The 72,089-nt window shown below is 37.5% G+C and overlaps 1 long non-coding RNA gene across 7 annotated transcripts; it reads right to left on the bottom strand.

Moving 5' to 3' along the window:
• Positions 1–33,459: 33,459 nt before the first annotated feature.
• LOC101265375 (uncharacterized) lies at positions 33,460–64,382 on the bottom strand. 7 transcript variants are annotated; one of them, XR_011211891.1, is made up of 5 exons: positions 64,198–64,382; positions 63,727–63,860; positions 38,602–39,019; positions 35,805–37,940; positions 33,460–34,132 (listed from the first exon to the last, which is right to left on the bottom strand). It is a non-coding gene; the product is annotated as an uncharacterized lncRNA (long non-coding RNA). The 7 variants fall into 7 exon arrangements; XR_011211892.1 differs by having other exon boundaries at positions 63,727–64,203; XR_011211893.1 differs by lacking the exon at positions 33,460–34,132 and having other exon boundaries at positions 34,831–37,940; positions 63,727–63,854; positions 64,198–64,364.
• Between the last annotated feature and the right edge of the window lie 7,707 nt (positions 64,383–72,089).

Raw genomic sequence — 72,089 nt, 5'->3', positions numbered from 1 at the left:
CAATAAACAACATTAATAAGATCATATTGGACGTCCACGAAAATTTTCGGCAAAACAATTTCTGGATTATTGTATCACAAAAAATTTATGGACTATAGCACAAGAAAATTGGTAAGATCCAATTATTCCGGGTTTGGAGCTCGCTTGATCTTGAAAATGCACATGTTTGCCCCTCGAGACTAAATTACGCCATTTATTAGCTCATATTGGATGTCCATAAGAAAATTGGCAACAAAATATCTAGAATTATATCACCAAAAATTTCAATGGACTGTAGGACACAAAAATCTATAAAATCTGGTTTCCCCATTTTAGGCACGGTTGACCTTTAAAATGTGTTAGTTTGTCCCTCGAAACCAACTGACGTCATTAAACAGATTGTAACGGACGTCCAGGAAAAAATTTAGTAAATTAATTTCTACCTGTCTCTTAAAAACTTCATGGGATCGTTTGAACTAGAAAATACGATGTTTCCCACTTGAGGCCAACTAAAGCCACTAATAAGTTTGTAGCGGACGTTCATGAAATATTTTGGCAACCAAAATTTTTGGAATCCTATTGATATACCGTGGTTTCACGGTATTAGAAATAATTTTTCCTTAAGTTTAATGTGTCCAAAAGCCTTTTTGTGCAAATTTTTATATAAGTTTCTCCTTATTTGCAAGAAATCTGTCCAAAGATGAATGCGGAGGTTTTTGAGCGAAGAAATGCAGAAGGGACCACCTGCGGAACTTTTGATGGTCCGCAATGCTTGTGACGGTCTATAGGTGGCAGCGTAGTGCAGCTGCTGAAGGAAGATGGGAAAGTCTGACCAAGTGTGGGGTTACGAAGTCCATGACGATCCTTTGTGTCTATGACGGTCCGTCCTGCAGGTTTGTCATGAAGTTTAGAGAAGTAGTCCCAGTACCCATATTCAGAGAGATTAAGTGTTTTCAAACGAAGACTGTGACGATCCGTCATACTAACCGTCGAGGGTAATGAATTAAGCAGCAGAAGAAATTGCACAAGTATGGGACGACGGAGTCCATGACGGTCCGTCGTGACCAAGACGATCCATCGCGATGTCCGTCGACCCAACCACGTTTTGACAGATTTCCAGCAAATAGAATCCTTTTTTAGTTAGGTTTTTATTTTCTACAAATAGTTCGAAAAACCTCGTTTTTAAGGTTAGACTCTATATTATTAAGTTAGACTCTGGATTATTTGGTTAGACTTTTGATTATCATTAGACTTTTTGTGAGATTCTTGATTACTTTGAGATTCTTGCAAGTGATTGTTGGTGATTTTTTTTATTAATCAGGCAAACTTTTGGATTTTACTCTTTCTCATTGAATTAATTACATGAATTCTTATATAATATATTTGAATATTGTGATTATGACTATGGGTAACTAAACTCCATAACTAGGGTTATGGGAACTATTGGCAAATAATGAGGTAAAACCTAAGTAAAATAACAATTCTAGAATAGTGACTTGCATGTATTTATAATTCTTTCGCTTAGAAGTCTTTTTTAACGGATGACTAATGTTAGAACTCGCCTTAATGCTACTTGCCGGACAAAGGAGGTAGATAATAGGAAAAGAATTATCAACATAGATTTAGTGTATACTATCTAATAGGCTAGTATTGATTGGTACGAGGTAATAACTTAGTCAAATATCGAATACGATGCTTAATATGAGGTAAAGATAAGGGTTAGGATAGCAACACACGTAGACGAACCAAGGTGCGGAGTGAAATTTTCTAGATGCCGGACAAAAGATTTAGAAATAAATAACTTATCAATTTGCATGCAAATACTAGGAAAGAATTGTCATAGTTAGAATAATCAAGTTATGAACCTGTGGGGAACACGTAAACTCTAGTTACTTTGATTAATTGATTAAAGTCCAACATTTAAAGTTGTTAAGTGTCTCTTTCGATTTCGTTAGTTGTTTTCATTCATTTAGATATAGAAACCCCCCTTTTATTTTTTTTACTTCCCAAGAAAGTAATTTGATTGAACAAAAGTAATAATAGATTGAAGTTAAGTTTAAACTATTTTCCTCGTGGGAACGATCCCAACCTCACTAGTTGGGTTATTTACTTGACACGACCACTTTACTTCTTATTTGAGAAGTAAGTTTGAGCTTATCAAATTTTGGTGCCGCTGCCGGGGTAAGTAGCTTTTAGATTAACTTAAACTTATTACTATAGTTTAGTTTATATTTTCTTGATTTTACTTTGTTTTATTGTTTTTGATTCATGCAGAACCACCCTCCTTGTATGCCAAATACACGGAGAGGAAGAGAACCCTTGTTTCCCTATGATCACGAATTAGAGCGTACACTACGCAACATTAATAGAAAATTGGGAATTAATGATGATTATCCAAACCAGAACATCCCAGCTCCGGTTGATGTTCATGGTCAGTTGTTACCCGATGCTCCAGGTGAACACCAACAGAGGGGACAAAATCCCGCACCACGGCCCCAAGCATACTGCAGAGGCTATGACAACATAGCAGACTCTGAAGGGCCACTTTTCTTGCCTCCTCTACCACCAGGCCACACCTTCGTGGTAACTAGTAGCCTGATGCAAATGCTCAATGCCAGAGGTTTGTTTTCAGCGCTACCTTCTAAGGATCCACATGACCATATAGCTAAGGTAAGGGCAGTGTGTAAAAGTTGTGTAGGGAGGCCTGACTTGGACTTGGATGTAATAGCGCTTAGAGTGTTTCCTCTCTCACTAACAGGAGAGGCTGCTATATGGTTCAGTGAGCTCCCTTATAACTCAATTTTCACTTAGAACCAACTAAGGGATGTTTTCTTAGCACGCTACTATCCGGTCTCCAAGAAACTAAACCACAAAGATAGAGTGAACAACTTTGTGGCACTACCAGGAGAGTCAGTTAGTAGTTCTTGGGTTAGATTCACCTCGTTCTTGAGAAGTGTCCCAAATCACCGTATAGATGATGAGTCACCGAAGGAATATCGGGGACAGGATGATAATAATAAAGTGGTGTTGAACACTATAGCAGGTGGATCTTATGGGGAGTGTCCTTATGCTGAGATTGCTGAAAAATTAGAGAAAATCTGCTGGAATAATAAAGCTTGGATTACTAGGAAGTCAGATATCGGGAGAAATACCTTTACAGTACAGTCTACTCACAACCCAGCCACAGATGAGATTCGTGAAAAAATGGCTCAGATGAGAATTGAGCGTGGGTTGGTACTAAAAGATGCCATTGGGGGTGCAGAAAAGATAAATGCAGTCAACTACTTGTCAAAACCACCGCCACAAAATAATGAGTGTTATTGTGAGGAGGATTTCTATGAGGTAAATAAGTAGACAGGGGGTTTCTGACCAAGCGCCCAAGGCTCAAATCAGGATAATTGGCACCAAGGTCAAGGGAACCAAGGTCGAATCTATGGTAACTATAACCGTGAGGGTCATTATGTCCGAGATGGAAACTACAACCGCAACAACAACTTCAACAAGGTAACTACGGTAACAGAAATGATAGGAATGGGCCCTGTGTCCCTCCTCAAAATCGTGAAGTTACTCCTAGGGATGATGAAGATAGTATGGCACGAGTTGATGATATGTTGCAGAAAATGATAAGGAGGTTCGATGCTAGTGATAACAAATTAAAGAGTTAAGGTGTGATTTAGCAGGTATTGGGAAAAAAGTCGATACACATGCAATATCGATTAAGCAGATCTAGTTGCAAATGGCCTAATTATCTACGACTGTGAACACACGACAACTGGGCACTCTTCCTAGAAACACTATCCAAAATCCTAAAAATGATGCACACTTTATGGAAATCACTACTCAGGGTGGTAAGCAAACCACTAACCCACCTATGTCGTCTAATGAGGAAAAGGTGAGAAAGGATGATGATAAGGTGGTAAAGGGTAATGGTGAAGCAGAAGAGAGGACTGGAAAAGATGCAGAAGTCCCTACGAAAGTAATTCTTATGCCTAGACCACCACCACCCTTCCCTCAAAGACTAGTGAAAAAGACCGAGGATGGTAAATATCGGCGTTTTATAACAATGCTGAAGAAGCTTTCTATCAATGTCCCTTTAGTAGAAGTTCTAGAACAAATGCCTGGTTATGCCAAGTTTGTGAAAGATCTGGTTACAAATAAAGGATTGGTCACTTTCAAGGATGATGATAGACTACAGCATTGTAGTGCTATTTCTACAAGATCTCTCGTACAAAAGAAAGAAGATCCGGGTGCGTTCACTATTCCTTGTAATGTCGGGTCATTACATTTTGCAAAAGCATTATGTGGTCTGGGGGCAAGCATAAATCTCATGCCCCTCTCGATTTACAAGAAGTTGGGTTTGGATGACCCAAAACCCATTGCGATGCGGCTACTGATGGCTGATCGAGCAGTGAAAAGGCCTATAGGGATACTCCATGATGTGCTAATAAAAGTGGAGTCATTCATATTTCCGGCAGATTTTGTTATTCTTGATTTTGAGGTCGATTTTGAAGTGCCTATTATTCTTGGGAGGCAAATCCTTGCTACAGGTAGAGCCTTAGTTGATATGGAAAAGGGACAGATGAATTTTTGGTTGAACAATGAAAAAGCGACCTTCATCATTTGTAGGACCACGAGGCAGAGTGGTGAGCTCCAATCGGTATCCGCCATATCCCACAAATAAAAAATGAAGAAAAAGAATGAACAAAAAAGTGCGAAACAAGAGTTTATGGTTGGGGATTTTGTACTTTTATATAGTTCTGTGTTGTCTTGTCTTTCGGGAAAGCTCAAGTCCAAACGGACTGGCCCTTACTTGATCACCCAAGTATTCCATTATGGAGCAGTTGAGTTAAAAACCAAGGAGGGAGTGCGTTTTAAGGTGAATAGAGAATGAATAAAACTCTATTTTGGGCATACTACATCGGTGAATGAGATGATAGAGGCATAACATCTTGATGAAGGCTGAGTAATCAAGTGTCCTCAGTCCTACCGAGACGTTAAATCAGGCGCTGTTTTGGAGGCAACGCAATACTTATAGTTTTTTTCTTTCTTTCTAGTAATGGTAGCATTTTCAACTAATGGGTTTTAAATTTGCATGCACATCACCAGGAAATTCTGCAGAAAATCACTCTGCAACAGTCACCAACGGAAACATGTGACGGACCGTCGTTCTCTCGACGGTCCGTCCTGCACAACCATTCTAGTTGTAAGAGACCCTATTCCTAAATGTCTCTCACATTTTCTAAGTGTCCTCCAATGGACATCTACGACATACCGTCATACTCTCGACGGTCCGTCCTGCATAACCGTCATGACGGTCAGAGACCCCTCTCTTAAGGGTCTCCATTTTTTATGTGTCCCACGACGGACATCGACGACGGACCATCATAATCACAACGGTCCGTGCGGACTGTCGGCGCTTTGCGCCCTAGGTTTGCTTCACCTACCACTCTTGTATTTCAAAAAAAAATTATGCATTGGGGACAATTGCATGTCTTTTTTTTGGGGGTGGGGTAAATGGAAAGTGAGTGCTAGGGTGAAGTCTGAGTATCCCAATTCACTATCCTCTTTTGGGGTTTTCTTGCCTGTGTTCTTTTTCCCCAAGAGACTGATAACTTTTTCTGTTGAACCAGCATGTCTATATCTTGTGTATATAGTTTAATTCTAGAGCATGATGGCTAAAATGATATCTTGATAAAATGGAAAATGATGCATGACTAGGCATAGTAATTGATAAATGTGTGGCTCTAAGAATGACATAGAGGTACACCACTGCATGACCCTATGTCTAAAATTCGAACTAGGTATCTGATAATATAGTAGAGTGATGAGATTTCAAGTGAGTGTGAGGATGATTTGAATAGTCCACTATTTGTACTGAGCTAGAACTTGTCTGGTTAGTCCTGCTAAAAGTAAGATGTAATAGACAATTAGGAAAGGATCATAGGCCCTTATTCAATATAGCCCATTTTTAGCCTAAATAAAAGAAAACCAAATGAAATTTATCCCGCTTTTATCCAAATGATTTGCGCTTAAATTATACCTTTCTTTCTCACCCCAACTGATCTTTTCTGGGAATAATGTGTTGGCCCTGGTCCCTCCTTGGACATGTGCACCTCAGCTTATGCCAAAAGCATAAGTTGAGGGTGGCTAATGCAGTAAACAACCTTTTTATGGCCCTGACCCAACTTTGGGTATTGTGTACTTTGACTAATGGCAAAGCCATGAGTTGAGGGTGGTTATTATGAGGAATGCTCTGGAAAGTGGGGTTGAAAGAACAGAAAGAGAGAAAGAACAAAAGTAAAGTGACTCAAGAATTAGTTGAAAGAAAAGTAAAGAAAAAGAAAAATATACAAGAAATACAAGCAAGAAAAGAAGAGAGTCACTTACACAAATGAAAAAAGAAGAAAAAATAGCAAGGTGAAAGAATATGAGAAACTGGCGAGATGAAATGATAGAAAATGGTATTTTTAGCCGATATGTCAAGGAGGGCAGAAAGTCACTAAATTATACCTAAATATACCATACCTGACCCTGAGCCTATGTTGCACGCTAAGAAAGTCCTATCGTGATCCTAAGGGTTGTATAGCGAACTTAAAGCAGTGACAATAAGGGCAAGCTTTTGTCAATAAGTATGAATGAGTGTGAATTTGTTCTGAGACTGAGTGTTGAAAAGTAATCCTTATACTCAAATGAAATCATTGTGTGAAAAAATGAGGATTTTGTTTTGAAGTGAGGACACTAGTTGCATTACCAGAAATATTAGCACCTCAGTGAGAAATTGAAGAGGATAGGTGTTAGTGCATGGTTAGTCTGTGTCATGGTCTGATTCCACTTTATTCAAGACTAATAGTGATAGCATGCATAAATATGATGAGACTAATTGGGATTGATAGCCAAATGATTGCAAAGGATAAAACATGGATACTATTGTACAAAGATTGTGTAGTGAGTCATAGTGCGTCGCTTAAGGACAAACAATAAATTTAAGTTGAGGGTGTTGATATACCAATGTTTCACGGTATTATTAATATATTTCCTTAAGTTTAGTGTGTCCAAAAGCCTTTTTGTGCTAATTTTTATATAAGTTTCTCCTTATTTGCAGGAAATCTGTCCAAACATGAATGCGGAGGTTTTTGAGCGAAGAAATGCTAAAGAGACCACCTACGGAGCTTATGATGGTCCGTCATACTTGTGACAGTCAGTAGGTGACAGCCGTAGTGCAACTGCTGAAGAAGATGGGGAAGTCTGACCAAGTGTGGGGTTAGGGAGTCGATGACGATCCGTCGTGTCTATGACGGTCCGTCCTACAGGTTCATCATGAAGTTCAGAGAAGTAGTCCCAGTACTCATATTCCAAGAGTTAAAGTGTTTTGAAATGAAGACCCTCTATGGACCGTTGTGCCTGTGACGATCTGTCATACTTGCCGTAGAGGGTAATGAATAGAGCAGCAGAAGAAATCGCACAAGTATGGGACGACGGAGTCCATGACGGTCCATCATGACAAAGACGATCCTTCGCGAGGTCCGTCGACCCAGTCGCGTTTTGACAGATTTCCAGCAAATAGAATTCTTGTTTAATTAGGTTTTTATTTTCTATAAATAGTTCGAAAAACCTCATTTTTGTGGTTAGACTCTATATTATTAAGTTAGACTGGATTATTTGGTTAGGCTTTTAATTATCATTAGACTTTTTGTGAGATTCTTGATTACTTTGAGATTCTTGCAAGTGATTGTTGGTGATTTTTTTTGGTTAATCAAGCAAACTTTCGGATTTTACTCTTTCTCATTGAAGTAAGTACATGAATTCTTATATAATAATTTTGAATATTGTGATTATGACTATGGGTAACTAAACTCCATAACTAGTGTTGTGGGAACCATTGGCAAATAATGAGGTAAAACCTAAGTAAAATAACAATTCTAGAATAGTGTCTTGCATGTATTAATAATTCTTTCACTTAGAAGTCTTTTTAACGGATGGCCAACGTTAGAACTCGCCATAATGCTACTTGCTGGAATAAGGAGGTAGATAATAGGAAAAGAATTATCAACATAGATTTAGTGTATACTATCTAATAGACTAGTATTGATTAGTACGAGGTAATAACTTAGTCAAATATCGAATACGATGCTTAATATGAGGTAAAGATAAGGGTTAGGATAGCAATACACGTAGCCGGACCAAGGTGCGGAGTGAAATTTTCTAGATGCCGGACCAAAGATTTAGAAATACATAACTTATCACTTTTCATGCAAGATACTAGGAATGAATTGTTATAGTTAGAATTATCAAGTTATGAACCTGTGGGGAACACTTATACCCTAGTTACTTTGATTAATTGATTAAACTCCAACATTCAAAGCTGTTAAGTCTTTCTTTCAATTTCGTTAGTTATTTTCATTCATTTAGAAATAGAAACCCCCCTTTTATTGTTTTTACTTTCCAAGAAAGTAATTGACTGAACAAAAGTAATAATAGATTGAAGTTAAGTCTAAACTATTTTCCTCGTGGGAACGATCCCAACCTCACTAGTCGGGTTATTTACTTGATACGACCGCTTTACTTCTTATTTGAGAAGTAAGTTTGAGCGTATCACCTATCACCAAAAATCAACGGACTATAGCACAAGAAAATCAGTAAAATATAATTTTTTCCTATTTTATGCCTTGTTCAAACTTGAAAATGCGATTGTTGTCTCTTCGGGATTAATTGACGCCATTAATTATGTCATAAAAACGTCCATGAAATTTTTGGCAAAATAATTATGGAATCCTATCTCCAAAAATCTATGGACAATAGCACACGTAGATAAGTAAAATCTAGTTTTTCATGCTTTGGTATTTGTTGAACCTTTAAATTTGCCTGTTTGCCCCTCTAGACCAACTGAATCCATTAGTAAAATTGTAACAGACGTCAATGAATAATTTTAGTAAGAAAAAATTTGAAATCCTCTATCACTGAATATCCCCGGATTATAGCACACTAAAATTGGTAAATCTGGTTTTCATGCTTTAGAGGTTGTTCGAACATTCAAATGCATCTATTTTCCCTTCGAGAACAATTAAAGCCATTAATAAGGTTATTACGAATCGAAAAATATTTGGAATCTTGTATCACCAAAAATCAATGGCAGCACATGAAAATTGGTAAAATTTTGATTTTCTGCTTTAGGTTTCGTTTAAACTTGATAATGCACTCATTTTCCACTCAATACTAACTGAAGCCATTAATAAGGTCGTAAAATACGTCCATGAAAAATTTCAATAAGAAACTTATTGAAATCTATCACCAAAAATCCATAGATTATAGCACATGAAAATTGATAAAATCAAAGTTTTTCTGCTTTGGGGCTCATTTAAAATTTATAATGTTCCCATTTGTCCCTCGTGGCCAATTGAATACATATATATTGTTATAACGAACGTGCATAGAAAATTCCAACAAAATTTTTTTTGAATCCTCTACCACCAAAAGTCCATAGACTATATAGTACATCAAAGTCGGTAAAATTAGTTTTTTCAGACTTTTTTCTCATTTGAAATTTAAAATGCTCCTATTTTCCCCTATGACCATATGACATCATTAACATGGTCGTACCAGACATCCATGGAATTTTTTGGCAAAAATAATTCAGGAATCTTCTATCAACAAAAATTCATTGACTATAAGCATAAAAAATTGGGTAAAATCTGGTTTTGTCCTTCTTCAAGGTTCGTCTACATTTGAAAAAGCATGGTTTTCTCCTTAGAACCAATTGACGCCATTAATAATTTCATATCAAACATCCATAAAAAATTTTACAATATTTTTTTGGAATTTTATCAATTTAAACCCATAGACTATATCACATGAAAATAGGTAAAATCTGGTTTTTGCAACTTTAGGGATCACTTGAACTTGAAAATTCACATTTTTCCCCTCAATACCAATGACACCACTAATAAGGTCACACCAGACGTCCATGAAAATTTTCAACAAAAAAATTTCAAAATCCTATCACTAAAAATTCATCAACATATTAAAAGGGGAAAGGGTTCCAAACCTATCTAACTAAGAAGAAGAAACAAACGAGCGTTGATCCACTTGACTGTAAGGATAGGGGTAATCCAATATTAACTCCTAAGAAGATGTTGGATTGAATTATTACATTATAAAATTTCCCTCCAGCAGTAGAGGAGGTTCGATTCCCCTTATACGCAATATGGCAAAAAAGACTGATCAACGGGATATGCCTTGCATGAATTATAATTGACCTATTTTAATGTTTTGGAAAGGGTATGTTGTTAGTTTGTAGCAAAAAAACTCATTATACAAAATAATTTATGATCTTAACCGCAAACATAAGTAAGATCTATTCATAATTGGTCAGTCTTCCACGGCAGGGCTTCTCGCTTTTCATGAATGTATCTCCTCCTCTTCTTATGTGATTTCATAATTGATTTTCCTCAGAACCAATTGACGCCATTAAATATTTTCATAATCAAGGTCCATAAAAAAATTTGAAAAAATTATTTTTGGAATTCTATCACCTTAAATTCATTGACTATAGCACACAAAAATATGTAACTCTAGTTTTTACTACATTAGGGCTAATTTGAACTTGAAAATTTGACTGTTTAACCCTTTGGACCAAGTGACACCGTTAATAAGTTCATAATAGACGTCCATGAAAAATTTTAACAAAATGTTTTTAAAATCCTATCACCAAAAATTCATTGACATATTAAAAAGGAAAAAGGTTCCAAACCTATCTGACTAATAAGAAGAAAGGGGAATTCAACCACTTGACTGCAACGAGACGGGTAAGACAAAATCTACTTCTTATAAGATGTCGTATCGAATAAGTACAATATACATTTCCCGACAACAGTAGAGGAGGTTAAATTCCCCTTATACGCGATATGGCAAAGAAGAATGATTTAACGAGAAAGTGACCAATGTTAATGTTCTTGAAAGGGTTGTTCCACATTGTAACAAAAAATTTCACGATAGAAACATATATATGTTCTTAACCGCAAGCATAAGTAAGATCTATTCATAATTGGTCAGTTTCCCACGACAAGGCTTGTCGCTTTTCATGAATGTATCTCCCCATCTTTTAATGTGATTTTTACCTGCCTTTTACTCTGCTTGCCTATGGCTCCATGTGAGATCAAACTTTTTTGGAGGACCAACGAGGTATCAGAGCCTCGGCTCATGCATCGGTTTACCGAAATAAATGCACACAAAAATGTGTAAAATGTGATTTTTTTCATATTTTGAATCTCATTTGAACTTGAAAATGCGTATGTTTCTCCTCGAGATCAACTGATGGCATTATTAATGATGTAATAGTCTGCCATAAAAACCTACAGCGAAAATAATTACTGAATCTTTATTACAAAAGTCCATGGAATATAGCTAGAGAAATTCAGTAAAATCTAGTTATCTTGCATTGAACTTTTTTGAACTTGAAAATGCACCCGTTTTTCCATCAAGACCAACAGAAGCAATTATTCAGGTCATAAGAAATATCCATCAAAAATTTTGGAAATTTCTGTTAGTAATCCTATCATAAAAATACGTGGATAATAACACAGGAAAATTGGTAAAACATGCTTTTTCCTGCTTTCGGGCTTGTTTAAACTTGAACATGTTCATGTTTTCCTCCGGGGACAAACTGCTCTATAAATTAGGTTGTAATGGGCGTCCATGAAAAATATGGTACAAAGAATTCTAGAATCCTTTATCACCAAAATTCCATGGAATATAGCACACAAAAATCAGTAAAATCTGGTTTTTCCTCGTTGAAGCTCATTTGAAATTGGAAATGTGCACATTTGCATATGGGGAACAAGTGACACCATTAAAAAGCTTACAGATGTCCATGAAAAATATTGACAAAAAAATTTCAGAATCATATATCATCAAACAGATATTAACGAACATGAAAATCGATTAAATCTTGTTATTCCTAATTTGGGGATCGTTTTACTACCGAGACCAACTGACACAATCAATAAGGTCCTAAATGACGTCCATTCTAAAATTTTGCAAAAAAAATCAGGAATCTTATCACCAAAAATTCATTGACTAGCATACAAAAATTGATAAAATCTAGGTTTTCCTTCTTAGGGGTTCCTTTGATATTGAAAATGCGTTAGTTTTCCCCATAGGACGAAGTGACGCCATTATTAATACCATAATGGACCTCCATGAAAAGTTTCAGCCAAAAAAATTCATGATTCTATCACAAAAAATCCATGGATCATAACACACGAAAATCAATAGAATTTGGTTTTTCCTACTTTGGAGATCATTTGAACATAAAATGCCCTTGTTTCCCTCTCGAGACAAACTGAATCCATTAATAAGGTCATAAAGGATATCCGTGAAAAAATCAGAAATTTGTTTTGGAATTCTATCGTAAAAATACATGGACAACAACACACGAAAATTGGAAAAATCTGATTTTCCTACTTTGGGGCTCGTTTTAAATTGAAAATTTGCATGTTCTCCTCTCGGGATAAACTTCACCATTAAGTCGATTATAACTGATAGACATGAAAAATTTTGGCAAAATTTTTTCGTACTCCTACCAAAAATTCATGGAGTATAGCAAGAGAAAATCGGTAAAAAGTAGTTTTTCCTGCTTTGGGGATCGTTTGAACATTAAAATACACATGTTATCCCCTCGGGACCAAGTGATACCATTAATAAGGTCATCATGGACATCCATAAGAAATTTTGCCAAAAAATCTCTTAATTCTTTATCATCAAAAGTCTATGGACTATAATACATGATAATTGGTAAAAATTTGTTTTTCTTGCTTTAAGGATTGTTTGAATTTTAAAACACGCTTGTTTGCCGCCCGCGACCAAAAAATGCCATTAATACGATAGTAACGGATGTGCATAAAAAATGTTAATAAAAAAATTCTCGAATGCTTTCATAAAATATTTATGAAATTAAACACAAAAATCTGAAAAAATGGGGTTTTCTTCTTTGCGACTCGTTTGAACTTGAAAATGCATATGGTTTTTTCTCGGGACAAACTGACATTATCAGTAAGGTCATAAATTTATGTTTCTCAGACCTAGTGCAAAGATAACTTCACCATCCACAGTTTGTAGGTGGGAACTAGCTAAATTGCACACATCAATTTGGGCTTCTCAGCTAATTCCTTTGACCCATATTTTGAATTCTTTAACAAAATTATTTTTTAAGGTAATAAGTAATATTTTGTAACAATAGTCCCAAATTAAGTTTGGTGTCCAATGTCACAATTAATAAGTTTATAAATATAGTCGGTCCTATTATTTTTAACTTAATTTTTCTATATTATATATAGCCCTAAATTATATATGGGTCCTACTACCCTCTTACTTCTTGTTGTGTTTAAACTAGTAAGTACACTTTTACACTCATTATTGTATTTATGAAACTACATGAATCATTTGAGTATTGAAAACTTTTATTGATAATTCTCACAAGTTTTCTTTATTTATGAAATTTTAATGAACTTGTAAAGCTATTGATATATTGTACAAGTTCCTTTAACATATTTTGCATTTAAAACTGGAGCAAAACTACAATTAGACAACAAAACAAATTGGACAAAAATAATTGAGGGATTTAAATTATAGGCAAAATGGTCTGATGGACCCCTATACTTGTATGTGTTTTAATTATGAACCCTTCTACTTAATTATTTGTCAATTGAACTCTTAAACTCAATAAAAATGAGTCTTTTAAACCCCTATAACCATGTGTGTAGCTTACTCTCCTTTACATAAATGACATGTCATATCCACATCAGATATATTAATACCATGTCATAATTATTTTTTAAATTATTAATCAAAATTATTTAACTAAAGAAAAAATAGTTAAATATTAATTATATTATTTAAAATATAACCCAAAAAACCAACACATTTTCTCCATTCCCACAAATTCACACCCATGCTGTCGTTAATTCGTTCTCTTAGCTGCCATCACCATTTTATTGGCGAAACCACTCGTACTCCTTTTGATTTAATCTCCTCACGTCATCTTCATTTTTCTTTACTCCTTCAACCTCCACAAAATGAACAACCTAAGCCATCACACCAGATCCAGATGAACACTATTACCATTTTCGCCTTCAACTGCGCCGCGCACCATTTCCATCTTAACCGGCATGATTAGATCCTCACCCTCACCCACCTTGTTCTCCTCTCCATTGACCAGCCGCACCTCTCTCTCCCTCCACACATATAGTGGTGTCTGTCGAGCACTACCGGTGCCACTCTCTTCCTCCGTCGATAATTAGTGGACTCAAGAAAGTGTCAAGATCATCTAAACAAATGAAAATAGATTGTGAAAAAATAGAAAAAGGGATTGGGAAGGGAAGGATAGGCTGAAAAAGAGAAGTAAGGCATGAAGAAGACAATAATTTTAATTAATGGTTTAAAAATAATATTTCTTTTAAAATTTTAAATATTTTTTAAAGTAGAAATGCTCCTCACTCACCTTAATAGGCGTGTAATTACGCATTTTTTCCAACTCAGACACCTAATGACACATAGGTCTGGTCAATGGTCAGAAAGGTTTGTTAAATTGTGTTTTATTGAGTTTAAGGGTTCAATTGACAAAAGAATGAGTACAAGGGTTCACAATACAAACTCATACAAATATAAGGGTCTACCAGAACATTTCGCCTAAATTATATGGAAAACTTAAGTTTGGTGAGTAATAGCACCCTCATATAGTTTAGAAGTGTAAATAATAAATAAAACATAAATTCAAAGGAATAATAGGACATTTAGATATTTTAATTGTATAATGAATAGATTTATTAAAATTCAAGGGGGATTATTATGCCTTATTCCTACTTTTATTTTGTAGCTGCTTAGAAGTACACACAGTTACTACATACGTACTATCCAAAAAGCATTTAAAGGAATGAACAAGTGGTCGCTGACTCACCCCGTACACATATTATTGTTCAACATGATGTAAAAAGAACAAATATGGATCTCAACTAGAAAGTACAAATACAAACAAGGCTAACTTAAATTTACACTGCGCAGGAGCCATTCAGGAGAACCTAATAAAGAAAGATAATAAATAAATTTGAACTTTGAAATATCTTATTGGAGAAGACTAATCCATTAAAGGAAAAATATTAATGAAAGTGAAAAGATTTGTTATGTTTTATTATATATATATAAAAAAATAATTTCAATATCATAAGTGCCATATTTAAGACAATAAATTAATTAATAATTCGGTCAATGGATATTTTTATTAGTTATAAAGTTTATAAAATCATTCTTATTAATTAACTTTGTATTTTTCAAACTAAGATACATAAAATGAAAAAAATATGGAAAAAAATTTACAATATGCTAGTCTTTCATATATATTTTTCAAATCTTTAAACAAAATATAAAAGGGTAGCGCCTTCGATGTGAGTATATGAGCACACAGATACATTACTTTTTCATAAAAATTCATACTCTATATTCGCATTTCACATCGATTTTTATTTTCCCTTCCCCCACCCCCTCATATAAAATCCCCTTTCTTCTCTCAAGTATTTTTGGTTTATAAATCCTTATTTGTAACGTATGGAGGGTCATCTTCATCAAGAAACAGCTAAAGATAATCAACAACAAAATAGCATACCCGGTATATTTTCACAAGTGAATTATATGAGTGGTGGTATGTATGCATCTGTAGCACAACCTTGTGAAGGTGTGAATATTAATACAAATGGTGGAGATAAGTTGTTAAGAAAATGGAGTAATGTACAACCAACTAATTCCTTGATGTGAATACTGACTCAGGTGGTGGAGAAAAGTTGTTTGCACAATGGACTGTTGTAAAGTCAAGCGTTTTCTTGATGAATCATAACAAACATCAGATTATGAATAATCAAGGTTTTAATGTAGATACTAGTGGCGAAGATAGGTTGTTTGCGCAGCAAACTGTTGTAGATCCATGTGATTTCTTGATGGCTCAATATTGGAAGCATCAAATTTTGAGTCATCAAGATGTTAATATTAATTCAAGTAGTGCTCAAGAGTTATTTCCACAATAGAATGATGTATATCCAACCAATGACTTGAATCAACATCAATATATGAGTCATCAAGGTGGTCATACTTACATATGTAGTTTCGATGAGTTATTTTTACAGTGGAGTGTATTCATTGAAGATCAACCTTATGATCTACATCAACTAATGATTCATCAAGGTCTTAATATTAATACAAGTAATGCACATGAGTTATTTCAACACAAGAGTGATATTGAGCAAATGGATGCCTTGATGATTCAGGAACAACATTATGATTAACATAAGCTTATAAATCATCAAGGTGTTAAAACTAACACAAATGGTGGAGATAGGTTATTTCCACTACAAAGTGTTGTAGAGACAAGTTATTTATCGATGAACCAAAGTAGTGTAGAAGATTTATTACCACAACAGAATGATACATAACCATCTGATGCCTTGATGACTCAGGATCAACATCATGATCAACGTCAATTTATGAGTTATCAATGTGTTTATTCTGATACATATAGTGGAGAGGATAGTTTCTTTTCAGAATTTAGTATAGAAGAGTTACAAGAATTATTGGATATTTGAGGGAGTTCAACTAGAATTTTCATGTAGACCTCATGCGACATGATTTTATGGGAAGACATATCCAACAAAATGAAACTTATTCTGGAAAAGCATATCCAACAAGATTTGGCTAGAACAATGTTAAAGCATTTGAAGTATTACTACTTTGTTATGATGAACTTCATGTATTATTGTCACATTAAGGGAAAATTTAGCACATACAATTAAATGCATCATTTTATAATAAATACAAATAGTATATACAATATTATTCCTAAATATATAGTTTCCGTATTTTTCTTAATTATTAGCCTTCATTATAAAAGAGATATAATGTGATTTTATCTTCTCGTACAACCATGATTATTTGTTGTATCCCAATAGCACTCATTGTTGTATCAACGCTTATAGCTTATGAATAATGCAGAATACTTCTCATTTCCAGTATAGTCTTATAAGTTGTTTTATGGTATCAAGGCTATAAAACCTCACACGAGTATAATCCCAATTTTCTCCACTCTAATCCTAGCTGCAGTTACATGCATAATTGGCACCGAATGCCATTGTTCATAATGCAGATACCACAACCACTAACATTGTTATCGTGCCATTCGACCCTGCATTTCAATTTCCCATCAAACTTGCCGGCAGTTATAACTTAACCACCTGGAACCCATAGCTGTCGTTGCTTTTGCACGGACATAACCTTTTCGGTCATATTGATGGAACAACTGTTGCTCCTCCAATCTCACTCACAAGAAACAACGAAACCACTCTCAATCCAACTTATATGAACTGGTTTTGACAAAATCAGCTTGTCCAAAGTACCATCTTAGCATCAATGCGACCTACTCTTGCCTCAACTATAGCAACAATCACCTTGGCACACAAAGGTTGTGAATCCCTGCACACTACCTTTGCCAATAAATTACATGCAAGAATTATCTGTCTCCAAGATCAACTAGCTCATATTACCAAAGATTATTGGCCTGATAGAACATTAAATTTTTCAAGATCAGTGGAGCAGAATCGTTGATGTGCAACTTAATGTGAGAATCCATGGGCCCGATCACTATTTTTGCAGCCATCCGGCCTCGTGAAACATTGATGACCTAGTGAAGAACTTTATGAAAAACTGCTTGACTATGAGATATTTCTTATCTATGAAGATGCCAAACGAACAACACTAATTAGTGCTCCAATTGCTCAAAGAAACAACCAAGCACCTTCAAGAAATAACAAAAATTGAAAATAGGCATGTAATGCCTCACAAGGTATCCAATGATGGAGTTAACAAAAAGGAAGAGACTCATCAAATACCCAGCATTGGGCTATCGTCGAAATAGCAACCTCTCTCTTAACATTCTTGAGAACGTCCGAAATGCAAAATCCACCACTAGTAACAACTCTAACGTTGTCGATAAGTTTAATGTGTGTTCCAGCAACTGATAAAGCTTGTTAGCACCATAAATATTCTACTTGGAAGGCCTGTAGTTCCATGCTCGTGCGCGGGCACAATCTGTTTGGCAATCTTGATAGATCTTCTTCCACAACTATTACACAGAAATAGCGAGGTAGCATACCCAGCTATACCACATGAAATTAAGTAAAATATGGGTTTTCCTGCTTTAGGGTTTGTTTTAACGTGAAAATGCATTTGTTTTTACCTCTAAACCTACTGATGCCATCAATAAGGTGATAACGGACGCCCGTAATAAACTTTGCCAAATCACATCCAAAATCTTGTATCATCGAAAATCCATGAACTATTACACACGAAAATTGGTAAAATGTGATTTTTCCTACTCTACAGTTTGTTTGAAGTTCAAAATGCATATTTTTCCCCTCAAAACAACTTGATGTCATTAATAAGATCATTACGGATGTCTATTAAAAATTTCAGCAAATAATCTTTTGCAATCCTATCACCAAAAATATATGGACTGTAGAACAAAAATATTGTTAAAATTATGTTTTCCTACTTTTGGGCTCGATTGAACTTTAAAATACTCTTGTTTTCCCCTCGGAACATACAAACACCATCAATAAGGTCATATTTGACGTCCACAAAAATGTACGGCAAAAAAAATTCTGGATTATTGTATAATTAAAAATCTATGGACTATAGCACACGAAAATTGGCAAGATCCAATTATTTCTGATTTGGGGCCCGTTTGAACATGAAAATTTACATGTTTGCCCCTTGAGACTAAATAACGCCATCTATAAGTTTGTATTGGATGTCCTTAAGAAAATTGGGAACAAAATATCCAGAATTATATCACAAAAAATTTCCATTGACTATAGGACACAAAAATCGATAAAATCTAGTTTCCTTCTTTATGCACGGTTGACCTTTAAAATGCGTTAGTTTGTCCCTCAAAACCAACTGACGTCATTAATAAGGTTGTACTAGACGTCCATGAAAAAATTTGGTTAATGAATTTCTGCCTGTCTCATAAAAAATCTATAGACTATAGCACACGAAAATTGTTAAGATTGGGGTTTTCTTGTTTTGGGGCTCGTTTGAACTTAAAAATGTGATCATTTACCTCTTGAGGACAAGTGAAATCATTAATAAGTTTGTATCGTACGTTCATGAAATATTTTGGCAAAAAAAATTGGGAATCCTATCACCAATAATCAACGGAATATAGCACACGAAAAATAGTAAAATCTATTTTTTCCCTTTTTTGTGGCTCGTTTAAACATGAAAATGCAATTGTTGTCTCTCGGGATTAATTGATGCCACTAATGATGTCATAACAACGTCCACAAAATTGTTGGCAAAATAATTCTGGAATCTGATCTCCAACAATCCATGGACAATAGCACACGTAAATGTGTAAAATCTAGTTTTTCAGAATAACTGGTGTTGGCTGCTACTCTTGATCTCATCCCCTGATTTATTGATTTTTCTAATTTCTTTGTTAGTGATTTGATACCCGAGCGTCTGACATATCATCAAATTTCCTTATCATGGTGAGTACTTTGGGATGAAGCATATTTGTATTGAGTGTGTGTTGATAACATAATTAGATGGTGTGTTCCAGAAGCTGAAATATTACATATTCTGGAAGCGTGTCATTCATCTTGAGAAGGTGGGCATCATGGCGAAGCTCGAATATCCCACAAGATATTTCTGTATCGGTATTACTGGGACACTATTCACCAGGATGCATTTGAATTAGTACGGAGTTTTGACGTATGCCAAAGACAAGGAGCGATACGAGGCGTCATGATTTGCATATGACACCTTTTTTTGGAAGTACAATTTTTATTGTCTAGGTAATTGATTTCATAGGTCCCTTTGTGAGTTCATATGAACAGAAGTATATTATAGTAGAAGTGGATTATGTATCCAAATCGGTGGAAGCTGTACCATTACCTGAGAATTAAGGAAAGAGTGTTGCCGCATTCCTTAATAAGGATAATTTTACACGATTTTGAACAACTAGAAAAATTACCAAATATGGTGGGTCTCATTTTTGAAACAGAGTGTTCAGTATGGGATGAAAAAACACATTGTAGCAACACCGTCTCTGTTATACTCCAAAAATCTTAATATAGAGAATAACATGAGATTCTAAGAGTTTTAAAACGGTTTAAGGTAAATCATACTGTATATAATTCATTTAGGTGGTTTTAGAATCAAAATGTCAAGGAACGTCCATGACATCCGGAAATTAGTTCAAGAAGTTCTAGTGTGCGTAGCCTATCTGACAAAGTTTTAGGATACGGAAAATGATGGAATTTGGTGGTAAGGTGTCTAAAACGTATTAGAGTTATTTTATGGTCAAAACTTCCGGGTACGACTCCCCAAGGACCAACGAAAGGGTCCTTGAAGAGGACACTTCCAATTTGCCAAAAAGCTGCCATGAGGAAGTTTACAACAACAGATTGCACGCAACGAGCCATTGGTGAATCGATGGGGCATCAATTTCCACCGTCGATGGTAACTTAGAAAAATTCGTGAAGGGTTCATCTTGCAATCGCTGACCAAAATCATGGACGTGCAGCACGGAGGCCACATTGCCCGTCGACTGACCTACAACCCATCAATCGGGAAATCATAGGTCAGGTCTTTGTATTTTTTGTTTTTTTGGATTAATTAATTTTATTAGTTGGTCTATTTAGGAGGTTATTTATGGATTACCGGGTGGTAAATTATGTTTGTTAAGTCACTATATAAAATACCCTAAACCTAATTTCTCACTTAACACTCATTATTCCCCAAAACTCAATTGCTCTTCCTTCTCTCTTCTTTCTCTCTCCCAAATAAACTACATAAAAGACCAAACAAAGGAGGGTTATATGGATTCAAAGGATAAATTTTTCTCTATCAAACTTCATCAATTAGTGAGGTGTGGGATTCCTTTCACTTTTGAGATCTCTTTCCCCAAAGGGTTCCTCTAAGTTGATTTAAATACAAAATTCAAGTGGGTTTTCTACCAAGAAGAAATTGATCTTGTGAAATGCTTTGTTTATGATTTCTTTTGTAAATTATGACTAGATTAACATGTATTATTATTCCATTATATTACTTGATGAATTGACCTAGGTTGTAGAAAGATGACCTTTTCCACTTAACCCTTGTTGTGATGTTGAATTGAATTATCCAGTATTGATACTATTTGCTTAGTTAATGTGTGAATTACTATTATATGTTGTTATTATGAAAATTTATGAGTATATTGTGATATATCATAATCCAATTATGCCAGTTCTTGTTTATTTAACCTAGGTTGTGAAGTAGATCATGAATTTAACCTAACTCTCTAATCCTAGGCTATGAACTAGTGACGAATTATTATGTAGTGATTCAATTTGACTTTATTATTATGTTGGTTACTATGGTGTGATGATATTACACCTATTGTTTTGATTAATTGGATGATTGATTGAAGGACCTTGATAATGGCTTGTGAAGAAAATTAGGTCAAGTTTGTGATCTCAATTTTTTACTTCAATTATGATAACTTGTGATTAAGTGATGAACTTGTATTGAAGTATACCTTATGTTAAGATTGATAGTTTTTGTATGATGTTTAATTGCAATGTCTTGAATTATGGTTTGTGAGTTGTTGCCTTAGATGTAAATGTTATAAGGATAATGATAACTTACCAATGTGCCTTATCATGATGTGATTATGTAAATATGCTAACCTCACATGTACGAATAGTAATGACAGGAAAATAATAATAAAATTCTTATTGAGATATGATGATTATTATATAAGGGATAGACCCTATGACCTACATTAAGCTATGATTATTAATAAAAGGTATTAAAGACATTTCAAAAGGGACTCTAGCTTAGCACTGAGTGACCTAGAGTGAGGAGCTTCGTTTCCACATAGGGAAGCTAGGATCACTAATGTACTTATAAGATGGGAGACTATAATACATGCATCATAATTACGGTCCCAACTACATCTCCTAGTTCTTGAACCATGTTTACCCCCATAGGAATATTAGTTAGTGGATCCACATAGAAGCTATGTTCATGTTTTGGTACTACTTTGGTAGGTTATCTGCCTTCCTTCAGTATAGGGTTCCATTATATAATATTCCACTTTAGCTCATGTGGTCTATGTCGGTTAATACAATATGTTTCCAGAAGGTAAAATGAAGCAATGAAGTGAAATCTAACTAGGATGACCTAAGGGGTATAACCTAGTCTAGGTAGAGGTACGAGACTCTACCTATACAATGTGCTAGATAGCCTTGAGGGTAGTCTTAGAAGGATGTTCTTATGTATGTATATTCTAATATATGTAAATGATATATGAATAATGATCTTATATGTTAATGACACTATGTGATGTTGGTTTCACTCATGAACATCTGTTTGGTCTCTATAACTAAAGTATGATGTTGTATACTCTTAACGATATGCTATGTGATGATAGACATTATTTATGGTTCTTTTTAGGGTTACTTGATTGAGTGAGGTGATGGGGATTTGGATTGTCATTGCACTAATGGATTTAATGAGGATTCATGAGTGATGGTCTTGCTTTGGTTAGGATGTTATGAACTCTTATACATGCTTGCTGATGTTATTACTTGATGATAAGAGTTGTCATGATTAAGTTTTCAATTATGTTGATATGCATGTGACTTTACTAGGATTAGTATTGCTAGTCTTGTGATGTACATGGTCTTGACTTAGTGTAGATATATTATTGACTTGTATGGGTTCTTGATTGTGCATAAGGCTTTTCAAAGTAAAACAACATGGTTTAATGAAATGTCCTTGTGCATATGGCCCTATACTTAGTACAAGTGACGTGCTAAACCCAATTCTCCCTTTTTCCACAACATTTAATGTTTCAGTCATTGAAGGGCTTGTGACAACTTTTAAATGAAGACTTGGATTCTCATTGTCCAAGTTGTGTAGGTCTTCACCACTTCGAGGACAATGTCTCTTTCTAGCGTTTAATAGTGATTAGTCTTAAAGAGACTTTGTTCATTTCCTTTCATTTCAGTACTAAAGATTGTACTAATACTTTAAACAGTCTAGAGACGGATGTTATGACAGACCCCATAACATCCTAAAATAAAAGCTAATGTAGAAATAAAAAGATGTCCTCCATAATGCAAGGAGGCTCACCACTAACTCTGAATCTCAATCTTGATCAATTAAGCGATGCGTACTCATCCTGGGTACTTGCGTCTGCATCATGAAACGATGCATGAATGTACGTATATGTGAGTTGGAGATCTAAGAAATGACATAAACTTGAGGGGATTAGATGAACTTACCTTTGCTCTGCTTAAATCAAGATTATACTTAACTCAATTGATATACATATAAACCAATTTAAATCACATGTGAGATGTGTGTGTGTGTGTGTGTGTGTGTGTCTCTCTCTCTCTCTATATATATACATATATATATATATATGTATATATATATGTATATATATATATATATACATATATACATATACATATATATATATATATACACATATATACATATATATATATATATACACACACACACACATATACGTATATACATATATACGTATATACATATATGTATGTATGTATATATATATATACATACATACATATATGTATATATGTATATATGTGTGTGTGTATATATATATATATAAAAAAATATATATATGTATGTATGTATGTATGTATGTATATATATATATATATATGTATATATATATATGTATATACATATATATGTATATTAAAAAATTATAAGAAATGTCTATTCTATTAAAAATAATGAAAACTTTATATTTTTCTTAAATTATAAAATTAATTATTTTAAAATGCGGAAATAAGAAGATCATTAATTAATTTGTGTCAGGAAGGGTCAAAATTGGTGTCAACAACTGTCTCTCATTTTACTTGGATCGATGCAAGAAATTCGAGGAAAATGAATTGACCAAGCTAAATTTGACATACCTCAACTTTATGTTTTAGGAAAGGGATTTTTGTACAATCTTTAGAAATTATGGACGAACCCCAGAAACGGGTTTCCTACATGTCTCAGGCTATATGGGAATTCAAGCCACTTGTAGTTTGATACGCTTGATTTAATGCACAATTTTAAAAGAATTCAAAAGTCATCTCGATACCGAATTATGAACGGATCGAAATTCCCAAGAATATGATTTAAGGGAAAATGAGGAAATACAACCGAGTTTAAAACAATGAGTTCGCCTACAAATCCTTAAAACATAGGAATCAGTCTGTTTGTAGTTCGACTCGATCGCTTGAGAAGAAAATCTATTATGCTAGATAACCTTTAGTTTTAGACAAGTGACGAATTTAATGTGTATGAAAAGGATTTTTATTACCTTTTAACTATGAATGTGGCGCGCTTCACACCCATAATTAAGAACTTACATTGACATAATTTCCAAAGCTCTTTGTGCATTGTAAGTTAGATGGTAAATTTGCTTCAAGTTGATCAAAATATCCGGATGCAAACCTAAAGTGATGAATCAAAAGGAAACCGACATGCCTTAGGATATGGTGTGGTTTTATTTTGGTGTAAAACACTCCTCTGCTCGTATCCTACGAGTCTGACAATCCTCTTTGGACTGTGTCCCAATTCGCTTCTAAGAAAAAGTTCCACGTTGTGCTGCACCCTTTTTGATGTCGTCCACACCAGTGATTTTTTTTTTGGAGAATTCATCCTTTTGGATGCTTCGACAAGGGCTGAGATAAAACTCGTCATCATAAAAATGCAATTGAAATGGGAGACAGTGTCTTTTACAGTAGTGACACTTAATTTCCCTCCTTCAATATTTGTTGTCAACTCCATTGGATTTAACGTAAAGCAAATAAAGATTATGTCTTATGTTTTCCATATAATCTTAAATGTACTCTTCATTTGATCTCGAAATAGATGAAAGCTGATGCATTGTTTGTATTTTCTCTTGACGTCGTTTTCGATGTGCTTCTTGAGGTTTTTTTTTTCAAAATAACAAAATTTTGTCGATGGGTAAATATTTCTCTTGAGATGCCCAATTTCCTTTCTTGGGAATGCATGATTTCTGTGGGGCATGAATATCTTCCACGATGCATAAATTCCTGCAAGGAATGAATATCTTCTCGGGTTGTAATATATATGCGAGGCATAAATGTCTTCTCGTGATACATAAGTTTCTGCGAGACATGAATATATTCTCGCGATGCATAAATTCTTGCGAGGCATGAATATCTTCTGGCGGTGCATAACTTTCTACGAGGTATGAATATCTTCTCGTGTTCCATGAATATTGACCCATGATGAATGATCATCCGTGATGCATGAATATGGACTTGCGATGAATTATCTTCCGTGATGCATAAATATTGAGTCGTGATGCATGATCTTCTACGATGCATGAATATTAACTTGGGATGCATGGATCTTCCGCAATGCATGATATTCTGCGATGCATGAATATTATTAGATGCATGGATATTGACTCGCGATGCATGATCTTCCGCGATTCATGACTTTCCGGAATGCACAAATATTGATTCGCGATGCATGGTCTTTCGCGATACATGAGTATTTACTCTTGATGTCATCCTTGGTACTAAATGAAGATAGTGCTTCATCAGAGCAACATAGTTATCTTCTGGGTGACTTCTGAATAATGATATTGTCTCTAATGACAATGAAGTAAACTGATCCTCCAGATCGTGTATCATCTTAAACGACAATAAAATAAATGACCTCTCCGGGTAATGTATTTCTTGATCGGCAATAAAATAGATGACCCATCCGGGTAATATATTATCTTAATGGGGAAAAAGTTATGATTCCTCTGGGTAATGTATTGTCTCATATCTGACATTATGACGCAGATGACGTCCTTTACGAAAGCCGTACACTCTTTCTTGAGTTTTTTGCTTGATTCACCTTTGAATATAGCTTGACATCCCTTATAGACTTCATGTTGTTGGAAATTGAGTGAAATAAACATTCATATTCTTAAGTCTCCGGTATAAGCAATATAAAATAATGCGTCTACAGGAACACTTTTAATTCCAGGAGAGGTTTCTTCTACCTTGACTTCTCCATCGATCGGAGGAATTTGCTGGTTTCAAAAAAAAGCTATAAACCTGCGTCCTCCAAAAAATTGTTCGTATTAAAACGCACTTATCTGTGTCGATTCTTCAGTCGTCTTCTCCTTGTCCTGCTATCTCCGACTAATTTTTTGATCCCCCAACTTTTGATAGATAAGACAAAATATTTCATGCCAAAACAAATGAAACATAAAAGGAAAATCTTAAGAAAATAAATTTTTGAGAAGTAGTATTTTGAAAAAGGTCACAACCAAGTGTCATGTCACGTCAGGCTTAGCGAAGTTCTTTGAGACTAATGTTTGGATGTAAATCTGATTATTCGCTGGGGAGTATTCCAAGCCAGTATAGACTTGTCGATAAGCCTATATTTAAATTTTGAGGCCATCCTCAAAATTTCTGTCCTAGTTAATTGTATCGCTTTGACAGTGGCTGAGTAAATCGTGCAATTTTTGAGATCCTCTCAAAAATTCTGTCCTAGTTGCAAGTCTCGAAATATCTTTAGTCTTGTCTAGTTGAGGAGAAATCTCCTCCTCGAGAATTTTTGAGTCCCTCTCATAAATTCTGTCCTAGTTTTTTTGTAAAGAGGAATAGAAATGTTATGAGAAATATGGCCGACCACTTGTGGCGCCTACGTATCCCGTTGAGGAAGGAATCATGTCAAACATAGTTCCCCTCAAGGTTAACGACAATAAGAAATTTTTACAAAGAAACGACCGAGGAAGAAATAGTCCACCTATGTATCTCATTTTTTAGAATTCATGTCAAACATAGTTCAAGTATAAAGAAATATTAAAAGGGATAAATGGGGTGATTGAAGCCGACATTGCCGCATATGTATCTCATTCTTGAGAAATTAGGTCATACGTACTTCATTACAAAAGGGATTAAATTTTAAACAAAGAAAATACAAGCAAAGAAAGAATGCATACAACGAAATGACAGAAATAAAAAACTAAGCTTCACACGTAGTAACTCTTGAAAACATCTCAGTTGATTGATTTCGGCTATGCGGTGCAATCCATCTCCGATAAGACCTGAGCACCTCCAGACAATACCTTACGAACTATGTAAGGTCCTTGTCAATTTGGTGCAAATTTTCCTTTGTACTCATTTTGATGAGGAAAAATGCGCTTAAGGACCAACTGGCCTATTTCAAACATTCTGGCTCTTACTCTTTTGTGAAAAGCATGAATAATTCTTTGTCGGTAGAGTTGACCATTAGAAACGACAACCATTCTCTTCTCGTCAATCAAAGTTAACTGATCAATTATCTTGCTGACCCATTCAACATTACTTAATTTAGCTACTAAGATGATTCTCAAAGATGGTATCTCAATTTCAGCAGGTATGAGTGTTTCTGTTCTATACACAAGCAAGTATGGAGTAGCTACAATGGACGTTCTGACAGTTTTTAGGTATCCCAACAAAAACTATGGTAACATTTCATGCCAACCTCGGTGATTATCAATCATTTTCCTCATAATCTTCTTGATATTCTTATTGTCCATTTCTACAGCTCCATTCTTTTAAGGACGATAGGCGATTGAGTTTCGGTGAGTAATCTTTAACAATTCTCATATATCTTTCATCATGTGACTGTTGCGATTTGCAAATTTATTGGTGATGATGGATTACGGTACTCCAATCCTATATATTAGATTTTGCGAACAGCATCAACCATAACATTCTTGGTTAGCGACTTGTAAGAAGCTTCTTGCACCCTCTCTGTGAAATAGTCAATAACAACAAAAATAAATCTATGTCCACTAGAAGCGGCTGGCTCTATTGGACCGATGACATCCGTTCCCCAAGTTACAAATGGCCAAGTTTAATTCATAGCATTAAGTTCGTGAGGTGGCACTCGGATCAAATCACCGTGCACTTGAAATTTATGGCATTTTTGAACAAAATTGCAACAATCATTCTCCATAGTAATCCAGAAATACCCTACTCGAAGAGTCTTTCTTGACAAAGTGAGCCCATTGATATGCGTGCCGTAAACTCCAGCATATATATGTTCAATAAGTTTTGCAGCTTCAACAATATCGACACATCTGAGAAGACCCGAATCCAGAGTCCTCTTATAAAGGACTTCTCTGCTTAGAAAGAAATTAAGAGTCTTACAGCGTATCAATTTCTTTTGGTTGGATATGGCATCTTAAGGATAACTCTCGGTCTCTAAGTACCTCTTTATACCAAAATACCATGGCCAACCATCTGGTCATGCTTCCACATGTGAACAATGGACCTAATGTTCCTTTGTTTTATATCCAAAAGATAAATATAATCTGTATCTAAATGTTAAATAATTGAAAAGATGGTGGCAAGATGATCGTCCAATTCATTCTGTATTCTTGTAGTATGTTTGAACTCAATATTATGAAACCTTTTGCACAACTTCTGCACATATTGTATGTAAGGTATAATCTTCAAAATCTTCACATCCCATTCTCCTTGAACTTGATGAATCAAAAGATCAGAATCTCCAATAACCAACAACTCGTAGACATTCATGTCGATGGCCATTTTCAACCCAAGAATACAAGCTTCAAATTCAGCCATGTTGTTCGTGCAATTAAATTGGAGCTTAGCTGCCATGGAATAGTGCTAACCAGATTCTGTCACTAAGATTGCTCCGATGCCTTTACCTTGCTGATTTGCCGCTCCATCAAAGAATAATCTCCAACCCGGATATGCTTCAGATATATCTTCAACCATAAATGACACTTCCTCATCGTGAAAATATGTTTTAAGCGGTTCAAACTCTTCATCAATAGGATTTTCTGCAGGATGATCAGCTAAGGCCAACGCCTTTATGGCCTTCTTAGTCACATACACGATATCAAACTCACTCAATAGCATTTTCCATTTTGCTAACTTTCTGGTCGGCATCTCTTTATAGAAAATATACTTCAATATATCCATTATGGAAATGAGATATGTAGTATACGAAGACAAATAATGTCTCAACTTCTGGGCAAGCCAAGTAAAAGAACAACACATTCTCTCCAACAAAGTGCATCGAGACTCGTATGGGGTAAACTTTTTGCTTATGTAATAGATACCTTTTTCTTTCTTTCCTGTCTCGTCGTGTTGACTGAGTACACATCCGAATGCACTATCTGACACGGACAAGTACAATAATAATTGACTCCCTTCTCGAGGAGGAACTAGTACCGGTGGATTTTACAAATAGTTTTTGATAGTGTTTAAAGTAGTCTGACACTCTTCAGTCCACTTTGTCGGAGCGTCTTTCTTTAGCAGCATGAAGATGGGCTCGCACACCATGGTTGTTTGAGCAATGAATTGGATGATGTAGTTAAACCTCCCTAAGAAACTCATCACCTCCTTCTTATTTTCGAAGGAGGTAACTCTTGAATTGCCTTGATCTTAGAAGGGTCGAGGTCAATACCCCTTCTGCTGACTATGAACCCCAACAACATACCATTTGGAACTCCAAAAGCATATTTAGAGGAATTTAACTTTAAGTTCTAATGATGCAGGCGATCAAAGAACTTTTTTAGATTTGTTTAGTGGTCTGAACTCTCGCAGGACTTGATTATGATGTCACCTCGATCTCTTTTTGAATCATACCATGAAATATAGTCATCATAGACCTCATATAGGTAGCACCAGCATTTTTGAGGCCAAATGGCATCACTATGTAATGATATACACCCCAAGGAGTCATAAAAGTTGTCTTTTCTGCATCTACTTTATCCATCAAAATCTGATGATAACCTGCATAACAATCCACAAAGGATTGCATTTCATGCTTAGCAAAGTTATTGATTAAAATATGAATATTCCGCAACGGAAAGTTGTACTTTGGGCTAGCTTTGTTGAGATTCTTGTAGTCAATGAAAATTCTAATTTTTCCATTCTTTTTGGCGACCGGAACAATGTTAGCCAACAAGGTAGGGTATTGAGTCACTTCTAATAGCCGAGACTCAATATGTTTGGTAATGTCCTCTTTAATTTTCAGACTCAACTCGAGCTTGAACTTTCGAACCTTTTCCTTCACCTGATCGAACTATGAATTAATCAGCAGTTTATGAGATACAACATCAGTACTATGCCCTTGAATGTCACCGACTTCACAGACGAGCACATCAATATATTCAGCAAACAAATGAATTAGATCCTTACTCTGAGTTGCATTCAAGTGGACGCTGATTTTGGCCTCTTTAACACACTCTTGGTCTCCCAGATTTACAGTTTCAGTTTCCTCTAAATTTGGCTTATACTGGTTTTCAAACTATAGAAATCCATCAAAAATATATTTTTGTACCTCACTTTATCCCTCATAACCATTAACCTCGTCATCACCTGCATCATTTTGTTTTTTCAGCTTGTGACATGACACGACATTGCCAGGTTTATAATTTACATTACTCAAACCATAAACAAACAAAGTTAGGAAAGTAAAGTATAAAAAAATTTAAAATAAAAGAGGCCTTCATTTATATTGGAAAACGGTGAAAACTTTGGCCATGGCATAGAGTCATGTTGACTTTTTAAACATCACGATGGAAAATTTAAAAAATTTAAACAGTTAAGAAAAATAAAAAATGGTGGGTCTCAGGCCTCTTTAAGAATATCACCGATTTAAATATGCATAAAACGATTCCTTTTTACCAAGGAGTTAGGGGATAAGGATGAGCGTAAAGGTCCAGTTCTGCAGCATCTCTCTTGGCTCAACATCACAGCATCTTGTTAGCTCGACCTTTTCTTCAATGATGTCATCAATCTCTTCAAAAAGTCAACAACTTCCTTCTCCAAGGTCCTCCTGCTCGACATATTCACGAAATGAAAAGGATTGATATAGATTAGGGATTGGCTCGTCCAATGATTGATCCTTCTTCTTCTTTGTCTTCTCATCATCATATGTGGGTACGTACCCCAATCCATACCTTGATCCTTTGACGAAAATTGAATGGGCTCAAAAGTTCCTTGGGAATTCCTTCCCAATCCAAAACCTGATTCAAATCCACTTTGCAACATCACAATAGCAATGATGTTGTACATAGAAGGCATTAGAGGATGTGGGGCCAAGACTTCACCGAAGACATTTACTAGTTCCACCGTGTAGAAATCAATAGTTGGAGACACTTCATCGATAATCGACACCTATGTGCCAGAATGACTACCTTAGCTGTGAATGACTAGCTCTTCATTCTTCAAAATGAGTTTCATCATGTGATGCAAGGTAGAAGTCACAGCTCCAGCCATGTGAATAAAAGGTCTTCCTAGAAGAAGGTTGTAGCTGGTGCAATATCTAGGAATTGAAATTGTGCGCTAAACTTGGCAAGGCCTAATTGGATAACTAAATTTATGGCTCCTAAGGTCTATCTTGAACCCCATCGAAGGCTATCACTTTGACTTGATTTCTCTCATGTTTTCCCAAGTCAAACATCAACTGCCTTAGCGTTGACAATATGCAGATGTTCAGACTAGATCCATCATCTACTAAGACGCGATTGGCACCCTTTTTACAATAGAACACAGTGATATATAGTTCCTTGTTATGGGACTTGCCTTCGAAAGGCAGGTCATCATCACAAAAGTTGATTTAATGTCCTCAAATAGCCTGGTGGATCATAGCAGCCACGTTATCGCTACTTGTGCACGCGGGTACATACGTGTAGAAATCAATACTTGGAGACACTTCATCGATAATCGACACCTATGTGCCAGAATGACTACCTTAGCTGTGAATGACTAGCTCTTCATTCTTCAAAATGAGTTTCATCATGTGATGCAAGGTAGAAGTCACAGCTCCAGCCATGTGAATAAAAGGTCTTCCTAGAAGAAGGTTGTAGCTGGTGCAATATCTAGGAATTGAAATTGTGCGCTAAACTTGGCAAGGCCTAATTGGATAACTAAATTTATGGCTCCTAAGGTCTATCTCGAACCCCATCGAAGGTTATCACTTTGACTTGATTTCTCTCATGTTTTCCCAAGTCAAACATCAACTGCCTTAGCGTTGACAATATGCAGATGTTCAGACTAGATCCATCATCTACTAAGACGCGATTGGCACTCTTTTTACAATAGAAGACAGTGATATATAGTTCCTTGTTATGGGACTTGCCTTCGAAAGGCAGGTCATCATCACAAAAGTTGATTTAATGTCCTCAAATAGCCTGGTGGATCATAGCAGCCACGTTATCGCTACTTGTGCACGCGGGTACATACGTATCATCGAGAGCCTTAATCAAAGCTTTCCTGTGTGATTTAGAACTCATAAGCAGAGCCCATACAGAAATCTTGGCGCGAGTCTTCTCCAAATGCTTGACAATTAGGATAATCTTTCGGATGCATTCTTCTCCAGAATTCCACTACCTCACCCTTGCTTATTGGCCTTTTATCTTGATCCTTCTTTTGAACTTTGAGATCTAGCTCCTCAAGAGTATAACATCTTTAGGATTGGGTCATGCCTTGTGCAACAGCAGTCTCAATCTCATATTTTGGCCTGATAAAAGTTTTTGATGGCACTGATACGCTCAAACTTACTTCTCAAATAAGAAGTAAAGTGGTCGTGTCACTTAAATAACCCAACTTGTGAGGTTGGGATCTTTCCCACGAGGAAAATAGTTTAGAAATAACTTCAATCTATTATTACTATTATTCACTCAATTACTTCCTTGGAAAGCAAAAATGATAAAAGGGGGGTTTTCTATTTCTAAATAAACGAAAATAACTAGCGAAATTGAAGGATACAACTAACAGCTTGTAATGTTGGAGTTTAATCAATTAATAAAGGTAACTAGGGTTTACGTGTTTCCCACAGGTTCATAACTTGATAATTCTAACAATAACAATTCTTTCCTAGTATCTTGCATGCAAAGTGATAAGTTATGTATTTCTAAATCATTGGTCTGGCATCTAGGAAATTTCACTCCGCACCTTTGTCCGGCTACGTGTGTTGCTATACTAACCCTTATCTTTACCTCATATTAAGCATCATATTCGATATTTGACTAAGTTATTTCTTCATACCAATCAATACTAGCCTATCAGATAGTATACACCAAATCTGTGCTGATAATTCTTTCCTATTATCTACCTCCTTGGTCCAGCAAGTCACATTAAGGCGAGTTCTAACGTTGGCCATCCGTTAAAAAGACTTCTAAGCAAAAGAATCATCAATACATGCAAGACACTATTCTAGAATTGTTATTTTAGTTAGGTTTTACATCATTATTCGCCTATGGTTCCCACAACCCTAGTAATGGAGTTAAGTTACCCATAGTTATAATCACAATAGTAAAATATATGATATAAGAATTCATGTACTTACTTCAATGATAAAGAGTAAAATCCGAAAGTTACTTGATTAATCAGCAAAAGTCACCAACAATCAATTACAAAAGTCTTAAAATATTCAAGAATCTCAAAATAATCAAGAATCTAACAAAGAGTCTAATAATAATCTAGAGTCTAACCTAATAATCAAGAGTCTAATCTATAAAACAATGTTTTTGGAACTATTTATAAAAAATAAAAATCTAATTTAATTAGGACCCTATTTGCTAGAAATCTCTCAAAACGCGGGTGAGTTAATGGACCTTGCGACGGATCGTCGTCGTCACGGCGGGCCATCATGGACTCTGTTGTCCCATATTTATGCAAATTCTTCTGCTGGTCTCTTTATTACCCTCGACGGCAGGTATGACGGATCGTCGCAAGAACAATGGTCCGTCGAGGGTCTCTGTTCCAAAACACTTGAACTCTTGAATTTTTGGGTAGTGGGACTACTTCTCTCATCTTCATGACGAACCAGCAGGACAGACAGTCATGGCTACGACGGTTCATCACGCACTCCGTAAAGCCACACTTGGTCAGACTTCCCATCTTCCTTCAGCAGCTATACTATGATGCCACCTATGGACCTTCACGGACATGACGAACCATTACAAGCTCTTTAGGTGGTACTTTTATGTATTTCTTGCTCAAAAACCTTTGCATTCCTCTTTTAGACAGATTTCCTGCAAATAAAGAGAAACATATATAAAAATTAGTACAAAAAGGCTTTTGGACACACTAAACTTAAGGGAAAAGTATTAATAATACCGTGACGCCACGGTATATCAACACCCTCAACTTAAATTCATTGTTTGTCCTCAAGCGACGCACTATGACTCAATACAAAATCTTTGTACAATAGTGTCCATGTTTTATCCTTCGCAATCATTTGGCTATCAATCCCGATCAATCTCATCATATTTATGCATGCTATCACTATTAGGCTTGAATTATGTGGAATCAGACTATGAGGCAGACTCACCATGTACTAACACCAATCCTCTTTAATTTCTCACCGAGGTGCTAATATTTCCGGTATTGCAACTAGTGTCCTCACTTCAAAACAAAATCCTCATTTTTCACACAATGATTTCAGTTTGGGTATAAGGATTACTTTTCAACACTCACTCTCAGAACAGATTCACACTCACTCGTACATATTGCCATAAGCTTGCCCTTTTTTCACTGCTTTAAGTTTGCTATACAACTATTAAGACCACGATGAGACTTTCTTAGCTTGTAACATAGGCTCAGGTCAGGTAGGGTATATTTAGGTATACTTTAGTGACTTTTTTCCCTCCTTGACATATCAGCTAAACATACCATTTTCTATAATTTTATTTTGCTTAGTTTCTCATATTCTTTAGCCTTGCTATTTTCCTTTTTTTTCTTCATTTGTGTAAGTGACTCTCTTCTTTTCTTGCTTGTATTTCTTGTATATATACTTTTTTCTTTACTTTTCTTTCAACTAATTCTTGAGTCACTTTACTTTTGTTCTTTCTCTATCTTTGTTCTTTCAACCCCACTTTCCAGAGCATTACTCATAATAGCCACCCTCAACGCATGGCTTTGTCATGAGCAAAGTACACAATACCCAAAGTTGGGTCATAGCCATAAAAAGGGTTGTTTACTGCATTAGCCACCCTCAACTTATGCTTTTGGCATAAGGTGTGGTGCACATGTCCAAGGAAAGACCAGGGCCAACACATTATTCTCAGAAAAGATCAGTTAGGTTGAAAAAGAAAGGTCTAGTTTAACCTAAAATCATTTGGATCAAAGAAGGACAAATTTCATTTGGTTTTCTTTTATTTAGGCTAAAATGGGGCTACATTGAATAAGGGTCTATGATACTTTCCTAATAGTCTTTGACAACTTACTTTTAGCAGGACTAACCAGGAAAGTTCTAGCTTAGTACGAATAGTGGACTATCCAAATATTCCTCACACTCACATGACATGTCATTACTCTACAAGATTATTAGACACCTAGTTCGAATTTTACACTTAGAGTTATGCAGTGGTGTACCTCTATGTCATTCTTAGAGTCACACATTTATTAATTATTATGCCTAGTAATGCATCAATTTCCATTTTATCTGGATATCATTTTAGCCATTATGTTTCAGAATTAAACTATGTACACAAGATATAGACATGCCGGTTCAACAGAAAAAGTAATTAGTCTCTTGGGGAAAAAGAACACAAGCAACAAAACCCCAAAAGAGGATAGTGAATTAGGCTACTCAAACTTTACCCTAGCACTCACTTTCCATTTAGCCCACCCCTAACAAAAAATACACGCAATTGTCCCCAATGCATAAAATATTGAAATACAAGAGTAGTAGGTGAAGAAAACCTGGGGCGCACAGCGCCGACGATTATCAAGATGGTGGGTCTGGTTCCCCGGAACCCACTACCTCTATAATCTGGACACCCTCAGTAGTGTCCTCAGCATCAATAGCACTATCAGCACGGCCTCCCGCTATCTCCACATCTTGAGCTAGACGCCCTAGTAGTTGACTCTACTGCTCTCATCTGACGCGCTTCATCATCAGCAAGCGAGTTTCTCCTCGCAGCCTCCATCTCATGGCGCTCCTTCTTCCGTGCTCGAGCATTATACTCCTCTCGACCCCTCCGCCTCTTGGCATGCACTCGAGGGGGAGATGGTGGAATCTCTGAAGTGGAAAATAGGGCCTCCATCACTGTGTCTTCAGCAGGCGCTGCATAATGGGCCTCAAACTTAGGCACCCTCGCCACTAAGATCATATCGATGTGTGTGCGAACACTGTCGACCACAGCATGAAGGATCAACACATCAACCAGAGGGGCTGGTCGGGCTAACACCCGCAACTCAAAAGCGTCCAAGCGCTGATTAACCTCAGTGATCTTTCGCTCTATGTGGTGGACCATTCTCCCCTCCAAGCGCTCTTCTGCCTCACCAATAGACCTCTGCATCCAAGGATGGATATGATGCAGAAGTGTAGCCATCTGTGCCTCTAATTTCTGGACCTTAGAAAGCTATACTAGAGAGGGTAAAGGGGATGAGCGTGAGGAGTTCAAGGCAGTGCTACTACTCGGGATAGACTCTACCGGGGTAGTGTCAGTTGAAGCCTTCTGCATAGCTGTGAGGGTCTGTGCTACCGTATCAGCCAGATATCACCAAGTGGAGGCAACTCTGGACGGGGCCCTCTACGTGGAGCCAACTCATTGGCCTCATCCTTAATGAGGCCGATATCAATAGCGCACAGCGGGTCTTGAGCTGATCAATATGCTAGATGGGCACACCTGCAGACCTGCATAGGGAAAATATCATGCTCGGAAAAGGGTAACTAGTTGTGACCTTAAAAGCCCTCTTGTGCATGACCGCCTGTAGAAGCCAAGCAAAGTCCACCTCAAACCCGACTATTATTGCCGCCATCAGAACTGCACGATCCCATGTGACTATATTATCAGTTGCTGTGGGAGAGAGCCTATGCCGGACAATCTACCACAAAAACTTCGTCGTGAAGGTCAGGTTGGCCTTCTTGATGGCTCCCTTCGGCTCGGTCACCCAGTCAGCACCCTCTCCATAAATGCACAAATGTGGGGTTATCCACCTGTTGCTAGTCTCTCTCAGCGATGGCTCACGCATGAATTGGACATCTTTGACAATCTGCCATCGGAAGTCAAACTCGGCGGTTAGAGGGGTCCGGTTTTCATCAACATTCTCGTCGTATAGATACTGACGGATGGAAGGCAGGGATATATCATCCTGAATGCCATGTATTCGGACCTGCTCTAGTAGGTCCTGTTTAGCGGGGGCAGCTCGCATATCAATCTGTGATCTGAGAGTCGCTACGTAGAAGGCATAGAACTGTCGGACCAACTCTTCACTATAACGTCCCAATGGACACGCCGTCCACTTCAGTCGATGTATGGTGAAGAGATTGTGGATCTCTGGCAGCATCGGGACACTTCCCGCAGGGACCCGCCGCTCCAATGTAAGTCTCCGAGTCTTCACTCTTTTTTAATTTAAGAACTTTGCATCGGAATAGACTTGATTTGCCCGTCGACACACCACCAGTTGGGCTGGTCGGTAACCGGGATGAGAGCATGAGTTGATGAACCGGGTATGGATTCCGAACTGTCAGCCTCACAATACGAGCCAAAATCTACAGCGGTTGCGAGTGCGGGAACCTCAGCATATCCGGAGGCTTCCTCCAACCACAAAACTCCTAAGGATCCAGATGCTCCTTCTTCATTAGTAGCTGATCCAGAAGGTGTGCCGGTAAGTGTGCGCTTCTCATCAGACTTGGAGGCACTGAGTACGCTGGGCGCCACCTTTTTAAGTGTGGCTTTGGCAGCACGTACGACTTGGTATGGGGTGGAAGTGCCTTGGGGCACATATTCGGGGTCACGCTCATAATATGAACCAATAACCAGGCGCGCAGACAGTCTTCGATCACCCGCGTGCGTAGACTAGATCTTGTTTTGGTGCCATAATAGATAGTACCTATAAAGAATAAATATTAGTACCAAAAGGAGCAGAAAAGACTAGCAAAACCACAAAAAATAGATAAAAGAGTTAAGATGTAATGACATTTCTATAGTAACAGTGAAACACAACGGACCAGGTGACGGCTCGTCGTGAGTATGAGGGACCGTCATGGGGTCTATTGTATCTTACTTAGACTATGTTTATATGGAGAACCCTGAAGGAGAGTCTCTGACAAGTGTGACGGTATAGAATCATCAATACATGCAAGACACTATTCTAGAATTGTTATTTTAGTTAGATTTTACCTCATTATTCGCCTATGGTTCCCACAACCCTTGTTATAGAGTTTAGTTACCCATAGTCATAATCACAATATTCAAATATATGATATAAGAATTCATGCACTTATTTTAATGAGAGAGTAAAATCCAAAAGTTCACTTGATTAATCAGCAAAAGTCACCAACAATCAATTATAAAAGTCTCAAAATATTCAAGAATCTCCTAATAATCAAGAATCCCACAAAGAGTCTAAAAAATAATAAAGAGTATAACCTAATAATCAAGAGTCTAACCTCAAAAACGTGGTTTTCGAACTATTTATAAAAACTAAAAACCTAATTTAATAAGGTCTCTATTTGCTGGAAATCTGTCAAAAAGCGGCTGGGTCGACGAACCTCGCGACAGCTCGTCGTCGTCACGACGTGCTATCATGGACTCTATCGTCCAATGCTTATGCAAATTCTTTTGCTGCTCTCTTCATTACCCTCGACGCTAGGTAGACGGATCGGTGCAGGCACAACGGTCCATTGAGGGTCTCCATTCTAAAACACTTGAACTCTTGGAATTTGGGTACTTCGACTACTTCTCAAATCTTTATGACGAACCAGCAGGATGGACCGTCATGGCTACGATGGTCTGTCACGCACTCCGTAACACCACACTTGGTCATACTTCCCCATCTTCTTCAGCAGCTGTACTACGATACTACCTACGAACTTTCACGGACATGACGAACCATTACAAGCTCCGTAGGTGGTACTTTTCTGTATTTTTTGCTCAAAAACCTCCGCATTCATCTTTTAGATATATTTCCTGCAAATAAAGAGAAACATACATAAAAATTAGTACAAAAAGGCTTTTGGACACACTATACTTAAGGAAAAAGCATTAATAATACCGTGAAACCACGGTATATTAGGCACCAAGGCAACAAACAACCTTTGCGGGTGTCAAGCTAATGAACTCTTTCTTATCTTTGATGCTCTGGGAACTACATCTTTTTCCAACTCGTCATTAATTTATCACTTTTTTCCCACACTAATGATTGTCTATTTCAATCATACTGACGTTACCGCCTACATTATTCGGCAAAGGTTTGATATTGACATTAGGTGCAACTAGTTAGAGAGAAAATCCCTCTTGGTTTATTAAATCATGAATCTTGTGCTTGATGTCTATACAGTCCTTAGTGTAATTTAAAATATCGTGAATTGAAGGAATTTTTAATGCCTTTTCCATAATTTTAGTGTGTGTCCAAAAGCCTTTTTGTATTGATTTTTTATGTATTTTTCCCTTTAATTGCAAGAAATCTCTCTAAGGATGAACGCGGAAGTTTTTAAGCAAGAAATGCAGAAAAGTTACCACCTACGAAGCTTGTGACAGTCCGTCGTGCCTGTGACGGTCCGTAGGTGGCGTCGTAGTGAAGCTGCTGAAGGAAGATGGGGAAGTCTGACCAATTGTGGGGTTAAAGAGTGCATGACGGTCCGTCCTAGCCACGACGGTCCGTCCCTCTTGTTGGTCATGATGATCAGGGAAGTTGTCTCAGTACCCAAATTCAAAGAGTTTCAGTGTTATGGACCGGAGACCCTCTATGGACCGTCGTGCTGGAACGTTCCGTCATACCTAATGTCGAGGGTAATGAAGAAAGCAGCAGAAGGATTTTCAAAGTATGGGACAACAGAGCCATGACAGACCGTCATGACCATGACGGCCCGTCAAGAGGTCCGTCAACCCAGCCGCATTTTGACAGATTTTCAGTAATTAGAGTCCTTTTTTTATTAGGTTTTTGTTTTTTATAAATAGTTGTAAAAAAATTATTTTTGGGGTTAGACTCTCAGATAGTTAGTCTCTTGGTTATTAGACACTTTCATGTTAGATTCTTTGTTAGTAGAATATTTTAGATATTAGACTATCGATTGTTACACTTTTCTCTGGAGTTTGTTATTGGTGATTTTGTCGATTAATCAAGTAAATATCTAGATTTTATTCTATCTCATTGAAGTAAGTGCATGAATTCTTACTTTATATCTATATATATATATATATATATATATATATGAATATTGTGATTATGACTATGGGTAACTAAACTCCATAACTAGAATTGTGGGAACCATGGATGAATAATGAGGTAAAATCTAACTAAAATAACAATTCTAAAATAGTGTGTTGCATGTATTGATAATTTTTTCGCTTAGAAGTCTTTTTAACGGATGGCCAACATTTGAACTCGCCTTAATGCTACTTTCCGGTTCAAGGAGGGAGATTGATTAGTACGAGGTAATAACTTAGTCAAATATCAAATACAATGCTTAATATGAGGTAAAGGTAAGGGCTAGTATAGCAACACATAGCCGGACCAAGGTGCGGAGTGAAATTTTCTAGATGCAGAACGAAGGATTTAGAAATACATAACTTATCACTTTGCATGCAAGATACTAGGAAATAATTGTTATAGTTAGAATTATCAAGTTAGGAACCTGTGGGGAACACGTAAACCCTAGTTACTTTTATTAATTGATTAAACTCCAACATTTGAATATGTTAGTTTTCTACTTTAATTTAGGTAGTTACTTTCATTCATATAGAAATACCCCCCCCCCCTTTTAGTATCTATTTTTTCTAAGGAAATAATTAACTAAATAATATTAATAATATATTGAAGTTAAGTCTGAACTATTTTCATCGTGGGAACGATTCCAACCTCATTAGTTGGGTTCTTTACTTGATACGACCGCTTTACTTCTTATTTGAGAAGTAAGTTTGAGCGTATCAAATTTTGACACCGCTGCCGGGGAAAGTTAGCTTTTAGATTAACTTAAGCTAATTACTAATGTTTAGTCAATATTTTCATAATTCTAGTTTGTTTATTGTTTTTTATTCTTGTAGAACTATCTTAATTGTATACCAAATACACAGAGAGGAAGAGTACCGTTGTTTCCGTACAATCAAAAATTAGAGCGTACACTACGCAACATAAATCGAAACTTGGGTATTAATCATGATCATCCAAACCATAACATCACAGCTTCGGTTGATGTTCATGGTCAGTTATTACCCGATGCTCCGGGTGAAAATAAACCGAGGGGACAAATTCCCGCTCCACGTCCTAAAGAATACTACAGAGTCTATAATAATATAGCAGATTTCGATAGGCCACTTGTCTTGTCCCCTCTACCACCAGGACACACCTTTGTGGTAACTAGTAGCCTGATTCAAATGCTCACTACGAGAGGTTTGTTTTCAAGGCTAACTTCTGAGGATCCACACGCCCATATAGCTAAGGAAAAGCTATGTGTAAAAGTTGTGTAGGGAGGCCAGATTTGGATTTGGATGTGATAAGGATAAGAATCTTTCCTCTCTCACTGATGGGAGAGGCTGCTATTTGGTTCACCGAGCTCCCTTATAACTCAATTTTCACTTAGCACACTACTATCCGGTATTGAAGAAACTAAACCACAAAAAAAAGTTAATAACTTTGTGGCACTACCAAGAGAGTTAGTTAGTAGTTCTTGGTGTAGATTCACCTCAATTTTTAGAAGAGTCCCCAATCACCGCAGAGATGATTAGTCACCGAAGGAATACTTCTATCGGGGACTGGATGATAATAATAAAGCGGTGTTGGATACTATAATGGGTGGTTCTTATGGGAAGTGTCCTTATGATGATATTGTTGAAAAGTAAGAGAAATTATCCAGGAACCATAAAGCTTTATGTACTAGGAAGTTAGATACATGGAAAAATACTTTTGCAGTGCAATCTACTCACAACCCAACAATAGATAAGATTCGTGAAGAGATGGCTCAGATGAGAACTAGGCTTGGTTTGGTATTAGAACATGTCACTAGGGGTGCAAAAAAGATAAATGTATTCAACTACTTGTCTAAACCACCACAACCAAATGTTGAATGCTATTATGAGGAGGATTCCTATGCGGTAAATGAGCAGACGGGGGGTTTTCGACGGAGTGCCGAAGAATTTAATTAGGAGAATTGGTGCCAAGGTGAAGGGAACCAACGTCGCATCCATGGTAACTATAATAGTGAGGGTTATTATGTTCGAGAAGGAAATTAGAATCACGACAATAAATTTTACACGGGTAACTGTTGTAATAGAAATGATAGGAACGGGCCCTATGTTCCTCCTCAAAAACGTGAAGTTACTCTTAGGGATGGCGAAGGTAGTATGGGAGGATATGTCGCCTAAAATGATGACAAGTTTCGATGCTAGTGATGAGCATACTAAAGAGTTGAGGAGTGATTTGGCGGGTATTGGGAAGAAAGTCAATACACATGCAATATCAATTAAGAAGCTTAAGTTACAATTGGCCCAATTATCTGCGACTGTTAACACACGGAAACCGGGCACTCTTCCTAGAAACACTGTCCAAAATCAAAAAAATGATGGACATCGAATTGCAATCACCACTCGCGGTGGTAAGAAAACCATTGACCCACCTATGCCATCTAATGAGAAAAAGGTGACAAAAGATAATGATAATGTGCAAGAGGTTATTGGTGAAGTAGAAGATAACACTGGAAAAGATTCTGAAGTGCCTACAAAGGTAATTCCAATGCCTAGACCACCCCCCTTCCTCAGATATTTGTGAAAAATACCGAGGATGGTAAATATCGGAGTTTTTAACAAAGTTGAAACAACTTTCTATCAATGTCCCTTTGGTAGAAGCTTTAGAACAAATGTCAGATTATGCCAAGTTTATGAAAGTTCTGAGTACAAAGAAGATCGGTCACTTTCGAGGATGATTATAGAATGCAGCATTGTATAGCATTAAGATCTTTCGTACAAAAGAAAGAAGATCCGGGTGCTTTCACTATTCCTTGTATAGTCGGGTCATTAAATTTTGCGAAAGCATTGTGATATGGGGGAAAGCATAAATCTCATGCCCCTCTCGATTTATAAGAAGTTGGGTTTGGGTGACCCAAAGCCCACTACGATGTGGCCACTGATGGCCGATCGAACAGTCAAAAGGCCTATAGGGATACTCCACGATGTGCTAGTAAAAGTGGAGTCATTTATATTTTCGGCAGATTTTGTTATTCTAGATTGTGAAGTTGATTTTGAAGTGCCTATTATTCTTGGGAGGCCATTCCTTGCTACGGGTAGAGCCTTAGTTGATATGGAAAAGGGGCGGATGAAATTTCGGTTGAACAATGAAGAAACGACCTTTAAAATTTTTAGGTCAATGAGGCAGAATGGTGAGCTCCACTCGGTATCTTCGATATCCTACAAATAAAAGATGAAGAAGCACCATGACATAAAAAGTTATAACCGAGTGTTTATGGTTTGAGATTTGGTTCTTTTAGACAATTCTAGGTTTCATTGGTTTCGGAGCAAATTCAAGTCCAAATGGACTGGCCCTTACTTGATTAACCAACTATTCCCTCATGGAGCAGTTGAGTTAGAAACCAACGAGGGTGTGCGGTGTAAGGTAAATGGACAATGAAAAAACTTATATTTTTGGCATGCTGAATCGATAAAGTAAGTGATTGAGCCATACCATCTTGATGAAGGCTGAATAATCAAGTCCTCAGTAGTGCCGCGACGTTAATTCAAGCGCTGGTTGGGAGGCAACCCAATACTTATAGTTTTTCTTTATAGCAATGGTCGAATTTTTCTACTAATGGGTTTTAAATTTGCAGGTACATCAACAGGAAATTCTGCAGAAAATCACTCGGCAACAGTCGGAGACAGGCACATCGACGGACCGTCACGCACGGGATGGACCGTTGCATGAATCGTTCACGCCAGATATGTCTGTGATTTATTTTCAAAACAAGGGCACATGCGATGAAACTAATGACGGACCGTCGCACCTGCGACGGACCGTCATTAGGGTCTCGTTGCATCATTAATGAGCATACCCGACTCGACCCTGTTGGGGGTAATTTGAAAAATTGGTAACATTTAAAACCCCACCCCTTCATGTCACCCATTTCCTTCCCTCTTTCTCCCATTTCCCTCCCTTTTAAAATTCAAACTTCCTACCTCCCTTCTCTATCAACCGATCGCTTCCCCAAATTTCCTAATTCAGGATATCTCCCTGTAATGACCCAAAAGCTCCTCTTTAGAATTTTTGAATATTTGTTTAACTTAAGTTAATTAATCGACAGTTTATGGGCTAAAATAATAATTTATTTAAGACCCTATACCCTTTAGCCTATATTTAATAAAAATAAGTGAGTAAAATTTATCACTTTTAACACACAATTAATTGAGAAAAGAAGAAAAAGGGGAAAAAGTAACGAATCAGGGTTTCGACATCTTGCGAACTGCTTCAGGTACTTGCATAAAATCTGCATGTTCTTCAATAATTTCTACATATATATATATATGTCTTGAAATAATATTATATTAAATGGGAGAGGAATGATTTGCTTGGTATGTTTTTAAATTAGATAGGTGTCATATACCCCTTTCATTTTACACTTAAATTTGTACCAATTTCGGTTTGCCATTAATATGGTGATAATTGGGAAATCATTGCCTTTTTTGAATTTATCCTTAGAAAATAAGAATTTAGGGATAAAATATGTCATTGTATGTTGATTAGGTGGAGCGGTAAAGATTGTAAGATTTTTGTAAATCTATTATTAGTTTTCTTATTATTATATGTAATAGTATTATGAGTCAAACTTTGATATATTTGTATAGCTAACTAAATATTAAATTGATGACATTGAAAAAAATTAAACTTGACCCTAGGCTTGAAACTTTGAATTTCGATAATTGAAATATCAATTGACCTTAACATTAGGAACTTGATTGTATACTCGAGTAAGTTCCTGAGTGAGTTTACAGTCTAGACTAGACACAAAGTAATGTGGATATTTTTCGTCCGGAAATCTTATTATGGAGACTTATTTGAATAGATTGTTTTGAGTTGGAAGTTAAACAAAAAGGGAAGACTCAAGTTCCAAAATGATTATTCTACTATTTGAGGCAAGTGGATTTCTAAACTCTTAAAAGCGTATGAAATTCGTGTATCTCATTGTGTGGTGTTGAGAATGATTTGGAGACTTGTCGCTTATTTGTTAGTGTTGCATTCCTTGCTGTAAATTTTGTTTTGTTATCAAAATGGTTATCTCCTCATTTCATTTGAGCATATCAATTGCATTGTATCTGAAACACGATTGTCATATAAGGATGTACCATTTAGAGGGTCGTATCGCTCGCCGCGATGGATATTATATTTCGAGGGACGTATCGCGCACCGCCAACATTACTATTATCGCGGGTCGTGTCGTACGCCATGACAGATGCATGGACAAATATATTCCCCATGGGTCCCGGACTGAGAGACAATGGGTGTGTATCGTTAAGAAAGGCATGCATCACTATATTTGACATTGCATCTCATGGCATTGCATATTTTATTATTGATGAACTTGAACATGTGTTTTGTTGATCTTGTGATTGTTTCTCTATGAAAATTGTGACTGTTAAATATTGAGTGGTTATTGAGAAAGTGTAAACTGATAGAGGGTGGTAATTGAGTTGTGTGTTTGGTAAACTGTACACTGATAGCTGTAGCGTGTAGGTTTAGATAGGGTGTAAGGAGTACCCGTATTTTGTTCACTTAAGTTGTGTTTAGAGGTTTGCTTGTTGGGTACTGCGCGGTTTTGTACTCACCCCTTGCTTCTACAAATTTTTGTAGGTTACGAGCCCGGATCTTCTTGATACCTGTCATTCTTTTCGTTTTTGAGGCATCTTGTTGGAGGGTTCTGAGGTAGCTGCTTGTTATCTCAGCGAACTTTCCTACTCCAGTTTATGACTTTGTTTTTACTTTAAAGGCAACTTTATTTTAGACTTCTATTTTATTGCAATTCTAATATTTACTTTAGATGATTATGCACGTGACAACCTGGTTTTGGGGATTGAAATAATATGACTTGGTTTCATAATAGAAATTGATGTTGGATTGTCATTTACTTCTGCACTTTGTTAGATATTGGGTTTTACGCTGACTTGTATTGGTGGAATAAGACAAGTACCACCACACTTATTTTTGGATCGTGAAAAAATGGTATCAGAGCTCCAGGTTCATAGGTCTCACGTGAATACAAGCCGAGTCTACATAGAGTCTCAAGGATTAGTATGGAGACGTTTGTACTCATCTTTGAGAGGCTATAAAGATTACTAGGGAACTTTCTTTTGTTCATTCTTTTTCATCGTGCGTAGTTACCTTCTTTAGTACTGAGTTTTTGTATACTCTTTTGACAAATGACGAGGACTAGCACTAATGTTACTGGTGGTAGAGGGGAGGCACTTCCCGAGGCAGTTGTTGAGTCCCCAGCTAGGGGTAGGGGTAGATATCGAGCTAGAGGTCGTGGTAGTAGTACGACAGTAGCCATAGGTCATGGACGGGGAGCGACACCAGTGAGGGGTCATGCTAGAGAGGTATCTACAGAACGTCAGATTGATTGCACAGAGGACCAGGTTTCTCCAGATACTGTAGTCACATCCTTGCTTCAGGATACACTATTGAGGGTGTTAAGTGTGCTAGAAGGCCTTTCTCAGGGTGGTAATGCAACTACCACACCATATGACTCTCGTACTACAGAGGGGGCTCAGACACAAGAGTAGCAGCAAGCTCCAGTTGTTCATGATAGGATGCGGCAGCTACCAGTGGTTCTCGCAGTTCAGAATGATGTTGCACTTGTATTAGGGGGTCCAATTGCATCGATGGTTGTTCTGACAGAGGATGAGCAGCGTAGGTATAAGAGATTTCGAAAGATGTACCCACCTCAGTTTCAGGGTGGGAAGAGCGAGTACGCTCATGAGTTTCTAACTACCTACCGAGAGCTACTAGAGGTGGTTGGATTAGCTGAGTCACATGGGGTTTGATATGCTACACTCCAGCTTAGTGGACTAGCGAGAGACGTGTGGAGGACTTATTCGGGGGTTTTGCCAGTTTGATCTCCTCCAGTGACTATGGAGCAGTTTGCTAGTGCATTCCAAGATCGTTTCATCCCATGGAGAGTGAGAGAGGAGAGTCGCTTGAGGTTTGAGAGCCTAAGACAGAATGGTTTATCGGTTACAGAGTATGAGGCGCATTTTTGCCAGTTATCTAGGCATGCGTTGGCCATTAATCCAAATGAGATAGAGAGGATCCGCAGATTTGTGAGGGGATTGACTTTCTCTATCAAATCAGCTGTGTTTCGGGCATCTATGGAGGGGTCTTCTTTCCAGTCCATTGTGAGCACCTCCAAAGAGGCGGAATTGATGGAGAGAGAGGAGTTTGGGACCCTAAAAGGGCCCGTATATCAGGCCAGTTTCATGGTGCCTCATCTGGAGGTAGGGGATCACAGAGAGTTAGTGGTTCTTTTCAGCAGCGGGGACCTTTTCATGTATCTATGCCGACATTTGAGGGTGGCCAGACATCTAGGGGTTCTTATAGCTCGGGTCAGGGCTCGTACGGTTCACAATAGCGACCTACAGGGTGAGGAAGTTATAGTGGGTTTTCAGGGTCCACACAACAGTTCCCAGTTCAGGTATTTTGTTTTACTTGTGGAGATCCCGATCATCTAATGCAGCAGTGTACTTCACAAAGGGGTCATGGTGGGCCTCAACCTAATTCTTCATTCCAGACTAGACCACCATCACCACAGGGTAGAGGTCGTGGCAGAGTTACCTCAGGTAGAGGTGATAAAGTTTCTAGTAGTGGTGTTGCAGCTCAGCAGAGTGGGGGTAGAGGTACCACTCAGGATCGAGGTGGATGAGGAGGCCACTGCTATTCTTTCCCCGGGAGGCCTGAGGCGGAGACCTCTGATGCTGTTATTACAGGTTCATCCCAGTATGCCATCGACATGCGTCTGTGTTGTTTGATCCAGGTTCTACATTCTCTTATGTGTCTACATATTTTGCTGCTAAATTTGATATGATATTTGATCGCATGACTGTACCTATCCGTGTTTCTACACCCGTAGGTAAGCCCTTAGTGGTGGATCGAGTGTATCGATCCTGTCTTGTTTCTTTGGCTGGGTATGACACTTGGGTGGACTTAATCATTCTGGGGATGGTAGACTTTGATGTTATCTTGGGTATGGATTGGGTTTCTCCTTATCATGATGTCCTTGATTGTAATGCTAAGACTGTGACTTCAGCCATGCCTGGTGTTCCGAAGGTTGAGTGGAAGAGTGTTAGTGGTTCTTATCCTAGCAAGGCCATCTCTTTTATCCATGCTCAGAGATTGGTGGAGAGGGGGAGTTTGTCTTATTTATCTTTTATTCGGGATACTAGCGTTGAACCACCTCCGATGGACTCTCTTCCCGTGGTTCAAGAGTTTCTCCATGTATTTCCTTCTAATCTTCCAGGTGCTCCCCATAGGGATATCAATTTTGCTATTGATTTGGAGCCGGGCACTAAGCTTATTTATATCCCTCCATACCGTATGGCTCTAGAGGAGTTGAAAGAATTGAAGGATCAGTTGCAGGATTTATTGAGCAAGGGTTTTATTCGCCCTAGTGTGTCACCATGGGGTGCCACTGTATTGTTTGTGAAGAAAAAGGATGGGACTATAAGGATGTGTATTGATTACAAACAGTTGAACAAAGTAACAGTGAAGAATAAGTATCCTCTTCCGCGTATTGATGACTTATTTGATCAATTACAGGGATCATCATTGTTCTGTAAGATTGTTTTGAGGTCTGGGTATCAAAAGTTAAAGATTAGGACATCAGATATCCCTAAGACAGCTTTTAAGACCTGGTATGGGCATTATGAGTTTCTAATGATGTCCTTCAAATTGACTAATACCCCTGCAACATTCATGGAATTGATGAATGGGGTGTTTCGACCATACCTTGATTCTTTTGTGATTGTCTGCATCAATGACATCTTGATTTACTCTAAGACTAAGGAGGACCATGTCCGACACCTGAGGGTTGTACTTCAGAGGTTGAGAGAAGAGAAGTTGTATGTCAAGTTCTCAAGGTGTGAGTTCTGGCTTACTTCTGTGACATTCTTGGGACACGTGGTGTTCGAGGAGGGTATTAGAGTAGATCCGGCCAAGATTGAGGCAGCTAGAGGCTGGACGCGACCTACTTCCCCTACTGAGATTCGGAGTTTTATGGGATTTGCAGGCTATTATTGACGATTTGTTCAAAGTTTCGCTACTATTGCAGCTCCATTAACTAGATCTGCTCGATAGCATGTGCATTTTTAGAGTCTTAAGAGTGTGAGAAGAGCTTTCAAAAACTCAAGACTTTGTTGACCTCAGATACTGTGTTGACTCTAAACTGAGGAGGGTGTAGACTTTATAGTGTATTATGATGCTTCAGGAGTTGGATTGGGTGGTGTGTTGATGCAGAAGGGGAATGTGATTGCTTATGCTTCTACGCAATTGAAGTCCCATGAGGATAACTACCCTACTGATGATTTGGAGTTGGCGGCTGTGGTATTTGTACTTAAGTTATGTCGTCTTTATTTGTATGGAGTGCATTCTGAGATCTTCACTGATCATCGGAGTCTTCAGTATATCTTTAGTCAGAGAGATTTGAACTTGAGGCAGCGAAGATTGCTTGAGTTGCTGAAGGACTATGATGTGACCATTCTGTATCATTTGGGGAAGGCCAATGTTGTGGCCGATACTTAGAGTGGGAAGATTCATAGCATGGGGAGTCTTGCATCTCTTTGTATTGAGGAGAGACCTTTGGATATAGATGTTCAATTGTTAGCTAACACTCTTGTCCGATTGCAGATCTCAGAGGAGAGTGATGGGATGATTACTTTTATTGAGGCTCGATCTTCTTTAGTCGAGCAGATCCGTGCACACCAGTTTAATGATGAAAAGTTATGTCTCATTCGAGATAATGTATTGAGAGGGGAAGCTAAGGAGGATGTCCTTGATTCTGATGGTGTCTTGAGGATCGGAGCCAGGATTTGTGTACCCAAGATAGGTGATTTGACTAGATTGATCCTTGAGGAGGCCCATTGTTCTCGGTATTCCATCCAACCGGGAGCGGCGAAGATATATCATGATCTGAGCCAGTATTAATGGTGGTGTGGAATGAAGAGAGATATTACAAACTTTCTTTCAAGGTGTTTGAGTTGCCAGCAGATCAAGTGTGAGCACAAGCGGCCCGGGGGTGTATCTCAAAGGATGTCTATTCCTACTTGGAAGTGGGAGCGGATTACTATGGACTTTGTTGTGGGTTTGAATACAACAACAAGTGATTATGACTCCATTTGGATTTTGTTGATAGGCTCACCAAGTCTGAACACTTTATTCCAGTTCGGGTGAAGTATATGGAAGAGAAGTTAGCCGAGCTATATATCAGTCAGATTGTGCGACAACATGGAGTTCTAATTTCCATCATATCAGATTAGGGTTCACTATTTACTTATCATTTCTGGAAGGCATTACAACATGGTCTGGGTACTTAGTTAGATATGAGTACGACATTTCACCCTCAGACAGATGGTCAATCTGAGCGGACCATTCAGGTATTGGAAGATATGCTTCGAGCGTATGTGATCGATTTTGGTGCTAGATGGGATCAACATTTACCATTAGCGGAGTTTGCCTATAATAAAAGTTATCACTCTAGTATCCAGATGGCCCCATTTGAGGCGTTGTATGAAAGACGGTGTAGGTCTCCGATTGGTTGGTTTGATTTGACGGAGATGGACTCTTTTGACACAGACTTGCTTAGAGATGTTATGGAGTAAGTACGTATGATTCAGTATAGATTATTGACAGCTCCAAGTCGACAGAAGAGTTATTCAGACCGGAGAGTTAAAGCCTTGGTGTTTATGGAGGGTTATCATGTTTGGCTCCGAGTATCACCCATGAAGGGTGTGATGAGGTTTGGAAAGAAGGGCAAGCTTAGCCCTTGGTTCATTGGACCTTTTGAGATTTTGAGCCGAGTGGGAGAGGTGGCCTATAAGTTGGCCTTTCCACCTAGTTTGTCGGCAGTTCATGCTGTTTTCCATGCCTCTATGCTTTGGAAGTATATTCCGAATGAATCTCATGTGATTTCTCTCGATTCTGTGGAGCTGGGTCCAGACTTGACATATGAGGAGGAGCCTATAGGTATATTGGATAGGAAAATCCGAAAGCTTAGGACCAAGGAGCTTGTTTCAGTGAAGGTGCAATGGAAGCACCGTTCAGTAAGAGAAGCAACTTGGGGGACAGAGTCTGACATGCGTGCCTGATATCCTCAACTTTTTGAAGCTTCAAGTAATTACTTTTACTCGATGTTCGAGGACGAACATGATTTTTAGTGGTGGCTAATGTAATGACCCAAAAGCTTCTCTTTAGAATTTTTGAATATTTGTTTAACTTAGGTTAATTAATGGATAGTTTATGGGCTAAAGTGATAAATTATATAATACCCTATACCCTTTAGCCTATATTTAATAAAAATAAATGAGTAAAATTTATCACTTTTAATACACAATTAATTGAGATAAGAAGTAAAAAGGGGAAAAAGGAACGAATCAGGGTTTCAACATCTTGCGAACTGCTTCAGGTACTTGCATCAAACCTGCATGTTGTTCAATCATTCCTACATATATACATATGTCTGTAAATAATAATATATTAAATTGGAGAGGAATGATTTGCTTGGTAAGTTTTTAGATTAGATAGGTGTCATATACCCTTTTCTTTTTACACTTAAATTTGTAGCAATTTTGGTTTGCCATTAATGTAGTGATGATTGGGCAATCATTGCCTTTTTAGAATTTATCCTTAGAAAATAAGAATTTAGGGATTATAGGGATAAAATATGTCATTGTATGTTCATTAGGTGGAGCGGTACAGATTGTAAGATTTTTGTAAAATTATTATTAGTTTTATTATTATTATATGTTATCGTATTATGAGCCAAACTTTAATATATTGGTATAGCTAATTAAATGTTAAATTTATGACATTTAAAAAAATAAAACTTGACCCTAGGCTTGAATCTTGGAATTTCGATAATTGAAATATCAATTGACCTTAACATTAGGAACTTGATTGTATGCTCGAGTAAGTTTCTGAGTGAGTTTAGAGTCTGGACTAGACACAAAGTAATGTGAATATTTTTTGTCTTGAAATCTTATTATGGACACTTATTTGAATAGATTGTTTTGAGTTGGAAGTTTAACAAAAAGGGAAGACTCAAGTTCCAAAGTGATTGTTCTACTATTTGAGGCAAGTGGATTTCTAAACTCTTGTTAAGGTTATGAAATTCCTGTATTTCCTTGTGTGGTGTTGAAAATGATTTGGAGACTTGTCGCTTATTTATTAGTGTTGTATTCCTTGCTGTAAATTGCGTTTTGTTATCAAAATGGTTATCCTCTCATTTCATTTGAGCATGTCAATTGCATTGTATATGAGACATGATTGTGGTATAAGGATGTACCATTTCGAGGGTCGTATCGCGCGCCGCGATGGATATTATATTTTGAGAGACGTATCGCGCGCCGCGAAGGTTACTTTTATCGAGGGTCGTGTCGTACGCCGCGACCGATTCATGGACAGATATGTTCCCCATGGGTCCCGGACTGAGAGACATCGGGTGAGTATCGTTAAGAAAGACATGCATCACTATATTTGACATTGCATCTCATGGAATTGCACATTTTATTATTGATGAACTTGAACACGTGTTTTGCTTATCTTGTGATTGTTTCTCTGTGAAAATTGTGACTGTTGAATATTGAGTTGTTATTGAGAATGTGTAAACTTATACAGTGTGGTAATTGAGTTATGTGTTTGGTAAACTGTAAACTGTAAACTGTTAGCTGTAGCGTGGAGGTTTAGATAGGGTGTAAGGAGTACCCGTATTTTGTTCACTTAACTTGTGTTTAGAGGTTTGCTTGTTGGGTACCCGTGATTTGGTACTCACCCCTTGCTTCTACAAATTTTTGTAGGTTACGAGCCCGGATCTTCGTGATACATGTCATTCTTTTCGTTTCCGAGGCATCTTGTTTAGGGTTGTGAGGTAGCTGCTTGTCATCTCAGCGAACTTTCCTACTCCAGTTTATGACTTTATTTTTACTTGAAAGACAACTTTATTTTAGACTTATATTTTATTTCAATTCTAATATTTACTTTAGAGGCTTGTGCACGTGACAACCTGGTTTTGGTGATTGAATTAATATGACTTGGTTTCATAATAGAAATTGTTGTTGGATTGTCATTTACTTCCGCACTTTGTTAGATATTGGGTTTTACGCTGACTTGTCTTGGTAGGATAAGACAAGTGCCATCACACCTATTTTTGGGTCGTGACAGTCCCTTCTACGGGTCGGACTCGCTTGCTGTGGTTCTTTTCTTGATCACCAAGTACCTCCCTTGCTTGTTTTTCTCAAATTCTAAGGTATGTGCCTTTGATTTCTACCCATTTACATTGAATTTTTGTTTATCAATTAGTATTAGCCTATTTCTTATTGATGGGTCTTCATTCTTAGATCTAAATTTTGTCTAACCTAGGTTGAGAATCCTCAAAATTGCCTTATCAAAACTCTAGAAATAGGTCCTTTAGCATTGCTAGTTTAGTAGGTATTTGTGTTAGAAACATATAGGTTATCACTTAGTATTCAATGTGAGTCATAAGGGATGATTGTGGCATCCCCAGTTCGTTCACTGAATGAGAGAACGAGACACCGATGACAGACTGTTGTACCCACGAAGGACCATCATAGGTTCTGTTCCAACAACCCACTGTATGTTTTCTCAAAGTGTTCTTCAACAGATACATGTGACGGACCACGATGGTCCGTCGTCCACAACCGTCTAGTTGTCAGAGACCCTTTTCACTACGGGTCTCCATACTGTTTCTAAGTGTCCTCTGACGCACATATACGACGGACCGTCATACAATCGATGTTCCATCCTGCACAACCGTCGTGTCGAATAGAGACCCCTCTCCCGAGGGTCTCCATACTTTTTCTAAGTGTCCTCTGAGGGACACTTACGACGGACTGTCATACCCTCGATGGTCGTCCTGTATAACCGTTAAGACGGTAAGAGACCTCTCTCCTAAGGGTCTCCATACTTTTTTCTAAGTACCCCACGATGGACATCAATGACCGGCTGTCATTGTCACGACGTTCCGTCCTTCTTATTAGTCATACTTGTCAGAGACTTTCCTTTAGGGGTCTCAACATCAACATAATTGAAGTATGACATGACGGACCCCATGACGGTCCGTCGTACTTACGAAGAGCCATCACCTGGTCCGTGGTGTTTCACTGTTACTACAGAAAAGTCATTACAGCTTAGCTCTTATATTTATTTTGTGTCATTTTTGCTCGTCTTGTTTGCTCGTTCTCATACTAATACTGATTCTTTACAGGTACTATCTCTAATGGCACAAAAATATGATCGAGTTTATGCACATGGGCAATAAAATTCTTTCGCCTCGTCTGCCCGCCTGGTCATACAATCTGATGATGAGCGTTACCCAACTACGTACCCCCAGGCAGTGCCACACAATCATGAGTTGCACGGGCTACCAGAGCTATACCCAAAAAGGTGGTGTTCAGCGTAGTCACTGCCTCCTTGTCTGATGAGGAGCGCACACTGACCGGCACACCTTCTAGGTCAGCAAGACATGAAGAAGGAGCGTCTGGCTTCTTAGGAGTTTCGTGGTTGGAGGATGCCTCCGGGTCTGCCAAGGTCCGTCCCCCCGCCACATCTGCACAGTCTGCCTCTTATGATTAGGTTGACAGTTCTGATTCCAATCCTGGCTCACCGACTCGTACTCTTACCCTAGTTTTCGACCAGCCCAACTGGTGGTGTGTCGACGGGCAATATAAAGTTTATTCACACGCAAAGTTTCTGAATTATAAAGGACTCATGACACGATCCGTTAGACTCTTGAGGCGGGTCCTTATGGGTAGTCTTCCCTCCATGCCAGAGATCCACAATCTCTTCCGTAGACAACGACTAGAGTGGACAGCGCGTTCTTTGGGACCTTATAGTGAGGAGTTGGTCCGAGAGTTCTACGCCTCTTACGTGGCTACTCTCAGATCAAAGATAGATAGGCGGGCTACCCCCGCCGAACAGGCCTTACTTGAGCATGTCTGAGTACGTGTTATTCAGGTCGATATCTCCTTGCCTTTCATCCGCCAGTATCTATACGGAGAGCATGTTGATGCCAAACGGACCCCTCTCACCGCTGAGTTCGACTACTAGTTGCAAATTGTAAAAGATGGCCAATTTTTGCGTGAGCCATTGTTGAGAGAGACCACTAAGAGGTGGATGGACTTCCACTTGTCTGTTGATGGAGAGGGTGTACCGACTGGGTAACAGAGCCGAAGAAAGCCATCAAGAAGGCTAACTTGACCTTCACGGCAAAGTTCTTATTGGTAATTGTCCGCCACTACCTTTCCCCCACGGCCACTGATAATATAGTCACATGGGAAAGTGTAGTTTTGATGGCAGCGATGATAGCCTTGAGGTGGACTTTGCTTGGCTTCTATAGGCGGTCATGAACGAGAGGGCTTTTAAGGTCACAACACTTACCCTTTTCCGTGCATGATATTTTCCCTATGCAGGTCCGCAGGTGTGCCCATCTTGCACATTGATCAGCTCAAGACTCCGTTGTGCACATTGATCAGGTCCTAATGAGTTGGCTTCACTCAGAGGGTCCCGTCCACAGTTGACTCCACTTGGTGAAGATCTGGATAATACAGTAGCACATGCTTGCACGGCTACGGAGGCTGCTTCAAAAACCACTAGCACTACTACGGTCGAGTCTATCTTGGGTAGCAGTACTACTCCGAGCTCCTCTCGCTCAGCCCCTCTCCCCGCTCTAATCCTGCTTGCTAGGGTCCAAAAACTAGAGGTACAGATGTCTACACTTCTGCATCACATCGAGCCTTGAATGTAGAGGTCTATTGGTGAGACAGAAGAGAACTTGGAGCGCAAACTGGTCCAGCACATAAAGCGGAAGATCACTGAGGTTCATTAGCGCTTGAACGCTTTTCAGTTGCGGGTGCTAGCCCGTCCAGCCCCTCAGGTGGACGTGTCGACCCTTCAGGCTGTTGTCGAGAGTCTACGAGCTTACATTGATATGATCCTAGAGGCTAAGGTTCCTGAATTTGAGGCCCCTTCTGCAGATCCTACTGAGGACATAGTGATGGCGTCCTTATTCGCCACTTTGGAGATTCCAGCACCACCCCCTCGAGAGAATGCCTAGAGGCGCAAGAGTCAAGAGGAGGATGAGGCTGGAGCACGAAAGAAGGTGCGCTATGATATAGAGGCTGCGAGAAGAGACTCGCTTGCTGTTGAGGAGGCGCATCGGATTAGGGCTGTAGAGTCAGCTGTTAGGGCATCTAGCTCCAGATATGTGGCGATAGAAGGAGGCACTGCTGATAGTGCTGCTGCTGATGAGGACAGTACTAAGGGTGTCCATACTATAGAGGTAGTGGGTTTTTGGGAACGGAATCCACCTGCTGTCTGATCGTCGGCACTTTGCACACCAGGTTTACTTCACCTACCACTCTCGTATTTCAATTATTTATACACTGGGAGAATTGGTTTTTTTTGTTAGGGGTGGGTAAATGGAAAGTGAGTGCTAGGGTGAAGTCTGAGTATCCAAATTCACTATTCTCTTTTGGGGTTTGATATTGACATTAGGTGCAGCTGGTTGGAGAGAAACTACCACTTGGTAAATTAAAACCCTGAATCTTGTGCTTGAGGTTGATATAGTACTAAGTGTCATGCCTAACACTAATGCAATGATAAGGAAATCTCTGATCTGGGCTTTAGAATTTTTAATTTATATCCATGGATTTTGATAAAACTGGGTTGATATATCCAGTAGCAGTCAGTCGCTTGTACAACTTAATTCGGCTTTCTGTGAGCGCGGTGAAATTCCTCAAACTTTTCTTGTCGAACAAAGGTCGAGGGGGATCATATCTTCCTTTTGGGGGAGGCGTATATTGATAACCTCGATTGTTCGGAGGGTGAGCTTAATTTCTAGGATATGAGTTTGTCTGGTAGTTTGGCATTGGAGCTTGGTAGTTTGGGTGGGGATTTTGATATGGTGGAGCTTTGACTCGAAACACAGGAGGAGGTTCGCGATAGCTCGACTGCACGTTATAACAGTTGGAAGCAACATCCTGGTAGGGAGATGGAATTTGGTAGGGTGGATGATGATTTGGATAAATGGGTGATGAATTTTTGTAATTCAGTGGTCGACTTTGATATAATGGAGGTTGGTCATTTGGATAAGTGGAGGTAGTATTCGGATTAATTTGAGGAGTATTGGGATGACTAGATTGCGTATAGCAAGTTTGGTATGAATTTTACAAAGGCCGAGAACGACCTTGAGAATATGACGAGCTTCTGGGGGTATTTCTACCCCAATATGAAACATCAACGGTTTCTTCTCTTTTCTTCTTCAATGTTCCTGATGATTTGGATGATGCAGCAACACGGGATATTTTTCTTATTTTCAACCCATCTTCGATAGTCTCACCAACTTTTACTATCTCAACAAATTTTTCTCCTACGAGCAATAAAGTTTGATCATAATACTTTGGATCTTGCACGTGCAGGAATACTTCTACAATTTCCTTTTCTGACATAGGTGGTTTGACCCCTGCTTCCTTTCTCCACCTTTCAGCAAATTCTCTGTAGCTCTTAATAGATTTCGGCTTCATCTTATCCAATGAATATTGATCATGAACTATTTCGACGTTATGCACAAAATCCATTGCTAGAGCATTCCGATTGGGCCATTGTCTGGTTTTATGCGAGGTGAACTATTCAAGAGCTTCTTCGCACAAACTCCGGCAGAAGTGCTGCATCAGTAAAGCTACATCCCTACCAACTCCAACAACTTGGTCATAGTAGGATATCAAATGATCCATAGGGTTCCCCACACCTCCCAAAGTATCATATTTGGGAATTTCGAACCCTTCTAGAAGGTCAAAATTTGGATGAATACATAAATCTTCATAACTAAGCCCAACTATATCAGGGACGCATTGGAGCTCTTTCATGGCTTTCATGATCTCTTCTTTTATGTCCGGCTTTTCCATCCACTCCTTTTCATGTTCCTTCTAATGGAAAGTGGTTATTTTACGTAAGGGTGGAGATACAGAGAGACTCTGGGCATTTTGAACCGTTTGATAATTGTGTGGGTAAGTATGAGGATTGGTATTCTGATTTAAGTTGTAGTGGGGTGTTTGGGGATAAGAAGTATTTTGGCTTTGATTTTGCGGTGGTGGAGCGATTAAATGATGGGTATTTGGAGGATGGGGTGGCATTCGGTGGTGGTTGTTTTGAGGAGGGGTGTAGTTTTGTAGGATGTAGAAGTATATTGTTGATTTTGGGTAGTCAAATCTATAACCGACGGATTTTGAGAAGGTGTAGATGGATGGTTCTGGGCTGGATCCATATTTGAAGAAGATAACTAGATTGGAGGTCTCCCATTAGCAGCGTTAGCACCAAATCTTTGTGGAGGCAGATCCTGTCTCCTTTGAATTTTATTCTCATCTCTGCAATATGTTGCATCAGCTGCAAAATAAACTCATTTTGGTCCGCTATAGTCGGTTGAGACACCACAAAATTAGTAAGACTTAATTCTTCATTACTACCCCCATAACTATCTTTCCTTTCTCTGAGCTTTGCCTAGGGAAAGAATCTACGCGACCTTTTGATCTGGTAAATAGGGATGATCTTCAAGTTTTTGATTGATACAGATCACTTTCAAAAATCCTGAGAAGGAAAACAACTCAAAGACTGATTTTTTAGTGTAGATTCAAAATACAAAATGCATGATATCACACAGAGAGTATATAAACATACAAGTTGCTTTCTTTGAGGATATTTTAAACTCACGAGTAAGGAGGGAAACACATTTTTAACAAGCAGGAGTTTGCTAGTTTTAGTTTTGACACTGTCTGAAAAAGGCTAAATCACATTAGGCTACTGTTTTCTTGAAGCTGCTCTTTGAAGTCCGTTGATTTGGTCTTTGTATCTTCTCGTAACATGAATGGGGAGACTGAAAATTTATAAAGTTAGGGGCTGGGCTTGGGAAGGCTGCCTTCGTATCTCACAAGAAGAATTCAATCCCAGCATAGTTCGAGTACATAAAGGAAATATTTTCATTCATTCATTCGTTAGGAATACAAGGAAATGGAAAAACAATAGAGCTTTAAAGATAATATAAGGACTCCATCTCAATAATTTTTTTCTCTACATCATCTTTATCTTATCTGTGGCGTGTTGATGATAAGGATTTCGTGTTCACGAATTTTGGTACAACTCGTAGAGTGTTCATCTTCTCGTCAGGGTTGCGTTGCAAATGCATCAGAAAAGCCCTTGTATCATCTATCTCTTGTGACGTTACAGCTAAATCCCTCTAACTTTATAACTCTCGGAACTGGTACTCATGCTCCCTTTGCTGAAATTCTTGCTCTTTGTTATAAAATTCTTGCTCCGTTTGCTTAAATTGTTGCTCCCTTTGGTCCAATTCCTGCTTAAAATGGTATGCATGGATCTGAAGACTTGTCTGTACATCTTCAATTTCCTGAACTACGCCTGGTAATGGGTTCATTACACCATGCATATCATTCTGCAATCATGTCTTGTATTCGTCTACATACCTAGCTTTATATCTATTTTTCAGCCATATCTCATTTCATGTTGACACGTCTTGCCCATTCTTGGAGGATGATCTTAGCGAAAGGTATTTTTCCGCTCCCACTGTAATTGACAACAAAAGAACTAGCATCCCCTTAGACGGGTGTGATTTGTGTTTTACAAAATTGTCGCATCACTCTTGCTGGGTTGTACGGTCGTAATCCTCTGATGCCAGGAAGGACTAAAAATGGATGTTTGGCCCCCTGTTCTGCTATCCTCTCTGAATTGAAGTTCAGTAACATTCATTGTATATCTTTTTCTCTAGAATCATAAAATACCCTTTCCGACGTATCCCTGGTGGTATAAATTGGGAATCTGCAGATGCTTAGTTAGAATTCATAATTATTGAAGGGAATCATCTTGCTTGGCTTTGCCAACTCTTGTTGCTGGGCACCGTCCCTTTTGCTGTGATGCTAAATCATCCACCATTAAAGTAGAATTTTGCAACCTTTGAAAAACGGAACCCATTCTTACACAAACATAATGATCGATAAATATCGGCCAAAATGATCGGGGCCAAACTACAATATTTCTTTTCTTCTCATTTCTTACCAATTTCTCTGAAGATGGAGTCTACTACCATCACAACCCGAGTGTTCATCTCATTTCCTTCATCTTTAGGGAATACCATTGTTCCGAAGAGGCATGCTGAAAATGCAATGACATGAGTTTTTCTCCAAGCACTATGACCATGGAATTTGTTTGGAAATTGCACAAAATAGCTATTGTGCCCGTATATTTTGAATAATCTAATTAGTGTTATACTTTGGGCATCAAATCAGTTAGCCCTTACCAGGTACAACATGTCTCTTGATTCTCCAGTATTTGTCCTATCTGGAAGAAGGATGTCATGATTAACATATTTTTCCTCTTGCCATATGTAATGATAGAGTCCAGACAATCCTTAATTTCCTCTAGTGTGGGTGTTTTTTTGACATCTCCAAATAGAAAAACCATCTTCTTATTGGTCCAAAACCGAGTAATAACCTCGATAAACGTGGGTCAAACCTTGAATTCCATTATTGATGGTAAGTGACAAATGTTAATAGAGTTTTCTTTCTTTTGACAATCTTTGAGGTTGTCCCATCATACGCCGAGAATGTCCGGCGTCTTGATGACCATGTTAAAATGAAGGAACTGACTCAACACCTACAAAAACATACAACTAGTTTATTGCCACCACCCACAATACAATAAAAATTTAAAAATGCAATCCATCCTTTAGATCTAACACGCAAATATGATCGTCCTATCGAGTCGTGGGCTCTTTGGATTCAAGGCGGTCTTTCTAATGGGTCAAGCACTCCTTGGGTGTTGGGTCGTCTTTGGACAATGCGCTCTTTTTAGGGATAGGGTTTCACTCAATCTTAGCTTAACTAGGAGTGAGTTGTATTTAGAGTTTAATGGGTAACCCAAGAAGACTACTTGGGCTACAGTAGTTAATGATCATTGACTATCAAGTAGCCAACTACACTAGTCAGGCTGCCCCAAGAAATTTTTTGGTTAATGAATGATTGCGAACCCGCATAATCATCCTTTAGTGGAAATAATTATCGTTTTATGGAATTATGATATGCCATGAATGCAATAATTCGCTAAAGCGATATAAAAAAACAGATAAACAGTTAACTGACATTGCCAAAACATGTTAGTTTTATGGTTAGAATCCTCCAAATACTCCCCAACAAAGCCTCCATTTCAATTTTATTTGAAAAAAAAAGAAAATTATTTATTTGAGTAAGGTTTCAACTTTTTAGAATGTCATTTAATTTTTGAAGAAAAATTAAGAAAACTCTGTTGTTAAAAGACCTAAACAGAAAAATCATTGTGAAGACTTTAAAGGGGTTCACGGATTCAAAATTTTAATTTAGGAAGGTTGTTAAAATACCTTAAATATCCGCATAATACGGCTATCTGACAACTAACTTTATATTTCGCTAAAATCACTTAATTCTTAAAAATTACTTAGAAGGGTAAAGAGTTAAAATATTAACCTATTATCTAAGTGAGTTATTTGCAAATTTAATGATTTGATGTTGATAAAACATCTAAGGCGTTTGTGGGGAGTTCAGAGTTTTCTTAACGTAAAACTAACACACACATAAAGCAAGTAAATAAACAAGAAATAAGAGAGAGGGAGAGAGATTTGAGTCAAAATCTGGGTTCTGTTCGCCTTGACTGATTTTTGGACCCACCTGTTTTGGGCTTTTAACCCGTTTGTTTTGGGTCTTTGGCCCACTTTATCTATGCATGGCCTAAATTCTAAGAACACAATAAGTAAATAATATAATAGGTTTAGGACCAACAACAACAAAATGCAAATTTTAAGGAAAAAAAAAATTTGGGTCGTAATAATCTAAAGTTCCTTAACTCTTCAAATGACTCCATATTTTTTAATTTGGGGGCCTTTTCGTCGATTTCGTGTCTTGAATTCAATCATTTAAAACATAGTTTTACTCGAAATAAGGGATTGGGACTTTGTTACACAACATGCGATTGTAGGTGGAGTCCATGAGAACTCAAGGAATTCAGATGCAACCAAACAAACGAAATGAATTAATATATAAATGAATTCAAACACTTTGACGCAAGGAAAATCATTCGAAGGAATTGAACACATTTAAACAAAATAATTGAGATCTAAAAAGAGAGCTTGAAGGTATTTGTACAGACCAACTAATAAATATCGAGCTCAAGTATAACACTAAGAGCATCAAAAAATATTTTATCTAATATGATTATAAAGAAAAATAACATGAAATATAACAATCAGTTACTTCACATAAAAAACAGATTTGTAACTTTCTTAAAAGATATTTCAAGGAACAAAGCCAAGGATAAGGCCACACTCATGATCCTTTAATCTAATGAAATTCACAAACAGCAAAATGAGACATAAACGGCTTACTGTAACCCATAAAACAATTAACTAAATTATGACAAGATGAATTGAAATAATTGGAACTAACATAGATAACAAATGCAAACTAGTTAAAGAGTTTTTTTTCAAAAAAATATGAATAGAGGAACATGTTGGCAGAAAACAAAGAAGACACGCACAAACCAGATCCCCCAAAATTTGACCGTACATGCTTGAGTATAAAGAACACAACATACAATTTGAAGTCCAAAATATCGATGCAAGAATAATATTAAGAAGCAAAGTGATTGATAAGAATGATAATCTGTGCGCTTCGAGTAGATGACAAAAATATAACATCAATGATTATAATAACTTAAATGAAACATGAGCAATGAAACAAGACATTAATGTGGAAAGATTGGGACAACACCAAATAAGATGCCAAACTCCAAGCGAAATGTGGAAGGAAATATCATATTCGAATGATTGTTATTTCGAGTGATCAAAAATCACCAATAGCTCCTAATACTTTTAAAACCCCAAAACTTGAATGTCTTATATGAGGGCCTAAAACACCAGAGTAAAAAAACTCAAACCCACGGCCCGTTTAAAAACCACTGCCCGTTTGCCTCCGTGAAGAACAACTCGGTTTCACTGTTTCATGTTATTAGAAAACATAAATTGCATTTTTGACTTAACAAACAGGGATCTTCAACATATGACAAAAAAAATGACATCGGAAAATTAATATCGACGGGAATAAACTATTCACAAACCAAACATTGAAACCATAAAGAACCAACTAATTTTGTGTACATGAAGCCAATGATGAAAAGGTAAGGACTTAGGACGAATGGGAAGGGACAAGCGAAATGAAACATAACTAACAACATGAACGAACAGACAACAACTTGAGAATATTTTGCAACTGATAAAGGGCTGAAGATTTTCCAAAATACTAGCACATGAACATCTTGCACAATTGAGAGTTGAACATACAAACACATTAAGAATAAACTACATTTGAAACATAATGTGAATTACCTTTTAGAGGGAAATGATCTGAGAACTCGAACAAGGAACGACTCCACCACCACGCGTTCGACTCAAACAACATTTAGATAAATTGTGCCAGATGTTGGACTCAAACTGAAATTTGATTCCCTGTTTTTCTGGAACTAAAGTTAAAACTTCTTAGCTAAGAATTCAAAATGTTTATTGTATTTCCAACTAAAATTTTAACTTTGTGAAGAATACAAAACTCTGAAAGAAAGAAAAAAACCCATTTCTAAAGAACAAAACCATACATTATATAGGCAGAATTAGGGTTCCTAACAGGGGAAAAATGGATCGAGTTCGAATTTACCCCCAAGACCCATTTAAATTTCAAAAACCTAAATCTTATCCCCAAAATTGAATATCCTTTGATTCCGATTGATTTTAAACTTATAGCAGGCTAGGTGGAGGATTGAGATCACTTTCTCGTAGTAGACGGGCGTCGTGTAGTCATCTCACCTTGCCAATGATGAAACGTGCCTAGCATGGATGTTGTACGGGTAAAACCATGAGAGAGAAGAAAAGGAGATGGAGACGTTGGGACGCGTTGTGTCCACCATGCACGAAGGGTATCATTGAATTTGTTATAGACGCGCTGATGTTGCAGTTTTCGACTTTACTTCTGCAAATTGTACCCGTCTCTGAGTCAACAGAGGATATTAAGAAAGAGGACGGGTCGGATCGTGGGATGAGTTGTTGTTGATTTGAATTGGGCCTATGTTAAAAGGGAATTGGACTGGGGTTGCTTTTTTTATGAAATTGTCTTAGAATCGGGGCCCGCTAAAAATTGAAGGAGAGGAATTGGGCCTGCGGTTAGTGAAAATCTGAAGAAAGGCCTTAATCTTGGTCTTTTAGTTAAGAATATTGCAAATTTAGCCAATTAAATTGTAATTAGCCAATTTGATTAAATTTTAAAATAAGACGAATTAATATAACTAATTGACAAGCTTCTTAAATTTAATAAATTAAAATAATTTAATTAACTATAAACTAATTAAAATAAAAAATATAAGTTATTACTTAAACCACACTACTTGTCGAAATATTTTATAAAAACTAAAATCTAATCATAAAATATACTAAGTATATACAAATTTATGTAATATATATATGTATTATATAAAAATTATAAGAAATGGCAAAACTATTCAAATAATGCAAGTCTTATATTTTTCTTATATATATAAAACAAATTATTTTAAAATGCTAGAAAATAAGAAGCTTGTTAATTAATTTGTGTCGATGAGGGTCAAATTGGGTGTCAACACACATAACATTTATCACAACCATGTCCCAGATGCAATGCAAATTACTCGTTCAAACAAACAATGAGGAAAATAACCATTTTGATAACAAGACACATTTAACAACTATGCAACAGTAATACAACATAAATGAATAAACAATAAGCCTACAAATCATTCTCAAATGTTATACAATGAAATACAAAAAATTGATGTTTATACAATTCATATTTTCCCAGTTTCAAGCCTAGGGTTAAACTTCAACTTCTCCAATACAATAAATGAAATGATATATATACAATTCCTTGACTTGATATTTAATTACCTCTCTCAATATATTAACTATTCTAATTTATAAAATGATACTTGAAAAAAATTATTAATTTTTAAATGTAGCCGGTTATGCAAAAGAAAAACTCACGAGATTCAAACAAATTATACTTTACGGACAATAATTGCATTATGCTATTAATAACATTCACACCCACCATATTTTAACTTCAACTCCCTTCTGTTAAACCCCAAAAATGTACTAACAACTCTTCCATTCTAACACTTTATTCCAATCCAATGATTGGCTCATTTTGGCCAATCATTGTCCCACCATCATATACTTAATCAGCCTATATGCCTTAAATTTCAAGAATACCTCAGTGTCCGCTTTATCAAACATACAACAATATACCGTAATTCCCATCCGATATATTTTTACTACATAATTTTTATTCTATTATCTATGCTTGCCCTCTCTAATGACAATCATTAATTTTGGCCTCACCGAGCCTCCAAATTTACCCAATTACAAATGACACTAAATCAGAAGAGAACATTAACTATTCCTTAAACCCAAATTCTTAAATTCATTAGAGACTCCCTTTTAACACACCATACATTAGATAAAACAATTATAACAAATTGACACTACTAATTGTTACTTGAACAACTTCGTCTTCTTCGTTTTATGCCGCTTCTTCCATTCTTTTTTTTTATCTTCTAATTAATAGTTTATTAAAATTTAAAAAATCCACTAACTTGTTCTTTTAATACATGGACTAATAGTATAGGGTCTTAAATAAATGATCACTTTATCCCACTAACTATCGATTAATTCAATTATTTGTAATTATTCCTTTATTAATTAACTCGAGTTAAACTAATATTTCAGATTTTCCAAAAATGAGATCCTGGGTCATTACATTATCCACTAGTAAAAACCATGTTCCTTCCCAAAAAAAAAAGCAATATAAAGCAAATGGATCTTTGAAAAGCTGAGGCTATTTGGCACGCATTTCAGACTCTTTCTCCCAAGTTGCCAATCCTACTGAATGGTGCTTCCATTCCACCTTCATTAAAGCAATATCCTTGGCCCTAAGCTTTTCAACTTTCCTATCCAATATAGCTATAGGCTTCTCCTCATATGTCAAGTATGGACCAATCTAAACATAATCGAGTGAAAGCACATGACATTAATTCGGAATATACTTCCGAAGCATATTGACATGGAAAATAGAATGAACTACGGTCAAACTAGGTAGCACGACCAACTTATAGACCACTTTCTTACTCAGCTCAAAATCTCAAAAGGTCCAATGAATGTATGGCTAAGCTTTCCCTTCTTTATGAACCACAACAAAGTCCATAGTAATATGTTCCTAGTTAAGTTCCAAGTAGGAATAACCATCCTTTAAGACACATCTACCGGGACGCTGGTGCTCACACTTCACCTGCTGAAAGTCAAACAACTCAAAACAAAATCTAAAATATCTCCCTTCGTTTAACAACACCAGTTATGCATACTCACATCATTATACATCTTCGCCTCTGCCGGATGGATGGAATATTAAGAACAATGTGCCTTTTCGAGAATCAATCCAATAAACTTGCCCGTCTTGGGCACACAAGTACTGCCTCCGATCTTTAACACCTCATTAGAATCAAGGACAATCTACTTGGCTTTCCCATTCAATACTTTGTCTTGAATACGACCTAGTTTCTTATTAATCAAACAGGTTCACATGAATATGTTCGACTAAAGAAAATTGAGCCTCAGTAAAAGCAACCATCAAATCACTCTCATCCGAAATATGCAAACAGACAAGAATGTTAGCTAATATTTATACATCTATAGCCAATGTTTGATACACACAAATTATACTTCCGTAAAGAAGTATAAGCAGCCATATCAAGTAAAGAGACCAATTATTAGGTTGTGGTTGATCCCACGAGGAAAATGGTTTAGACTTAACTTAAATCTACGATTACGTCTATTTAGTCAAGTTCTTTCCAAAAAAAATTAGTTGAATGGGAGGGATTTCTGTAACAAAACATTTTAATTATTTCTAAGTAAGACAAATAGCAAGTTTATAACTTCAGTGTTTTTCAAGTAATGAGAGAAACCAGGGTGTAAGTGTTCCCCATAGGTTTATAACGCGGTAATCCTAGCTAATACAATCTTTTCCTAGTATCTTGCATGCAAGCTGATAAGTTCTGTATCCCCGATTTCTTGGTCCGACAACTAGAGAATTTCACTCCGTACCTTGGTCAGGCTACATGTGTATACTTCACTAAACCTGACATTTACCTCATATTAAGCATCATATTCAATGTATGGCTAAGCTACTACTTTGCATAAATTGAAACTAGCCTATTAGATAGTGTATACTAAATCTATGTTGATAATTCTTTTCTATCAACTACCTCCTTGGTTGGGCAAGTAGAAATAGGGCAAGTTATTACATGTGCACTTGTTAAATACACTTCTAAAAAAAATAATTATCAATACATGCAATACACTATTACAGAATTGTTATTTAGCTAGTTTAACTTGTTAATTACCCATGGTTCCCACAACCCTAGTTGTGGATTTAGTTACACATGCTAAGAATTACACAATTTATAATAGTTAAATAAGAAATCATGTACTTACTTTAACATGTTTTTATGAAAACCCCACTAAAATATTAATAGAAACGATTTCGGAAAATTCAAGTGTTTCCCAAAAACCAAAGTTTTTCTTTCTGTAAAACAAATATGAAAAATAGTAAAATGTCAAACCCCTAAAACAATATTCTTAGTCATAAGTATAATAATAAATTCCTAAAATTAAAAGGAGGTCTATTTAATGAAAAAAAATCTGTCCAAAACGCGTCTTCAGTCGACGACCATACCGACGGCCCATTGATGGAACGACGGGCCGCGACAACTTTCGTCGGTCCATAATTCAAATATTTTTAGCTTCCACTTTTCAACACTTTCTGTTACCATCGACGGACAAACAACACGGTCTGTCAGTTGACTAACGGTCCGTCGATGGCCTCCGCTCCACCATACTTAGTGGTTTCTTCATGTCAGGTACTGGGTATCTCCTTCTGTAGCCCCAAACTTGGTCATATTTTCCCACTTAAATTTAAGTTGCTTGGTCCTTCAGTCAAAGATCATAACCTATAGACCGTCGATTGCTCTGTAGGTCATCACTTCGGCAGATTTCAGCAAAGTCTTCAGCGTTTTTGTTCTGGACTATTTTCCTACAAATATAGAGAAAAACACATTAAAACAACTATAAAAATGCCTTAGATACACACAAAACTTAAGGAAAAAGCATTGGAAGTACCGTGAAGCCACGTTACATCAACACCCTCAACTTAAATTCGTTGTTTGTCCTTAAGCGACATATTATGACTCACCACAACACCTTTGTATAAAAGTATCTTGTTTTAAGCTTTCACAATCATCTAGCTATCAATCCCGATTATTTTCATTACTTTTATGCATGATATCACTCTTAGGCTCATTCATGTGGATCAGACCATGACCCAATCTCACTACACATCAACAACTCTCCTCTTATATCTCTCACAAAGGTACCAACTTTCCAATATTGCAACTATTGTCCTCACATTAAAAACAACATCCTTCTTTTTCACATAGTGATTTCAATTTGAGTGTAAGGATTACTTTTGAACACTCGCTGTCAGAACCAATTAACACCTAGTAGATATTTGTCGCCATAGGCTTTCCCTTATTTTCTCTACTTTATAGTCACAATATTAGACTCTCAGGATCATGATAGGACTTTCTTGGCTTCTAATGTAGGCTAAGGGTTAGGTAGGGTGCATTTTGATGCATTTTAGTGACTTGTTGCGCTCCTTGACATACATACTAAGCGTCCTACCTTTTAATAATTTATTATGCCCTTTTCTTCATCTTCTTATATCTTATGTCTTCCTTTTCTTTACCTTTGTGAAAATTATCCTTCTTTCATATTTATTTCTAGATTTTCAAAATTTTCACTTGATTTCAACTTTGATTAAGGCACTTTTTTTCTGCTTTGCCATGAGTCAAAGTATACAATCCCCAAGGTTGGGTAAGATGCAGGACAAGCTTTGTTTCTGAATTAGCCACCCTCAACTTATGCATTTGACATCAATTGAGGTGAACATATCCAAGGAGGGAACAGGGCCAATGCATTGTACCAAGAAAAGATGAGTTGGGGTAGAAAATAAAGGTCCATTGTAAGCTCAAATTATTTGGATAAAAAAGGATTAATTTCATTTGGTTTTCTTTCATTTAGGATAAAGATTGACTATGTTGAACAAGGGCATATGATACTTTCCTGATTGTCTCACACAGGTTACTTTTTGCATGACTGACCCAACAACTTCTAGATAAGTACAAACCGTGGACTAGTAAACTTTCCTCACTCTCACTTAACAACTCATTACCCTAAAAGATTATTGGACACCTAGTTCAAGCGTTAGATTAAGGGTCCTGCAATGGTGTATATCTATGTCATGCTTAGAGCCAACACATTCAATATTCACTATGCCTAATAATGCAAATTCATTTTAGACAGGATATCATTTTATATTAGCCATCATACTTCTGATTTCACACATACTTTGCATTAGTTAATAACATAGAGATTCAACAGTAAAATAGTAAATCTCTTGGGGCAAAACAACATAGGCAAGAAAACTCCAAGAGAGGATCATGATTTGGGCTACTCAGACTTCACCCTCGAACTCACATTCCATTTACCCCACCCCAACAAAAAAGAATGCAATTGTCCCCATTTCATAAGAAATATAAAATAGGGTGGTAGGTGATGATTAACTTTTTGGCGGGTCCATTTTCCACGAACCGCTCCCTCAGGCGTAAATACATCGTCAGTAGTGTCTGCAGCAATAACAACACCCACAGTAGTGCTTCTCTCAACATCAACAATCCTAGAGCTAGACGCCCCAACAGCCTACTTATGAGCCCTCATCTGCCGGGCCTCCTCATTCATTATCGAGGCTCTCCTTGCAGCCTCCAACTCAGTAAGCTCTTCCTTCTTAGTGTGAGCCTCATCACCCTGTATGGACCGATGCCTCTAGGTCTACTCACACGGTGGTGGTGGTGGCGTAGTTGTGGTCTGGAACGGTGATGGAAGCACTTTATCCTCAACAGGCTCTACAAGTGTGGCCTTAGAATCACATACTGCTCATCCACGATGTAATCCATGTTCGCCCTTAGACTCGCATCATCAGCCGAGAGATTCATTAAGACAATAGTTGGGGCTGGTTGGGAGAGAACTCTCAACTCAAATGCGTCAAGGCACTGATGGACTGCCAAAATTTGCAACTCAGTCTACTGTGAAATCTTTTTCTTAATCTGCTCCTCCACCTTAGCAATGGACTTATGCATCCAAGGATGGATATGGTGTAGTAGTGTGGCCATTTGGGCCTCCAACTACTGGACCCTAGCAATTTGGACTAGTGCTGCAGATGGAGTGGAGTGGGAGGTAGTCGGGGTTGTGATATTATTGGGTATAGACTTGACCGGGGTGGCATTTGTGGCTCTGATGTACTCTGATTAGCCCCTTGGGCTTGTTCTACCATGTTCGTCAAGTTCTCACCTAGCGATTTCACCTCTACTCTGGGCCCTCTGTGGGGTGCCTCCTCATTTACCTCATCTCAGATGATAACTATATCAACCGTTCATGTAGGAGTCCTTATAACCAATATGCCATATGGGCACTCCATCAGACCTACATAATTACAAAATAAAGCAGGGGAAAGAGTACATGGTTGTGTCCTTAAAGGCCCTCTCATGAATGACAAGAATGACTCCCAACAATAATTTTCAAATGTCCACGTCGAACCCATCAACTAAAGCAGCTGTCAGTTGTTCCCTATCTCATCTAACAATGTTGTCAGCAACACTGGGGGATAGAAAGTGATGGACAAATAGCTAGATAAATTTGGCTTTGAATGTAAGGTTGGCCTTCTTGATGACCCCTCTCGTCTCCATCACCAAATTTGCACCCTTGCCATCCACAGAAATGTGCTGGGCTATCCACCTCTTGTTGTTCTCTCTCTGGCCCCAGATTTGGTTAAAATGATCCTCCTTAATTAGCTTCCACCGATAGTCAAACTCAAGGGTAAAGAGCTGCCTGTTAGTATCTTTGTCAGCGCCGTATAAGAACCGGTGAATAGTAGGTGAGAAGATGTATACCCTGTTGTTACATACTCGAACATGATCAAGTATTTCAAGTTTAGTAGGATTAGACCGCCTATCCAGGAATGACCGGAGAGTCGCTACATAAGATAAGTAGAACTCTCACAGAACCTCCTAGCAGTAGCATCCAACGCTCCTGGCTATCCACTATAGCCGATAGAGGGTGAATAGAACATGAATATTATTGATAGTGTGAAGATTCCCTGTAAGAACTCACTGCTCGACTGTTAGAGTCTGAGTTATGACCCCCTTATTGTTGAGTAGCTTCATGTCCCAGTACAGCTGGTACTAGCCCTCGGCGCACCACCGGTGTGGATGATCAAAAACGGGTGCGAGGACATCAGTCGAAGGTGATGTAGTGGAATCCGCAATTTCAGCTCATTAGACGAGGCAGAGTTGACCCATTGTAGGAGGAGCAGTGGCACCATGTGAAGATGATGCTTCCTAAGACCTGATATACCGTGGTTTCACGGTATAATTAATACTTTTTCCTTAAGTTTAGTGTGTTCGAAAGTCTTTTTGTGCTAATTTTATATAAGTTTCTCTTTGGTTTACAGGAAATATTTCCAAAGCTGAATGCGGAGATTTTGAGCGAAGAAATGCAGAAGA

This window comes from Solanum lycopersicum, chromosome 10 (genome assembly GCF_036512215.1).
Source record: "Solanum lycopersicum chromosome 10, SLM_r2.1".
Lineage (NCBI taxonomy): Eukaryota > Viridiplantae > Streptophyta > Magnoliopsida > Solanales > Solanaceae > Solanum > Solanum lycopersicum.
This window is presented reverse-complemented; position numbering and strand designations above follow the sequence as displayed.